Source organism: Panthera pardus, unplaced genomic scaffold (genome assembly GCF_024362965.1).
Source record: "Panthera pardus isolate Hobbes unplaced genomic scaffold, ASM2436296v1 HiC_scaffold_16, whole genome shotgun sequence".
Lineage (NCBI taxonomy): Eukaryota > Metazoa > Chordata > Mammalia > Carnivora > Felidae > Panthera > Panthera pardus.
In genome coordinates this window covers 45,662,927-45,735,015 of record NW_026526721.1, presented here as the reverse complement: position 1 = coordinate 45,735,015, position 72,089 = coordinate 45,662,927, and the positions used below count along the sequence as shown (strand labels likewise).

At 37.9% G+C, this 72,089-nt stretch overlaps 1 protein-coding gene across 4 annotated transcripts; it reads left to right on the top strand.

The window, feature by feature from the left end:
* The first annotated feature begins 17,243 nt into the window (after positions 1 to 17,243).
* GABRR3 (gamma-aminobutyric acid type A receptor subunit rho3) lies at positions 17,244 to 66,807 on the top strand. Of its 4 annotated transcripts, XM_019448128.2 has the most exons (11): positions 17,244 to 17,321; positions 18,666 to 18,910; positions 19,090 to 19,216; positions 29,266 to 29,384; positions 36,062 to 36,129; positions 38,581 to 38,804; positions 44,166 to 44,248; positions 45,255 to 45,395; positions 51,270 to 51,422; positions 60,209 to 60,405; positions 65,230 to 66,807. In XM_019448128.2, exons 3-11 carry the CDS (start codon positions 19,092 to 19,094, stop codon positions 65,530 to 65,532), a joined length of 1,413 nt encoding a protein of 470 aa, XP_019303673.2. In that variant the 5' UTR covers positions 17,244 to 17,321; positions 18,666 to 18,910; positions 19,090 to 19,091; the 3' UTR covers positions 65,533 to 66,807. The 4 variants fall into 4 exon arrangements, with proteins under 4 accessions (XP_019303673.2, XP_019303672.2, XP_019303675.2 ...); XM_019448127.2 differs by having other exon boundaries at positions 18,666 to 19,216; XM_019448130.2 differs by lacking the exon at positions 18,666 to 18,910 and having other exon boundaries at positions 17,248 to 17,321.
* The last annotated feature ends 5,282 nt before the right edge of the window (positions 66,808 to 72,089 follow it).

Genomic DNA, 72,089 nt, shown 5'->3' with positions numbered 1-72,089 from the left:
TGTTTTGTGTATTCAGATCCCTGCCTTGGTATCTAAAACAGGATCTACCCATTTACAAACAGCTGATCTAAATATTAACCATTCAAAGGAATATTTCCCATTTTTAGATTCACAGCTCCCAGGCTTTCATACCAAGACCACCCAAGTGGGTATCATTCTATCCCATATGTTTAGTTCTCTTTTTTTTAATTTTTTATGTTTATTTATTTCTGAGACAGAGAGAGACAGAGCATGAGTGGGAGAGGGGCAGAAAGAGAGGGAGACACAGAATCAGAAGCAGGCTCCAGGCTCTGAGCCATCAGCCCAGAGCCCGACGCAGGACTCGGGCTCACAGACCGCAAGATCATGACCTGAGCCGAAGTGGGTCGCTCAGCCGACTGAGCCACCCAGGCGCCCCATGTTTACTTCTATAACCCAGTCACCAGTTCTGTACAGAAGCTGAAGACTTCATTCCCCAAGTCTGTACTGGCCTGAAACATTTCCCTAAAGTGCCAGCTTGGTGATTCAAAGACAGAGAACAATACAGAAAATTGAGGGAAGACAGAGTTTGTGAAATATTCAGTTCTAATGAGAATAATGTTTGAACAATAAAAATACATATGAGACTTGAGGTATTTTCTATAAAAAGTCACCTGGAATTTTTTCCCCTGTGAAAAGGAAACCACTTGGAGAAAAACTTCTTCTCCATCTTCGTGGAAATAGAAAAAGAGAAAATGTGTTTGAGATTTACATTAGACATTAAGAAACAGAGACGCTGTTAGTATCAGCAATAATCATCAAATAAACACGCTGCTGTCAAATCGCTACAAACACCCGATTATCCTTATTTTCCGCTCTTCACAGAATATAACAAGTTGTGGCTCTTAATAGTTGTGGCGAACTCTTTTGTATGTGCGTACATGTTTCCAGCAAAGTATCATCTTAAAAAAGATCCAAGTAGAAGGGGAAATCATACACTCCTTTAAAAAACCCCATAACTCTATGATTCTTAACAGTCAGAAATCTTCTTCGTTCTGTTTGTGTTTCCATGTAAATGAAATGCCAGAATGAATTTTAATTTTCAAAGACACAAAAAATATTAAATGTGTTTTATAACTCATTATACTGCCCCCCCAAATTAACAATAATATAACAATATTTCAGAGGCTTTGAATCTCTATTCCACGTCTGAATTGGCAAGTAATTATGAGCTTTATGACCCTTGTTTTGAGGTTCTCATCTAAAGCACCAGATTTTCTAAGGTACATTTCCACCCACAGTCTGTGTGACTATGACCCCCCCCTCTGCTCTTTAGTAGGTAGCATAAGCATAGTAGTAAAGCACACAATGCCATAACTGAATTGCCTGAGTTCAATTCTTCATTCTACAAAGACATAGCTTGATGTCTAAAAGTTTTCAGAGGAAATACACAATGTTTATTTAGCTATTCAATTCAGGATGTTCCATTTGGAAACTAAATCATCTGAAAAATATTTTTCACAAATTTTGATAGCTCATGAGAAACTCTTGGTACTAAAATGGTATTTTCTAATAGTTTTCTTGGAAAGAATAATTTACAATAAAATAAAGTACTGTATTCTCACCTAATGCTTATAAGAAGATGCAGAGATGCCATAAAATATAAATTTTCATGAAGAGCTCTTAAGATACAAGAAAAAAAATGTCAAAGACAACTATTTGTTTCATGTTATTTTTCTTTGAAAAATACTGTTTGGAAGGGAAGATATTTATTTCTTCCCATCTTCAAACCTGTTTGTGAACATAGTATTGAAATTCCCTCAATGGCACCAAAAGATTCCCTGTAGAATGAAGTCAACCTACTGGGCATTATAGGCATAATCAACAAATCACTTCTAACATAGACTTTTGTGACTGTTCTTTTTATAGCTTCTTTCTTTCTTCTGCAAACAAAAACATTACAGGTTAATGGCAGAAAAAACATTGAAAATGTAAAACAGCAAAAAGAAAACAAACTGCTATAATTCGCTAATCACTGATAAGAACAGTTAACTTTTTAGTATATATTTCTGCCATCATTTATCTATACATGTAGCTATTTTTATGTATACTTTATTATATGTAATTAATACATATATTTATATTTACATAATAATATAAACATTTTATATATACATATAAAAATAAAATTATGGCACTGCTATACATAATTTTTCATAAACCAGTTTTTATTTAAGTGTGGTTGGCATATAATATTATATTAGTTTCAGGTGTACAACAAAGTGATTTGACTTTTTTTTAATGCTTATTTATTATTGAAGGAGAGAGACAGAGCGTGAGCGGGGAGGGGCAGAGAGAGAGAGGGAGTCACAGAATCTGAAGTGGGCTCCAGGCTCTGAGCTGTCAGCACAGAGCCTGACGCAAGGCTCGAACTCACGAGCAATGAAATCATGACCTGAGCTGAAGATGGACGCTTAATCGACTGAGCCAACCCAGGTGCCCCAATTTGACATTTATGTAAGTTATGAAATGATCACCATGTAGGTCTAGCTAACATCTGTAATCATGTATAGTTACTACAATATTATTGACTATATTCCCTATGCTGTACATTACATCTCCATAACTCACTTATTTTATAGCTGGAAGTTTATATCTCTTAATCTCCACCTATTTCACCTATCCCCCTAACCCTTTTCCTCCGGCAAACAACAGTTTGCTCTCTGCACTTATGAGTGTGTTATTGTTTTATTTCTTTTGTTTTTTAGATTTCACATATAAAGTAAAATCATACAGCATTTGTCTTTCTCTTTTTTACTTATTTCACTTAGCATAATACCCTCTAGGTTCATGCATGTTGTAGCAAATAGCAAGATTTCATTCATTTTATGGTTGAATAATATTCCATTGATGTGTGTGTGTGTGTGTGTGTGTGTGTGTGTGTACACAATACACACACACACATATCACATCTTTATCCACTCATCTATTAATGGACACTTAAGTTGCTTTCATATCTTGGCAGTTGTAAATAATGCTAAACATAAGGGTGTATATATCTTTTTGAAATTATTTCATTTTCTTTGAGCAAATATTCAGAATTGGAATTACTGGATTGTATGGTACTCCTATTTTTAATTTTTTGAGGAAACTCTATACTGTTTTCCACAGTGCCTGCACCAGTATTCCCACCACCAGAGCACGAGGGTTCCCTTTTCTCCACATCTTCACCAACACTTGTTATTTCATGTCTTGTTGATATTAGCCAGGTGTGAGGTAATATCTCATTTTGGTTTTGATTTGCATTTCCTTAAGGCTTAGCATTGTTAAGTATTTTTTCATATATCTGTTGGTCATCTCTATATCTTCTTGGGAAAATGTCTGTTCAGGTCCTCTGTCCATTTTTTAAACAGATTGTTTGATTTCTTTTTTTTTTTTTGGTGCTGAGTTGTATGAGTTCTTTATATATTTTGGATATTTAACTCCTATCAGCTATATCATTTGAAAATACCTTCCCCCACTAAGAAGCTTGCCTTTTTGTTTTGTTGATGGTTTCCTTTGCTGTGCAAAAGATTTTTAGGTTGACACAGATCCAAATGTTTTGCTTTTGTTGCATTTGCCTGAGGAAACAGGTCCAAAAATTATTGCTAAGACCAATGTCCAACACTTTACTGCTTGTTTTCTTTTAGGAGATTTATGGTTTCAGGTCGTACGTTTAGGTCCTTAATCCATTTTGAGTTTATTTTTGTATATAGTATAAGAAAATGGTTCAGGTCCATTCTTTTGCTGGTAGCTGTCACGTTTTCCCAGTACCATTTATTGAAAAGATTGTCTTTTCCCCACTTTATATTCTTGGTCCTTTTTGTAGATTAGTTGACTGTATAAGTATGGGTTTATTTCTGGGCTCTCCCTTGTGTTCCATGGATCTATATGTGTAGCTTGTGCCAGTGCCATACTGTTTGAATGTAGATAATATATTTTGAAATCTGAGGATTTCAAATCTTGATGATTTGTTCTAGTTCTGTGGGAAATGCCATTCATATTTTGATAGGGATTGCATTGAATCTATAGATTGCTTTGACTAGTAAGGACATTTTAGCAACATGAATTCTTTCAATCCACAAGCACGGTTTATCTTTTTATTTATTTTTGTCATCTTCAATTTCTTTCATCAATGTCTTCTAGTTTTCAGAGTACAGGTTTTTCAACTCCTCGGTTAATTTATTCCTAGGTACTTATTCTCTTTGACATAAATGTAAATGGAAGTATTCTCTTGATTTCTTTTTCTGATAGTTTTTTATTAGTACATAGAAATACAACAGATTTCTGTATATTAATTTTCTATCCTGAAACCTTAATTAATTCATTTATTAGTTCTAAATATTTTTCGTAAAATCTTTAGCATTTTCTATATATAGTATCATTTCATTTGCAAATAGTGATAGTTTTACTTCTTTTTCCCAGTTGGATGCTTTTTATTTCTTTTTCTTGTTTGATTTATAAGGTAGGCTTTCCTATTAAGAAAAAAGAAAAATTCAAAATCTAAAGTGATGGTCATGAATGTTTGATCAATTTTAGTGCTTTGTCTCTCAAAATGTGACCCAAACCACATCTGCATCAGAATCAGCTGGGATGGCTCTGAATAATGCAGAACCTCAAGCCCACTGATGATCTACTGAATCTAATACCTGTGGTCTTGTGCACAACAAAGTTTAAGAATGAAAATGTTGACTCAGAGGGGAAGATGGCAGTGTAGGAGGACGCTGGGCTCACCTCGTCCTGCTGATTGCTTAGGTTCCACCCACATCTGCCTAAATAACCCAGAAAACCACCAGAAGACTAGCAGAACGGATTCTCCAGAGCCAAGATAGACAAGAGGCCCACAGAAGAGGGTAGGAAGGGCGGAGAGGCAGTGCGCACTACATGGACTGGCGGGAGGGAGTTGGGGTGGTGGAGAGGCAGCCCACTGGGCAAGGCAGAGCCCCTGAGTCTGGCTTGTAAAAGCAGAGGGGCTGGACTTCGTGAATTCTGATAGCCATCAGGATTTAACATCTGGAATGTTAAAAGTCAACAGCTCTGCTCTCGGAGAGCAGGGAGGGCGAGAGGATGCCGGGAGGGAGAGTCGTTGAGCCCCGAAAGACAGAGCTCAGCTCAGCGTAGAAACAAAGGCCCTGGCAAGCGCCATTCCCCTCTCCCACCCCCAGATGAAATTCCAAAGGGAACCAGTTCCCATCACTGAACTTGCTTGCATGGCACAAAGGCCCAGTGCTGTGCTTCTGTGGATCCATCCCTCCATGGGCCTGCCTCCCTCCTGGTGCTGCAGGGCCCCTCCCCCAGGGGACCACCAACTGCAAAGCAAGCTAAGCCTTCCCCTCCTGCCCCTGTGCAACTTGCAGATCCACCCCAGCTAATACGCCCTTGACCAGATCCCATCAAAGCAGCACCACAAGCCTGGCAGTGTGCAAGTAGCCCAGACAGGGGCCACACCACTCCACAGTGAGTCCTGCCCCTGGAAGAGGGGAAGGTAAGGTACACGCCAGTCTGACTATGGCCCCAGCAGTGGGCTGGAGGCAGACATCAAGTCTGACTACAGCCCCGCCCACCAACGCAAGTTACTCCCGACACCACAAGGGAAGAGCCCTGCAGTTCCGCACCACTCCAGGGACTATCCAAAATGATGAAATGGAAGAATTCTCCTCAAAAGAAACTCCAGGAAGTAGTGACAGCTAACGAACTGATCAAAAACGATTTAAGCAATATAACAGAACAAGAATTTAGAATAATAGTCATAAAATTAATCGCTGGGCTTGAAAAAAGCATAGAGGACAGCAGAGAATGTATTGCTACAGAGATCAAGGGACTAGGAAATAGTCATGAGGAGCTAAAAATGCTATAAATGAGGTGCAAAATAAAATGGAGGTGGCCATAGCACAGATTGAAGAGGCAGAAGAGAGAAGAGGTGAAGTAGAAGATAAAATTATGGAAAAAGAAGAAGCTGAGAAAAAGATAAAAAAATCCAGGAGTATGAGGGGAAAATTAGAGAACTAAGTGATGCAATCAAACGGAACAATATCCATATCATAGGAATTCCAGAAGAAGAAGAGAGAAAGGGGCTGAAGGTGTACTTAAATCATAGCTGAGAACTTCCCTGATCTGGGGAAGGAAAAAGGCATTGAAATGCAAGAGGCACAGAAAACTCCCTTCAGACATAACTTGAATCGATCTTCTGCACAACATATCATAGTGAAATGAGCAAAATACAAGGATAAAGAGAAAATTCTGAAAGCAGCTAGGGATAAACAGGCTCTAACTTACAAAGGGAGACCCATAAGACAGGTGGCAGACCTATCTACTGAAATTTGGCAGGCCAGAAAGGAATGGTAGGAAATCTTCAATGTGCTAAACAGAAAAAATATGCAGCGAAGAATCCTTTATCCAGCAAGTCTGTCATTCAGAATAGAAGGAGAAAGAAAGGTTTTCCCAAACAAACAAAACTGAAGGAATTTATCACCACTAAACCAGCCCTACAAGAGATCCTAAGGGGGATTCTGTGAGTGAAATGTTGCAAGGACCACAAAGTACCAGAGACATCACTACAAGCATGAAACCTACAGATATCACAATGACTCTAAACCCTTATCTTTCTATAATAACACTGAATATAAATGGACTAAATGCTCCAACCAAAAGACATACGGTATCAGAATGGATAAAAAAACAAGATCCATCTATTTGCTGTCTACAAGAGACTCATTTTAGACCTGAGGACACGTTCAGACTGAAAGTCAGGGGATGGAGAACTATCCATCATGCTACTGGAAGTCAAAAGAAAGCTGGAGTAGCCATACTTATATCAGACAAGCTAAACTTTAAATTAAATGCAGAAGATGAAGAAGGGCATTATATAATAATTATAGGGTCTATCCATCAGGAAGAGCTAACAATTATAAATGTCTATGCACCGAATATGGAAGCCCCCAAATACATAAAGCAATTAATCACAAACATAAGCAACCTTATTGAGAAGAATGTGGTCATTGCAGGGGACTTTAATACCCCACTTACAACAATGGATAGATCATCTAGACACAGAATCAATAACAAAACAAGGGCCCTGAATGATACATTGGATCATATGGACTTGACAGATATATTTAGAACTCCACATCCCAAAGCAACGGAATATACTTTCTTCTCAAGTGCACATGGGACATTCTCCAAGATAGAACACATACTGGGTCACAAAACAGCCCTTCATAAGTATACAAGAATTGAGATCATACCATGCACACTTTCAGACCACAATGCTATGAAACTTGAAATCAACCACAGAGAAGTCTGGAAAACCTCCAAAAGCATGGAGGTTAAAGAACACCCTACTGGGGCGACTGGGTGGCTCAGCCGGTTAAGCGGCCGACTTCGGCTCAGGTCATGATTTCGTGGTCCATGAGTTCGAGCCCCGAGGGTCTCTGACCCTCCCCCATTCATGCTCTGTCTCTCTCTGTCTCAAAAATAAATAAACGTTAAAAAAAAATTAAAAAAAAGAACACCCTACTAAAGAATGAATGGGTCAACCAGGCAATTAGAGAAGAAATTAAAAAATATATGGAAACAAGTGAAAATGAAAATATAACCATCCAAATGCTTTGGGATGCAGTAAAGGCAGTCCTGAGAGGAAAATTCATTGCAATCCAGGCCTATCTCAAGAAACAAGAAAAATCCCAAATACAAAATCTAACAGCACACCTAAAGGAACTAGAAGCAGAGCAGCAAAGACACCCCAAACCCACCAGAAGAAGAGAAATAATAAAGATCAGAGCAGAAATAAACAATATAGAATCTAAAACAACTGTAGAGCATATCAATGAAACCAAGAGTTGGTTTTTTGAAAAAATAAACAAAATTGATAAACCTCTAGCTAGGCTTCTCAAAAAGAAAAGGGAGAGGACCCAAATAGATAACATCATGAGTGAAAATGGAATTATTACAACCAATCCCTCAGAGATACAATTATCAGGAAATACTATAAAAAATTGTATACCAACAAACTGGACAACCTGGAAGAAATGGACAAATTCCTAAGCACCCACACACTTCCAAAACTGAAACATAAAGAAATAGAAAACTTGCACAGACCCATAACCAGCGAAGAAATTGAATCAGTTATCAAAAATCTCCCAACAAATAAGAGTCCAGGACCAGAAGGCTTCCCTGGGGAATACTACCAGATATTTAAAGCAGAGATAATACCTAGCCTTCTCAAGCTTTTCCAAAAAATAGAAAGGGAAGGAAAACTTCCAGACTTATTCTATGAAGCCAGAATTACTTTGATTCCCAAACCAGACAGAGACCCAGCAAAAAAGAGAACTACAGGCCAATATCCCTGATGAATATGGATGCAAAAATTCTCAATAAGATACTAGCAAATCTAATTCAACAGCATATAAAAAGAATTATTCACCATGATCAAGTGGGATTCATTCCTGGGCTGCAGGGCTGGTTCAACATTTGCAAATCAATCAATGTGATACATGACATTAATAAAAGAAAAGAACTATATGATCCTGTCAATCGATGCAGAAAAAGCATTTGACAAAATTCAGCATCCTGTCTTAATAAAAACCCTCAAGAAAGTAGGGATAGAAGGAACATACTTAAACATCATAAAGCCATTATGAAAAGCCCACAGCTAATATCATCCTCAATGGGGAAAAACCGAGAGCTTTCCCCCTGAGATCAGGAGCACGACAGGGATGCCCACTCTCACTGCTGTTGTTTAACATAGTGTTGGAAGATCTAGCATCAGCAATCAGACAACAAAGGGAAATCAAAGGCATCAAAATTGGCAAAGATGAAGTCAAGCTTTCACTTTTTGCAGATGACATGATACTATACATGGAAAACCCAACAGACTCCCCCAAAAGTCTGCTAGAACTGATACATGAATTCAGTAAAATCCAGGATACAAAATTAATGTACAGAAATCAGTTGCATTCTATACATTAATAATGAAGTAACAAAAAGACAAGAAACTGATCCCATTCACAATTGCACCAAGAATCATAAAATACCTAGGAATAAAACTGGTGCAGCTGCTCTGGAAAACAGTGTGGAGTTTCCTCAAAAAATTAAAAATAGATCTACCCTATGACCCAGCAGTAGCACTGCTAGGAATTTACCCAAGGGATACAGGAGTGCTGATGCATAGGGGCACTTGTACCCCAATGTTTATAGCAGCACTTTCAACAATAGCCAAATTATGGAAAGAGACTAAATGTCCATCAACTGATGAATGGATAAAGAAATTGTGGTTTATATACACAATGGAATACTACTTGGCAATGTTTTCACTCTTATGTGGAATCTGAGAAACGTAACAGAAGACCATGGGGGAGGGGAAGGGGGAAAAAAAAGTTAGGGAGGGAGGGAGCCAAACCATAAGAGACTCTTAAAAACTGAGAACAAACCAAGGGTTGATGGGGAGTGGGAGGGTGGGGAGGGTGGGCGATGGGCATTGAGGAGGGCACCCTTTGGGATGAGCACTGGGTGTTGTATGGAAACCAATTTGACAATAAATTTCATATTAAAAAAAAAGAATGAAAATGTCAAATGAAAGTCTTTGTATAATTGGTTTCTCTTCTTTTAACTGGCCAGTTGTAAATATTAAATAGAGGCTATCCACTCCAACTGTATAAATTAAGCACAAAGCCTACTTGGGATTCTCTCCCTCTCTCTCTACCCCTCACCCCTCAAAATAAATAAATAAACTGAAAAAATCAATTACTGTAATCCATAACATCAATAGGTAAAAAAAAAAAAAAACCACATGATCATATCAATAAATGCAGAGAACACATTTGACAAATCCAACACCTATTCATGATATAAATTTGGTAAACTAGGGATAAAGGGGAACTCCCCCAACTTGATAAAGAAGAGCAACAAAATACCTACAGATAACATCATATTTAATGGTGAGAAACTTGAAGCTTTCCCACTAAGACCAGGTACAAATCAAATATGTTCCCTTTTACCACTATTTGTTTTTTTTAATTTTAGAGAGACAGTGTGAGCAGGGGAGGGTTGGGTGGGGAGGGGGGGTGGGAGAGAATCTTAAGTAGGCTTCACATTCAGTACAGAGCTTGACATAGGGCTTGATCCCACAACTCCGGGATCATGACCTGAGCCGAAATCAAGAGTCAGATGCTCAACCTAATGAGCCACTGATATTTTTTAACATCATAGTGGAAGTCCTAGGTAATGCAATAATATAAGAAAATGAAATTTAAAAAAAATATACTGATTGGGGAAAAAAGAAATAAAACTTCTTCGTTCACAGAAGACATCTATGTAAAAAAATTTAAAGAAGTGGCCAAAAAACTCTCAGAATTACTAAGGGATTATAGTGAGGTTTTAGGATATGAGGTTAATATAAAAGAGTTAGTCCTTCCCTATATATCAGGAATGAACAAGTAGAATTTAAAAATAAAAACAAAGTACCACTTAACATTATCACACAAAAATGAAATACTCAGCTATAAATCTAACAGAATACGTACAAGGTATATATGAGAAAATCTACAAAACTCTGATGAATGAAATCAAAAAAGCACCAAATAAATGGAAAGATATTCCATGTTAACGAAAGAAAAATTTTAAATTATTAAGATGTCAGTTTTTCCCAATATGATCTTTAGGTTTAATGCAATGCCAATCAATATATCAGAAAGTTATTTTGCGGATATCTACAAACTGATTCTAAAGTTTATATGGAGAGACAAGGGCCCACTATAGTCAATACAATATTAAAGGAGAGTAAAGTTGGAGAACTGATGTACCTAATAAGCCACTTATTGTACTTATTGCTTAATATTTAAATGACAGTAACCAAGATAGTATAGTATTGGTGAAAGAATAGAAAAACAGGTCAGTGAGCAGGACAAAGAACTAGAAATAGACCCACATAAATAAAGTCAACTAATCTTTGATAAAGGAGCAAAGGCAATACAATGGAGCGCAGATAGTCTCTTCACCAAATGGTGTTGGAACAATTGTACATCCACTCGCAAAAAAATGAATCTAGATACACACCTTACCCTTCACAAAATTAACTCAAAATGGACTACGGATGCAAACATTAAAGGCAAAACTATAAATCTCCTAGAAGATAACATAAGAGAAAATCTAGGTGACCTTAGGTATGGTGATGCCTTTTTAGATACAACACCAAAGACATGATCCATGAAAAAAAAAAGGATGAGCTGGACTTTATTAAAATTAAAAACTTCTGCTCTGCAAAAGGTAATGTCAAGAGAACAAGAAGACAAGCCACAGACTGGGAAAAATTATTTACAAAAGACACATCTGATAAATGATAGTTATCTAAGATGAACAAAGAGTTCTTAAACCTCAGCAATAAGAAAAATAAACAAGCCAATTAAAAATGGGCCAAACACCTTAACAGACATGGCACTAAAGAAGATATACAAATGGCAAATAATATAAAAAGATGCTACACATCATATGTTACCAGGGAAATATAAATTTAAAAAACCATGAGCTACCACCACACATGTATTAGAATGGTCAAAACCTGGAACAGAGACAACACCATGTGCTGGCAAGGATGTGGACCAACAAGAAGTTTGGTTCATTGCTGGTGGGTGTACAAAATGGTCCAGCCATTCTTAAAGACTGTGGTGGTCTCTTACAAACTGAATGTACTCTTACCGTATAATCCAGCAGTTCCACTTGTTGGCATTTACCCAAACAAGTTGAAAACGTATGCCCGCACAAAAACCTGTACGCGGATGTTTACAGAAGCTTTATTCATAATTGCAAAGGCTAGAAAACAACCCATATTGTTGGTGAATGGATAAATCAACTGTGGTACATACAGACAATAAACTATTATTCAGTGCTAAACAGAAACGAACTATCAAGCCATGGAAAGACATGGAGGAAACTTAAATGCATATTATTAAGTGAAGGACGTCAACTGAAAATGCTACATACTGTATGGTTCTGATATATAATATTGAGGAAAAAGCAAAACTACTGAGACAGTAAAAATACCAGTGGTTGCCAGGGGTTGAAGGGAAAGAGATAAATAGGTGAGGCACAGAGGCTTTTTAGGTCAGTGAAAATACTGCATATGATACTATAATGATGGATACATGTCATTATTCATGTGTCCAAATCCATAGAAAGCACAACATTAAGAGTGAAGTATAATATAAGCTATGGACGTTGGGTGACTATCATGTATCTATGTAGGTCTATCAATTGTAACAAATGTACATCTTATGTTTGAAGATGTTGATAATAGGGGAGGATACACATGAGTAGAGAAAGTGGCTATGTAGAAAGTCTCCATACCCCCCTCTCAATTTTGCTGTGAACCTTAAGCTTCTGTAAAAAAAACTGTCATTTTAAAAAAAAAGATCTGGAAATGAACAGTGATGATGGTTGCACAATAATTTGAATATACTTAATAATTCTGTGCTGTACCCCAAAGCATGGTTAAAATGATAAATTTCATGCTATGTGTTTTTCACAATTTTAAAAATTGAATAAAAAATCAATCATATTTCTATATACTAACAATGTACAATTGGAAGCCAACACTTTTTAAATCAATGACATTTATAAGAATTCCAAAAACATAAACCACTTAGGTATAAATCTAACAAAATACATATTAGATCTGTATGCTGAAAACTATAAACACTGATAAAAGAAATCACAAAAGACCCAGGTAGAGGCATACCATGCTCATTGATTGGATAGCTCAACACAATAAGATGTTAATTATCACCACTTTGACCCACAGATTTAATGCAGTGTCAATCAAAATCGTAGCAGAATTGTTTTGTAGATGTAGAAAAGCTGACTTGAAAACTTGTACACAAGGACAAAAGAACTAGACTAATTAAAACAGCTTTGAAAAAGAAGAATAAAGTTGAAGGATTTTAAAATGTATTTACTATGAAGTTACAATGATCAAGGCAGTGTGGTATTAGCAAAGGAATAATAACATAAGACCATCATAACAGAATAGAATTTCTCCTATAGGCAATGGGAAAACACTTTTGCCAGAGAAAAGATATTAGAAAAAGAAGTATGATTAGTGTATATTAGCAAAACTACATATAGAAGAGAGTAAACTAGGAAGACTTGAGGCAAGGAGGCTGATTTAGATATATATTTATAGTAAGGCAAAAGGTGGCAATGGGAATACAAAGGAACTGCAAAAGAAGTTTTGAAGGAAAACACAATTTTTTTAAGTGGGCTCCATGCCCAATTTGAACTTACCACCTGAGATCAGGACCTGAGCTGAAATCAAGAGTCCAGCGCCTAATTGACTGAGCCACCTAGATGCCCCTCAACACATAAATTGGAAGAAAAAAAAAAGAGGAAAGAAAGAAAGAAAGAAGAAAGAAAGAAAGAAAGAAAGAAAGAAAGAAAGAAAGAAGAAAGAAAAGAAAAAACCAAATCTTGAAAATGGAAGGATCAAAGATGACTTCAAATTTTCGAGACTGGGAGACTGGAAGAATGGTGGGAATCATGATCAAAATCATGATGTTGGAAATACAAAGACTATATTAATAGAGAGGAGTAAGGTTGGCAGCTAACATTAATTGAGGTGATTGTTGTATTTTCATTGTGCAAAATGCACTATAGAAAGTTTCTCTTTCTATAGTGTTCACTTGTACCTCCTAGCATTCCCAGAGATAAAATTTTTACATGTAGGTAAGAGATGAAACCTTAAAAATATGCTCAGTATTCAGAGAAACCAACAAACATCATTAGTCAATCTACATTCGACATAAATAATTGCATTTTCCTCGATAGCAGGAACTTTTTCCCCCTGAGTCATTTGGCATTATATCATTAATCTTTTCCTTTAATAGTGCCTGTACTGTTAAGTGCAAATCATTGTGATTTTCCTTTGACAGGAAGAGGACACGTATTAGTGTGGTCCGGCTGGGTATGTGTAGTCTGTGCTGTCATCTAGTGGTCGTATTGTACTATTGCACCGTGATGAAGATTTCTCGGTTTTAGTGCCGCCCACTTTCTTCTATAGCAGAGCAAGATTCTCCAGTCCCCTCTCCTCCCACAACGCATTCTGTATCTCGGAACTGAACTGAGAGGGGAATAAAAAAAGTGGTGAAAAGGAAAGAAGCTTTACTAGAGCTCTGGTAATTCCGAGAAACGGAAGAGAAAACACCATCTCTGAATGAGAACAAAGATTTTGTGGAGGGGAGTGAATGTCCCCTACTGGCTGATCTTGGCATGGCCAGGTTATATTCTATTTCCAAGAGAGTAAAGCAAAATAAACAAGAAAGCAAACGCAAATGAATTGTATATAATCTCTCTAATCTTAGTTTCTTCATATATTAAAAAGACGAGGGGGTAGTCTAAGTGATCTCCAAAGTTTTTCATATCAAAGTTCCACAACTCCACAATTTTAATCTCAAAGTATTTTGTCTACGTGACATCATTGCAGATACTTTGAGAAATTTCTGGAGGCTTGGATTTTACCGTTTTTGTTAGATGTTCTTGATCCAGTCTAAATAAGACCTTCACTTTCCTTTTCTCTCTTTATAGGCAAAGTAATAGCTACATGGTCCATAATGAATACATTGAGGACACAGCCAGCCTAGCTGAATTTTCTTTTTGGCTCCCTATCAAAGGAATCAAAGCTGGCTGACATCATCAGGGTGGAAGAAGAATGTAGAAGAGGCAATTTATTCAAGGGGGACAAGTCATTACAAAATTCTCCAGTGACCCTGTGATTTATTTTGTTTCCTTGTAGTTACCACTTTCTAATTTTGACAGATGTGGTTTTCTGCTTTTCTCTTAAGAAGCTTACTGGGCTTCCACAGAAAGTACTAAAGGGATAAGGTTAAGGAGCCGATTCAGCATCACAGAGACAGATGCCTTATTGTAATTGAACTGAAACCCTAAGACCTTCCATGGGCCAGCTCTTTGTAGGCTAGGTCATTGCCTTATTTTCATTTTTACGCAAACCATTTCCACTTAAAATTCATAATTGACAACATATAGATGACTTTTATTCCTCCCTTAATCTTAATATTGATATGAGTAGTTAGTCTAGCTAAGATTATTCAGTAAAGTGAGAAGGACTTTCACCATTGAGTCATCCCTACAGTGTGGAGAGGGACACCCTGATGTGATTTAAGTGGTGAAGGAAGGCATATGATCTGTCAGGTACATTTGAAAAACACATGCTCCAAAGTAGCTCCACTGCTGGCCTAAAATGTGGACAACTTTTGCTTTTGTGCATCATTCCTTCGGCTCAGAATATTGCTTCGAAATCCCCTCTCAATGTCTTGTCTGGTTTTTATCAGCCATCACTATTACATTGTGAATTTAAAAGTTTAGCAGTCTGGGCACCTGGGTGGCTCAGTCGGTTAAGCGTCTGGCTCAGGTCATGATCTCCAGGTTTGTGGGTTTGAGCCCCACGTAGGGCTCTGTGCTGACAGCTCAGAGCCTGGAGCCTGCTTCAAATTCTGTGTCTCCATCTCTCTTTGCCCCTCCCCTGTCACACTCTGTTTCTCTCTATCAAAAATAAATAAACAGTAAAAAAAAAATTTTTTTAAAGATTAGCAGTCATCAAAAGTAGTCTCGAGATGATGAGACATAGCATTTGATAGGGAGGATGGGTAAAGCACAGATTTACCTATAAATCAGAATTTCCCAATGGATGTTCTGGAGGAGCACTTTTTTTTTGAGGAACATTAATGCAAATATTGCAGATTTTTTTTAAAAGGAGATCTGAGATTGAGGCACCTGAGTGGCTCAATTGGTTGAGCCTCCGACTCTTGATTTCTGCTCAGGTCATGATCACACAGTCACTGGGCTCTGCACTGAGCATGGAGTCTGCTTGGAATTCTCTCTTTCTCTTCCTCTGCCTTTCTCCCCTGCTTGCCGTCTCTCTCTCTCTCTCTTTCTAAAATCAATCAATCAATTAATCAATAAGAGATCTAAGGTCGATCAACTTTGGGAAACAGAATCCAGTGGAACTAAACAAGCTTTTTTTTATTGAGGTTTCTGATGTATTAATCATTCAACAAATATTTATTAAACACAAACTATATGCCAAAAATGGTTATATGTTTGGAATACTCCAAGGAATAAGACAAAGATTGCTCTCTTGTACAGCTTACATTCTAGCAAGATTGGACAGAAAATGAGTGATAAACATAATAAGTAAATTATATAAAACACGGTAAGTGCCATATAAGTGAGTTGAAAGGAAAGACCAGTGCTAAAGTACCAAGGTACCACAGGTAGGGCCACTCCAATATTATGCAATCTGAGAGAGAAGGGAGAATCAGATAACAGGACTAAGAAAGAATGACCAGAGAGGTAAGAGGAAAACAGGAGAGTATGGGATCCCAGAAAGCAGGTGAAGAAAATGTTTCAAATAGGAGGGAAATCAGGTGTGTCAATACTTCTAATAGACCAAGCATGATAAAGACTGAGACTAGACCATTGAGCAAGCATCCTTCAAGTTGCTGCAAGACAAGAGTAATTCCACTGTTCCATGTAATGTGAACCATAAATCCCTGACAGGGTTGTAAAATGCCATGTCCCAAACTCACTTAGCACAGAGCACTTTTTTACAAAATATCTCCAGTGTAGCCACAAACTACTTTGGGAAATGTTGGTGTAGATAATGGTACTAAGTGAAGAGAATAGGCCTTGGTAGCCTGGAATGGTAGGATCAAGGGGTCGGGCCCTGCATCTCATGAGGGCACTGAGGTGGAAAACAAACTGTATCACAAGGAAATCCTCCAGCAGCCAAAGTGACAGTAGTTTAAGACCAACAACTCTGCTTACATGTCTTCTATTGATTGGCTCTTTGCAGAAGAGGAAAGCTTACTGACCCAGAAATACATGAAAAAAAAAAAAAAAAAAAAAAAGCTCCAACATCTGTGAAAATTAATCAAAGGAAACCTTGTTCAGGATGAAATCCGGAGGTCAGCAGGGGGAGCCCTCACACCCTACCACTCCTTGTCAATTGTGGACCCAACAGGAAGAGACATACCATGCCAGACGATACTCCGTTTTTAAATATCCCAGCAGGAGGAAGAAAGACTTTCTTACAGCCCAGCCAATGAGAGACTGTCACAACTCAGCCAATGAGAAGCCACTACACTTCAAACTCTGTTTATTCCAATGGACTTTTTGTTTATAACAGCCCCTCCCAACCTTTCCTCTTCCTCCCTAAAGATTTCCTCTCCTTTGTTCTGTGGATTTGCCTCTGTCTTGCAGTAGCTTGCTTGGCGCAGATTGCAATTCTCTACTATTCTTTAATGAACCTGTTTCTGCTGGTAAGATAACTGACAGTTTTAAGGTTGACACTTCTCGAGCCAATAGGGAAATTAAAATTAAAACTACAACAGCCATTGGATTAGGTAATATTTAGAAACCTGTTAATACAAATTTTTTAAAAGATTTTTTAAAATGAGGGCTCTCGTTTTCTAGTAGTGGGGTTGTAAATTGGTATACTCACTTTTATGAGCAATATAGTATTATCCAGTAAATTTGAAGATGTAAAAATTGTTCAGCCTAGCAGTTTTACTTCTAGCCGTACAGTTGTGCACAAGGATATATTTACAAACATTCACTGCAGAATTGTTTATAATAGATTGTTTATGACAGAAAAATAAGACATAATGTCCGTCAACAAAAGAATGAATAAATTAAATGTTAGTCATCCACGCATTGAAATGCCATGTAGCAGTTAAAAATCAATTAAAACTAGAGCTACATCTATCAACGTAATAAATCTCTCAGCATAAAGCTAAGAGAAAAAGCTGATTGCAGAAGTAAAAGTATGACACAATTTTTATAGCTTTTGAAACATGCAAAAAGGTTGTATGTTATTTATGAATATATACATGTAATAGTGTAACTTTATATGATGATAAACACTAGAGGATAAGGGGAGAGGTAAGAATTTATCACATCATTCTGTATATTTGTAATATTTTATATTAAGCATATATTTTAAAGAGGAAAGGCATGCCTAAGAAGCATACAAGGAGGTTTTAATACATTGGCTAAGAGAAGATGTAACCTAAGTCAAAATAAATTAATGTGGTAAAGCAATAACCCAAGATACAAGGTGTCAAGGAGACAAATCAATTCCGGGAAAATTTAAGAATTTCCTTCACATTCTGTTTCTGAGAAGAAAATGGTATTTTTCTTAAGTCCTGGTAAACAGGTCAACTGTTGCTATGTTGATCACCTTGTGATATTCCAGCTGGAGAAATTTAATTTCACTGACATTCTCATTCTTTGGAACTTTACAGACTTAGAGGGAGTGTTTCCTGGGTATATTTCTACTCTATAGGTGCAAAGAACTTTTAGGAATGCTTGTGGCTATAATTTATCAGTGACAGTGTGTTTCTTTCCCACTGCCCAAGGCTAATTTTGTTTTTATTTATCAGGCTGTTTACCATATTAAATCTTAAATTGAACCACTTTCGCTTTCAATGGAATACACCATCATTTTAAAATATGATTATTTGTTCAACAAAAATAATAAGTTAATGTTTTTCTATGTACTATGGCAATCTGTATGCATATAGGGAGAGAAAGATTCATTTCTGGTTAAAAAGGTCCTCCAGTGCATAATTAAAATTAAATTAATCATCTTTGTTCTCTTTAAGCATATTATTTTGCTGAATCATTAAATATACTCAAATGATATTGTGTTGGATTAAGGGGATTTAATGCCTAACCTCACTTCTTTGTCGGCCGGGGACCAGACTGCAGCTGAGAGTTTATTGAGTAGGGGATCAAGCATCTCACTAAGCACCTTCCCAGGAAAGAGGGACTGAAGGATGGAAACTGAAAATGAAAAGATCTGCTTTGTTTTCCTTAAACTGCTGATGAGCCAGACAGATGTTTGCCTGTAAGTGATGTGAACCTATTTAATCTACTAAAACAAACCACACCATATTGAAGGCAATGCCTCTCTTTTTTCCTTGAAACCTTCTACGTGGCACTCTGTTTACTTTTAAAGAGCCACATGAGGAAACAATACTGATAATAATATTGGTTGCGTCCATCTACATTCCTTTCTTTTGGAAGAGATGATCCTGGCTTCCCAGTTGGTCTTCCTCACCTGTATCTGGATCACACTGACGCCAGATGTTTTTGCTGCTTCTGAAATCAAGAAGTCCTACCAGCGGTGCTCCGCTTCAGTGAAAAGAGCCCGGTAAGATAGTCAGAGTCCAGCCTCTGCAGTCATTGCCCACTTTCCCTCACCAGCTGCCTCACACCTGTGGGAAACCTGGAAACCAATCTCCATTGTATTTGTGGTGGTGATTGTCTCTGGAACTAGCGATCACCCATCAAAATTAATCACTTCTGGTTAGCATCAGAAAGATGCTAATAAACCTTGGGTTCTCCTGGCAATTGTATGCTTATTTTTGGAGAATACAATTACGGGCTCATGTAGGGATCTTCTTTCAGGGAATGTATTTCTTCAATGAATAATGTATCTATTACTATTAATGACACATGTTTAAAGTTTTGTCAAGTTTTTTTGAGTAGAAATTAGTCTAAGCAACAACTTCTAATGTCAAGCACTTAGAGAGTATATAGTTCCACAAATTGGTAATATAGTAATGAAAAGCATCAGACCATTTGTTACCTTTCAAGACGAGTTTCCATACCTTTGAAATATTATCCTGAATGTCAATACATCATTATTACTATCTTATCATCGATAATTGAGAGCATATTTGCAAATGCCAGTGGGGGAGCAATCTAGTAGAGTGACTAGTTCATCCTGCTTTGCCAGAAACTCCCTGGGTTTTAGCACTAAGTGTCCTATGAATCCCCTCTGTCCCAAGCAAACAGGAATGACGACTCACCCTAATACTCCAGTATCTTTAATAAGCAAAAAGTGGCCTCTTGTTCCCTTTCACCAAGCACAAGATTTTCAAAAATACCCAGTAGGGGAAATTGAGGAATGAAGGTGAGTAATATCACTCAGCCAATCTTGGCAATCAATGAGGTGACAGATGTTTCAGCCAGATTGCCCTCACATCTTGAATATTTATGAAGCACTCACAATAATATCAGGAAAAAGAACATAAAAATTTAATAAATCCTTGTGAAGCCTCAGATTTAATGATCGGAAACAAAAGAAGTGTGGAGAGGTTGGGAGGAAAAATTTACTAGACTCCTTCCTGATTTCTGCTCTGTTCTTAAAAATCACAGGCCACCTCCCACACTTTTTTTGCATGCTCAGATCTGAGATAATATGAAGTTTCATCCAGTTTAACCACCTTCTGAGTCTTATTCAAGGCAATTAAGAAAGCAATATTTGGGAAACATGGGGTTATAACACCAGACTGAGGAAAAGGGACATTGTGATAGGAGCTAACCCATCACACTGGCCCACTATCAGTGATAGAGTTGCTGCAGGATAATATTCTTTGTGTATTTTTCAGGTGTTCTTTAAGAGGCAGGAGGGGCATCAGTTCTTTGTGGTGAGGTGGGAATTTCTTATGTTAGAGGTCTCATTTTTAGACCCTATTTAAATGAAGAGGGCATCTCAGGGTTTCTGCTACATGGGGTCAAGCATGTCTGTTTTCACTTCTCTGTATCCTAGGTGAGGTACCCCTTTCAGCATTAAGCTGGAATATTATTCATTAAAATTTATATTGCTTTCTTTTGTTCTTCAAACAAAAATCCTCTAGGGCACTAGGGATTGAGTAAGCCATCAACCCTGGTTCAAAAGTAGCCACTTAGAATGAAAGCCAGTCATTTTCTCTGACTGAACAGAGTAATCCAGCCAGCCAATTTCTGAGCTGTCACTCGCCAGTCTCTCATGCAGATTTGAAGGCATTTTTGACAAAAACACGGAAATTACTGTATATGGTAGTTTCTAGAGTGGGGAGCCCAGGATTCTTCAGACCTCAGTATGTGAATAAATACTGTGAGGTTCTTTGCCCCACACCCAATCTCATTATCAGTAACTAAATAAGTGATGATTTAATTAGTTAATAATCCATTCTTTCATAACATAAGAGAACTAATAGAATGAACATGGAAGAAAGGCCTGATCTTTCTTTGAAAATTAGGAAGTGGAATTTACATTACTTTGCATTTATGTGCATTAATTTGAGCCAGTTTTCATTCAGTCGGGTCTTTAAATGCTTTGCTATTATTTTTTTTTTTCAGAATATAATCATACTCTTTACCCAAAGATTCCCTTTTTTATCCAAATATTGTTGAAATCTTCTACCTAAAGATATCCTTTGTTTCTTAAAAACAAAATAGGAGGAAAAGGGGAAAGGTGAATAAAGCAAGTTTTGGCAGGTGAAAAATGTCCCTGTTTTGCCTAGGAATGAGGTTTGGCTCCCTGGTGATACAAAGAAGATTAGGCATATAGGTTCACTGAATATTTATTCATTCTTCTAATGGTTGTCTTGGGTGCCCTTTATATGCCAAGTGCTGGGTCAGGGATTATGGATGCCAGGGGAACAATATGCTGTCTCAGGTCTTAAGAAGAGTGAGTAGAGTATGGACTCTGCCTAAACGGGCTTGCAGGAGATGATTGTCACATTTTCAGGAAATCTATTTGCTAGCTGTTAAAAATAAACATAATTAAAAATTAAATTATATAAACATACAATTAAATAATTTTTTAAATTTTTTAAATGTTTTTTTTACTTATTTTTGAAGGAGAGAGAGAGACAGAGAATGAGCAGGGGAGGAGTAGAGAGAGAGGGAGACACAGAATTTGAAGCAGGCTCCAGGCTCTATGCTGTCAGCACAGAGCCCGACGCGGGACTCAAACTCAGGAACCGTGAGATCATGACCTAAGCCAAAGTCAGACGCTCAACCGACTGAGCCACCCAGGCGCCCCAAAATAAATTTTTTTAAAGTAATTTTTTTTTAATTTTAAATAAATTTTTAAAATTTATTTAAAATTTTAAATTTATTTAAATACATTTTAAATTTATTTAAAATTTTTAAAATTTTTTTAAAGTTGAAGCTGCACTTCAAACTCACCACTTTCTAACTCCTTTACTACATTTTACCGTTACCATTGTTCTTTAGGTTATTTACATCTATTCTATCTATGTGGTAGAAATCCATGCTATACTGTGTTATCCTATCCTATTATAGTAAATGATGTTAAATCATACTACACCATATTATGTTATATTATATCATATTATATTATATTATACAGCCCTACACCATGGGCTATGCATGGCTACATGCATGGGCTACAGCTCCATCAGGTCAGTACCTTGAAATCAGCCATGTGGGAGTATTTACATCATGGAAATCAGCAAACACTACAAATAGGGCTGTTTCTCTCCTGGAGAACAACTTGTTAAACATTTACGCGCATTTGTGAACCTAACATGAAAGGCCAGAGGGCCCTAGCGATGGCAAATTCAAGTGCTACTGCAGGTAAGACAGAGGGCAGTGGCAGAGGTTGTACTACTAGAGAGGATACACTGCTCTGGATGCAATAGCTGGTCAGGTCCAGCCTTTTCTTGTAAGAAAACTTGAGCCCAGTGTTGCTAGATTCTTTGAGGTTGTAAAAGAAGCAGGAAACTAAGATTTTCACGTGAAATTTTCCAATATCATATACCACATGAGCTAGTCAAAAAAAATATCTGCAGACCAGCTCCTAATCTGGTCCAATTTCCTCATTTCCCAGGTAAGGAAACTGAGACCTCACCACTGAGCTCATGATCAGATAGAGGCCCAAGTAAGACAAAGGAACTGTCGTGTCTTAAGTAGGGGCCTTCTCTCTGGCTGACTCTTCCACAGAAATGTTCATCTGTATAGGTTTTTTTCTTTATAAGAGATGGGCTATTGACTAAAGTCAGGTATGTATGTCCAGAATTCAGGAGCTCAGGAGCAGTTCAGTCAAAGCCAGAAGATGTGCTCTGTATAGTGCACCATGTTGTCCCTAAGAAATAGCAAAAGCATCAGGGACCTAGATATAACCACTGGATCCAGAAGTATGAAGATTGTCTTAGTGATCAAAGCCTGGATCACCTAATTTTCCTACTACTTTATTGCATCCTTGGATTTGTATCTATGTAGCCTAATAGATCATTTTTGCTTCATTTTGTATTTTTCTAAAGAAAAATAGTTAAGTCTATGCAAAGTTTTTAAATGTTGCCTATACATTATTTGAGACTCCTGGGCCTCTATGTGTACTGGTTCATAATAGAGCTTCAGTGAGGAAAAAAAAGTCCATGTTAAGCAGCAGGACATGCTTCTAGAATGACAAGGAAAATGGAATGATAATGATGAAGTTGGAGTGGTGGGGGGGTCCAGAGCCAGTAAAAAGAATTCTTGAAACATCTGTAGTGCAAAAGATGACTTTATTAAAGCACGGGGACAGGACCTGTGGGCAGAAAGAGCTGCACTGGGGTTGTGAGAAGTGGCTGGTTATATACTATGGAGTTGGGGGAGGTAAAGGCAAAAGGGAGGCCTCCAGAAGGATTTTCATATGCTGAAGAGGACTCATAAGATGCCAGGGGCCTTGCTATTGTCAAGCTAAGGTTGTTTTTGATCTAGTAAGGCATGAAGCTTAAGACAGTAGGAGGTTCCTAGAGAAAGGTTAGCCTCTGCATTGCCTCAAGTATTTGTCAATGGGGTACAGGTTATAAAGAAATTTAATGTTATTTACAATTTCTTCTTCACAGTTATTCCTAACATCACTGTGGAGGGGAGGATGATGCTAGGGCTCCAAGAAACTTGAGTCTATGGGTTTCGGGAGGGTAGGCTATTGACAAGATTGCCTTTTTCTTGTAATTTACTAAGACATTTATAAACTGATGAAGACTTATGTCCTGCATGACTGTGATCTCTATCAGTTAAACACTGGTTTGTGGGTTTTTTTTCCTTGGTTTGTTTTTTTTTTCCTTTCCTTTGTTCTTGGGCAGCCAGGAGTGCCTGGGGAATGTAATCCCTCCTTGGAAGGGGGTAGGTTGTTAGCTTGTGCTTTGCCCCCAGCTTGCCTTATGCTCCCCCATCAACAAGGTGGAGAGCCATGCCTAGATCTTTATTTGGAAAAGATCCAAGATGGCAAGTCCTCCTTGTTCTAGATAATTTATGAAGCATTTATTACACAAATTCAATAATGGAATTTTACATGGAAATAATACAAAGAATCTCAATTATGCTTTCCCTTTTCCAAGTTCTAATCCTTATTCATATAGCTCCATGATTTTTCATGTTTGAAATTATAGTATAGAAACCATTTTGTATTTTATTAACTAATTATTTTCTACATTGTTTCACAGACATTATAATGGTTAGTATTTTTAATCACTCCATATTATTACTTTGAATTAAAGGACCAAAATTACCTACTTTATTATTGAACACTTATTTTCAAATTTGCACTGTTGTGAATCACAGCAGTAAATATTTTTATGCATGTAATTTTCCCTGTAGCAATAAAACTATAATATGGATGGAAATGAATTATGAATCAAAGCATAGGAATTATCTTCATAGCTCTTGAAATTGATTTCTAAAAAGGTTTTGCCAATATTTATGCCGCCATATACAAAGTATAAATGTTTCCATTTCATCATATCCTTTTAACATGGTTGGCTACTAAGATTTTGTGTTTGGGGCTCATTTAATAGGTATAAAATGGTAGTTATGGTCTTAATTGGTATCTCACTGTTAACTCTCTTAGATTAAATGTTTTTCAAAATGCTTGTTAATTATATCCTTCCTTGAGTAAGTAGTTTATTCATGTCAACCTACTTGTTTTCAACTAGTTTCATCCTAGTAAACTAATCAAGTATATATGCCCTTCAGAAAACAGTTTTGTAAAGTAACCTGCTGAGTGTTAGTGACTCAATTAAAATGAGTTTTTGTCATTCCATTAATTTAACTCTAATGCATCAGAATGACTTATTTTTTTTTTTTTGCTTTTCCTTATCTGGCTCTAGTACTTTTTCATTCTTTGCCTAATATGTCCTTCTCAAAGACTCTTAATCTCCCTGAAACCACTCAAAATCCAGCCTTTTCTTCCCCCACTTTCTTAGTCACAAAATTATAGTAGAATTTCTTTCTTTTTTTTTTTAATGTTTATTTACTTTTGAGAGAGAGAGAGAGAGAGAGCACGAGTTGAGGAGGGGTAGAGAGAGAGAGAGGGAGACACAGAATCCGAAGCAGGCTCCAGGCTCTGAGATGTCAGCACAGAGCCTGACGAGGGGCTCAAACTCATGAACTGTGAGATCATGACCTGGGCCGAAGTCGGATGTTCAACTGACTGAGCCACCCAGGCGCCCCAACTTTCTTTCTTTTTTTAATGTTTATTTATTTTTGAGAGAGGGACAGAGACAGAGAGGGAACAGGGGAAGGGCAGAGAGAAGGAGACACAAATCCAAAGCAGGGTCCAAGCTCTGAGCTGTCAGCGCAGAGCCCAACACAGGGCTCAAACTCACAGAAGGTGAGAATATGGCCTGAGCTGAAGCCAGACCCTCAACTGACTGAGCCACCCAGGTGCCCCTATAGTAGAGTTTCTGATACTGAGGAGAAGGGGAACATGGAAATAGTTTTCCTTTGTTTCATCCAGGAAGGAAAAGATTCTAACTCAAAGCAAAAATTGGTAACTATTACCAAGACATATACCTACTATTTCTTAAACAGTGTTTGTTATTCTTTGTGGGAAAGAAAAGACAAAGATTAAGAACACTCAGGTAAGCCTCTTTCACAAATTGAGATTTCTTTGCTTTATCCCATCAGGACTCAGCCTTTTAGAAGGCCCTCTCCTCAGACAGAAGTTATCCAAAAGCTTTCTTTCAGGAGCTACTAAAAATGAAGATTTTTTGTTTTTTTCTAGAAGAAGGGAGAGGGCAGAAGACACAAAGTGGTTTAAAATGGTATATATATATTGAATTAGACCAGAAAGCTCTGAGCTAAGTCTGATGTTCCATCATATATTGAATGTCCCCTTATTAAGCATACTTGCTTCTCTTGCCTTTGTTCTATTTCAGTCTTCACTTTATTAACCTTTACATATATCTTTTTTTGTTGTTGCATAAGCCAGGGTCTTCAAGCTAGGAAACCTATACTCCTGAAGTATAATGTACCCCTCAGGGTACATTCAAACTATCAGAGAGGCATGTGGCCACGGATAGTTTTAAAACAATCAATTTCTGGATCTTTGACTTCCTTTGACCTCTTTCTTAGAATTGATCTACCTGAAAGCATGTCTTCAGTCTCCTTTAGAGCATCCCTTTAATTAAATTATTGCTGTCTCATTTGGCAGAAAAAAGGCGTACATCTCCCTTTTCCTGAATATCACTTTATGTATTGCCCCAGTGTATAAAATCCTCCTAGGTACAAAGAGATCATTATAAATATTGTTGTTGAGTAGTGGATGACTCTAGAGTAAATAACACATTGTTTTCCAAACTAGGTTGTTGTTTCTTTGCTTTGAACAAAATTAAAAGAAGAACCTAATTAATTTGTCAGGTTACAAATCATTAGAAATAATTACTGATGATAGATCACGATGTGAATTTTGGAAACTAAGAAAGAATTTAAAAAATCAAGTTACGTTGCTAAAACAATGCTGACACAAAATTTCTTCAAATTTTATGTATGTGAAAGTTTTTTAATACTTTCATCTATAAAAGTAAAGAACAGGAATAGCATTTATGCTAGAATAGAATGATGCTAGAATTGTTTTCATCCTAGCAATGAGTAATATCCATGTACACGATGTAATTGGGGAAGATGTATAATCACTTCATTAAGAAATCCATTGCCAATAAAATTTTAATAAGTATCTATCAACATTTATATGAGTTATGTTTTGCTCCAATTGTAATAGTCATAGATGCTAATGTGTATACATAATACACAATAGTTAATGTGTATACATATATTCTTGCAAAGAAATATGGTGAGGTGATAAAATTCTATGAATGTAATAAAATGGAAATACAAGTTCAAAGAAAACAAGGAATGATATAAAGGGGAGTTTATTCTTCTTTTTAAAGGGGGAGTTTATTCACATATTTTAAATTGCATAGTGTGGGTATTTAGATTCATTGAATACATTAAGAGGAAGGATATGGGTTTTCTTCTAAATTTTTGATATTTAAGTAATTTTAAAGTTTATAATGAGAAAATTGTTGACATCTATTTAAATGTGTGAGTACGTAGATTTTCAAATTCTTTTAGAGGGTATGTAAGCCACATAATCCTTTGTGAAAAATAGATGAGGTATAAATAAAGTAAAAAATAAATAAGTATGGGACATCTCACTGTGCATCAGAAGAGCCCTCAAGTTAAAAATAGTGTGTGTGCTTTCGCTACCTGCCAAGAGTGCACTTCACATAGGCTCTGTGTTCAGTGTTCTTGGGAATCTTAATTAAGATTTATCCTTTTCAATCACATGATGCTTCTGAAAATGTATGCTTCCAAAAAAACAAGTGACGGCCATTTTGTTATATTATATTACCAAAGGAATTCACAAATTTTCATGAGTTTCCACCCAAAGCTACACTTGAGTTTTCCTAAAATGATAACAATTAGCTAGCTTTTATTAAATGTCAACTGTTTTCCAGACCAATGGTTCTCCTAAGAAACTGTTATAAATGCAAACTCTCACATCCCCAGCCTCTTGAATCAGAAGTTCTGGGAATAGGTCCCAGCAAGCCAGGTGATTCAGACGCATGCCAAAGAAGATAATATTTAATATTTATAAAACATCCTGGCATGAGACCTTGAACATAATAGGCATCTAATAAACACATTAGCTACTATTACTTTTTCAATAAATAGTTCACTGTAGCTCCTTAAAAGAAAGGTTCTAGTTAATTTGAGATCCTTGGAAGAAATAGTTCTATATGTTCACTTATTTGTAGAATACAATGACTTAACAAGTTTAAAATCAAACTCATTGTCTTCTACCCAAGGCAGATTTCTTCTTCCAACTTCCCCATTTCTCTCAATGGCAAAAATACATACATAAACCTCTGAGGGTCTCAACCAGAAACTTCCCTATTGAAAAACCATATGGATGGTGATAGGTGCCTTTAAGCCTGGACATATTTCTTGAATCAGCTGCTTCAGGATGTGAAATTCTCACCATCAATGTCACTTTATTAAGCTAAGAAATCGTATCCACAAGTCTTATGTTAAAGTTCACATCTCTTTTCTGGAGAAGACATTTATTAATGCAAAAGCATATCAGGAATTCAGAGTAACTAGAATTCACTTAGTAGCCCCTTCAATGCCTGGTGTTGTTATTGCTGCTGCTGCTGCTGATGATGACAGTGAAGATGGCAGGCATGTTTCTCTGGAAGGAGCTGAGCAAAGTCTCTAGCACCCAGAACAAGAGAGCTGCTCTAGTTCCAGAGGAGCTGGGCTTCCACAGACATTCTGCTTCCACACTTAGCAAATCACTCGAAGTGTGTATCACAGGACAGAAAATGAGTCAGGGAGATCCAGCAACTTTCCCGAGTTCACAGACCCAGGGAGTAACAGAGTAAACCCCCACATCAGACTCTGGGAACACCTGAGAGGCCACTCCCCACTTTGCCTACATGCTGGATAACTGTAGGTGAAAATTGACTTTGCTCACTTCACAACTGGACCAGACATCAAATCCAATCAATTGTTAAATCCATCCATTTTTCCTTTGGATCCTTCTCCATTCCCATTGCCATCCCTCAGGTCCTAGAACCTACTGCAGACATTCTACTCAAATCTCAACTTGTACCCATGCTTTCTGCTCCTTTTGTCTTTGTAAAACTATTTTCATCAGTTTACAATTCTACAGTGATTTTGTTTTTGTTTTGTTTTGTTTTGTTTTACTGTCTTGGTGCAGAAGTACTTTGACTTCAGTGACCCCAAGAATCACTTAGGTAACATGTTTAATGCAGATTCCTAGGCCTTGTTTCCTCAGGCTTTGGTTTAGGTGATCTGGGATAAGGTGGTAGCGATAAGGTTTTCCTGGTCTCAAAACCATATTTGGAGAAATACTGCCTGCATTATGTAATAGTGCCTTACATCCAAACTAAGTTTTTTATATAAGTTGCTCCAAATTTTGGCTTCCCTTACCTGCCCCACCTTTATATAATGAAGAGTAAATGTTGGCAGATCTTTAGCTAAGTGTAATACAAGCTGAGAAAATGAGCTTCTATGTATATATTTCAGAGGATACCATGTTGAATACAGAAGGCTAACCTAAATCAAAACACCCAGAAGTATATGTATCTTAAAACTATTTTTTCCCCTTTGGAGGGAGAGCAAACAAGAAACCAGAATGAGAAACAATGACAGCACCAAAGCATGGCTCCTGAAATACAAACAACTTCTCCATATAGAGGACCATGATTTTGCAATGAGACCTGGATTTGGAGGTGAGTATTATCTTTCTAAAACTCTTATGTCTAGGGTGCCTGGGTGGCTCAGTTGGTTAAGCAGCTGACTTCAGCTCAGGTCATGATTTCACGGTCTGTGGGTTTGGGCCCCGCGTAGGGCTCTGTGCTGACAGCCCAGGGCCTGGAGCCTGCTTTGGATTCTGTGTCTCCCTCTCCCTCTCTGCTCCTCCCCTGCTTGTGCTCTATCTCTCTCTGTCTCTCAAAAATAAATAAATGTTTAAATATTTTTTATTAAAAATAAAAAAAATGAAACTCTTATGTCACAATCCATTGCACTGTCAAAATGAAGCTGAAAATTTGAAGCAATTAAGACCAAAACACAAGCAAAGACCATCTATTAAAAAAAATGTTTACAATGATACTGTCTTGAATGAGAACAATTGATACATTTTAAATTAATCACAAAGAAGATAAATATCTTTAGTAAATATTCATACTGTTTACTAATTGTAAATAATATGTGTTCAATAAATAGTGAATGGATATATACTGCCTATACAGCAGCTTATTCTTTCAACTAAAACCTGTAAATTGTATTATGTAATGATATTCCTGAAATCTTGTGAATAACCTTATAAGCTGGAATGCCCGGCTTTGGTGGAAGGACTAACACACCAAATGCCATGGCTCCCTATGGAACAACTCTTTTCAGGTTTCTCCTTCAATCACTTCCAGCAACTGAAGTTGATCAGAATATTGGAGTGCCAAGCACTGGGCTGAGGCTGTTAATGCACTAGCTTATTCCACCCTCCTAAGAAAGAGGCACTATCATGATCCCTCCTATTCCAGTGTGGAGACTGGGGTGTAGAGAGGTTAGGAGATTTGCTCAAAGCCATGAAAAAAGCAGTATGTGGGAGAACCAAGATGCAAGGGCAAATAAGGAGGACAGAAGAAAGCCAGGTAAGGACATACTTGGAACAATGTCTTTCCTCAGATTGTTTAATGAGCATACAGTTGCATCACAGAGGGTACCAAGTTTTCCAGAGACACACAGAATGTGGTAAAATCAAGCGGTTAATGTGAACTCTCTGCCTTACTGCTAAATCCATCCTGATTCTTCTATCATTGACCTAAATTCCCCATTCATACCATTCCCGAGCTGACAACTTTTCAGAATACTAGAGGTGTGGATGTGACAGAAGTGAATGTGAGGCTGAGAAGGCAGGAGCCCTCAGCTGTAGAACAGGTGCAGCTTTTTCAAAAATAACGAATACTTTGATTTTTGGCATGGGGTGGGGGAAACGTGACACTTGCTATATCGTGGTTATGACCAAAGGAAGCTTGTTGGTACGTCAGAGAACTCACTTGTTAGCAGGTAAAATAAAACAGTACGTCAGGTAGTTTTTATGTTGAAGGATATTTGTTGTTGTTTAATTTCATGGAATCCATTGGATTGCAATTCTGAGTGTCTAGCTTTGATTTTATTACATTCTTGACTAAAACATTAGCAGGCATCAAAGCCACCTGGGGGCTTCTTCACAACAAATTACTGAGCCCCACCCCCACACCCAGGTTTTAATTCCCTAGGTCTGGGTGGGGCCAACTATTTGCATTTCTAATAAATTGCTAGGTGATGCTGATGAACCCGGTCTGAGAATCACACTTGATAATTGCTGAATTCGATTATCAGCATCAGAGTAGATCTTGGTGAGTTTCATTTTTGGTTTTTCCAGAGAATTTCTCACACTTACTGAACTGAATTTAAGGTTTTAGATGCCTCTAAATTAATCAAGTTAAAGTATGTCCGTGTTTCACTTCCAAGGCCGCTTCTTTATCTTGTTTTCTTCACATCACTGTTCCTTAAATGTGTTCCTTACTGCAATTCTCCTAAAGATGCCTGAGCCCTCAATTTCCAACAGACCGTTTCTTTCCCCCAACCAAAGTTTGCCCAACGTTTTGATAATATGCTCTACAACTATCATGCAATCATTCTGTACCTTGGTCTCCATGATTCTATACAAAACTTCTAAATTCTCCTCCATCACCATTTAGTTGGAGAAAATGTTACGAAGAGAAATTTGCCCTGCTGCGGGCCTTTTTAGACACTAGAGGGCGCCAGTCTCACAGGAATGGCTTGGAACTGGCGTCTCCTGAACAGCAATTCGAACCCCAAAATGATGTATGCTCTTCAACACCAATTCAAAACGCTGCCCTAATTCCTGTCAGTTTAGGTTCCTCAATTAAATGAATTCCTATCTTAGAGAAAAGGGTTTCTGTGAGTCTATTTTGAACCATTGAAACCCAGAAAGAGTAAGAGAAAAATGACTGTCCTTTATTTGGACCTTGAAACACGCACTCTAGAAAGCTTCATCGCTCAAAATGGTTCAAGGGCCAGCAGCAGAATCACCTGGAAGTTAGTTAGAAATGCAGAAGCTCAGGCTCCTTGCTCAGCCTTTCTGAATCAAAATCCACATTTTAATAAAATCCCCAGGTGATTTGAACACACTTTACAATTTGAGAAACACGACTGTAGATTGCCAAGTGAGGACCCTCTGTTCTTACCTTAAAACACTTAAATCTTCATTCTCCCTTGCGTGTATCATCCCCATCCCCAACAAAAACATAGAATTGACCTTACATTTCCACTTGTTTTGATCTGTTAGAGATAACCTGTTAAGATTTTGAGTGGGAATGATTTTTTTAAACAATTTTATTTTTCCTGAGGCTACTTTGTGGGGTTATTAAAAATGCAATTGAAACGCTACTTAGTGGCAGGTGGCAAATCATCCCACGATGAGGAAATTTTTCTGACAATCGTGGACTGGGGCTAAATGGTGTCCAAATGTCTTACATGTTCAGTCATTTCAGGCAGAAAAATCCATAAATTCAGTCCGAAGTGTCACACTGGTAGCTCTGTGAAATACAGTCCTTAACCTTCTCTTGTCTTCGTCAGAGCAGCTCTTCCTACCGGTGACCCATTTCTCTGTTCTCTCAAGGCTGCCTTCCTGAGGAAATCAGGCTGCAGGATATAAATGACAAGCTTTAATTTATCTTCTCTTTCTTTATACTTGTCCACAACATAAACACACGCACATACCTCTTTCCTCTTGAGCTAAATGTAACTTCAGCACTTCTCTTGCCTTAATGTGTTTTCCTAATTAGCTTTAACATTAAAACCAGCTGCTACCGCAGTGTTTTTTACTTTTATAAAGCATTAGAAGATTAATTGACTCATTATGTGGAAACAGGAGGATATAAATTTAGGGGAGCTTTTTGTTTAACTTGGGTTGTAAATTGCAGCTCATTTTCTTTATGTTTTCCCCACCCTTTACATCTCTCATCACTAAGGGCTTTTTTGTCTCAGTCCTAGAGATGATGATTTCTTTGGTTCTTTAAAGTGAAATCAATTTAGCGTCTAGATACTGGCTACTGAGTCCAGTCAAAAGCTAACGTTGTGAGAGCCGCTTGTATAATCCATGCTTGTCAAACAAAAGGACTAGACTGAGAGCCAGAGGGACCTGGCCGTATTCCTGCATTAACTAGCTTTAGGTTTCAGGCAAGCTCTCCAGTATCTCTGAATGAGTTAGGTCGTATGTCAATTGCATCTAACATTGGCTCAACCTACCTAACAAACGGCTATAATGACAATATGGGATAAAATATTGTATAATGTATTTTAAATGCACTATCCACATAAGATGTGTAACTGTTATTTAACTCTTATCCCAGCCTATGTAAAAAATAGACTGGCAATCTATGTATGTAAAAAAAAGACTATAAATGTGCGTACTACTACCTAGACAACGATCCTGGAAAATCAACACATGATAATGGTTAATATTTATTTATTTTTACTGTATTCCAGATGCTTTATATATAGCATTAGTGAAAGTATTTGTGAAATTGTTATCATTCATGTTGTTATATGTATGACTGATCCAGTAGACGCTGAACAAGTTGGTTGTTAAGCCATTTGAATGGGGTTAGGTCAAGGTCTTGACATGCATTGTTTTGCTTAGTCTCACAGTGATGCTATTAGGGAAGTACCACAGAATTATTCCCACTATTTTACAGATAAGCAAACTAAGCTCAGAGGAATTAAGGGATTTACGGAAGTTTGGCTTCAGTTCAGGTTTAGTGGCTAGAAATTCTATGATTTTTAATGTATCTGCTTTATTATTACCCTTTCTCTGAGACTCAGCTCCTTATCTGTAAAAAGAATTTTTGGCACTTATACGTATCTCCACAATTCTGTGATTTTGTATCTTGCCTTTATATGCCCCTCACTCTCCACACGGTCCTCAGGAATGTGTAGATTCCCAGACCCCAGACAAGGTACACTTGAGCATGGAGTTCAAAGGAGCTAAAAATGAGGTCAGATGGCATCTGAGGGCAAACACTTTTCTTCAAAATGGCAGAGCTCATCCCCACTAGAATAAATCGAAAGGAAAAAAAAGAAATGTAGAATGTTTCTAGGAGTCCACTCCTAGCCATGTTTCTGCCCCACTCTCAGACCAGCCTTCAAACAACCCTGAGGGTCTGTTGCTCACCCAGTGGTGGCATAACTACCTCCTTGGATGGTGGCTTTATAAGAGTGCCCCAGCCTTGCAGAAATAGTCATTAGCAACTGGGATCTGCTTACAGGTCACACGATCCCAAATGCAAATTGTTCTCAGGTTTTGTCATGAAATAAGAACTCTATGAGAAGCACTGTATCATTTTCTAGTCAGAGGTGGACGGATTATCTAAATGTTTGAGTGTCAGATTGGGAATAGTAGCTTGCATTCCTTGGAGCAGGTTCACATTTTTGCTGAATTGCAGTAGCAGTAACATTTATTTAGTGCCATTTATTGAGCACCAATTAAGTTCACTAACTGCGCATTGTTTCTAGTCCTCAAATAAGTCTCCAAGGTGAGATTTTAAAGGTGAGGAAACTAAGCTTAGAAATGTTACTTACCCTAGATCACATATGAGTGGTCGAGTTAGGTTCAAACTCTAGTCTGTGACTCTAACACTGGAATTTTAACCAGGACATTCCTGCTACTTCTCTCTAAGATCTTGGCAAGCCTTTCAGTCCCTTGGAGTATTGGAGTTAATGGAAAGATGTACTCATCCTGAAGCCATCCTGAAAGGCCATGAAGTTTTATTTTGATATCTATACTAATTAAGGAAAAAGAGTAAACAAAACAAAAGCATTAGAGCTGAACTCAATAAGTAATGGAGTAATACTGAATAGTCCCCAAGTTAATGCATAATCATAATTATCATTAAACAATTTTTAAATATAATTGTCATAATTAATGTTGTAGAAAATAATTAATCCAATATGGCAGGAAGTCATTAGTGGTTAAGATGCAAGTAAGGTGTTCCTGAAGCCTGGAGCAGAAATATATTTGAGTGACAGACCCGGGGCCTGTCCAGCTACAACCTCTGTAAATAAGGAATGATATAAGGGTATATTATGGAACATAAAAAGGAATCTGTATTTGTAAAAGGAAGGTGTCTTCAGCCTTAATGAAGGGAGTCAAAGATGGTGGACAGGGACTGGTGAGGCGTATCTTGTTTTGAAATAAGTTGCACATTTAAAACACAATAATTAGGTGCTTTGTTGAATGGTATGCACGTGTATGTCACATATAGCACATCCAGACATTAATTAGCCTTAGTAAGGAAGTTTTCTAGCCTGACCCTTCTCATTCTCAGAATCTTGACTAAAACAGCCACCTGGGATCCATCTAGGCAAGATTTCTATTTTTTCAAAAATAGTTGAAAGCATTTTTTAAAACTCAGAATTATACAGAGACAATAAGATTTAATTGAGAATTGGTCACAACCTGGTTCTCTGAGGCCCAACTGCAAACACATCTCAACACTAGTCTTTCTGAGGTTTCTCCAGTTCTGACTTTCAATACATTTTCATCAAACATATTTCTTTTTTTTTTCAAATGTATTTATTTATTTTGAGAGAGAGAGAGAGGAAAAGGGTGAGAGAGAATCCCAACCAGGCTCTGCACTGTCAGTGTAGAGCCCGATGCAAGGCTTGAACTCACAAACCGTGAGATCATGACCTGAGCCCAATCAAGAGTCGGATGCTTAACCGACTGAGCCATCCAGATGTCCCTCAAACACATTTGAAGGATGTTTGCTTCATCCGAACTTCAGGTTGTGGTTACTGATGTTCTGCAAAGGGACATCTGTGAATGTTTGACGTCCCTGCACAGCACTATACTATCATCTGTGTTCCTCTAGTCTGCCATGCACAGCCCAAGTGAAAGAGGCTGAGTTTTTGGCAAGAGAGAAAAGGCTTCCACACTTCCCAGAGTCATGAATTCCATGACTACACTCCCTGACTATAAAATATGACTCTTACCGTAGAGAACCCATAATTCTACATACTCTCAGACATATTTTTGAAACGTTCTTCCTTTTTAAATCACTACTAGCTAAAACAAAAAAAAATTGAAACACTATTTCTATACTCTAAGTATACTATAAGAAGGAAGATATTGAGTTGTTCATAAGCAAATATATAATAATTATTGAAATAACGTTTATTTATATATGTGCCCTTTTATTGTCATTAACTGTATGATAATATATTGATGGATACTGGAGAAATTTGTTGTTAATTTACAACATTGATCTCTCTCTGCTTTGAATGTTTCCAAAATAATTTTAGTGATTTCTGAGTATATCATTCATTCTTCTTTCTTAAGGGTCTCCAGTACCAGTGGGTATAGATGTCCAAATTGAAAGCCTTGACAGCATTTCGGAGGTTAACATGGTAAGTTTCTCCACAAGACATTGGTCTTTCCCTGGAAGGTTAGAGAATAGTGTCAAAATCACTGGTGCTTTAATAAACCATTTTAGTTATGTATGTTACTATTATATATTTTTCTTATTTTATGTCATAGAGTTGAAGTTGCTTGGCTCTCTCTATTCACTTCTTTCTGCTTGAAATTTAGATTTTATGTATTACTTTTATAGTATGCAAATACCACAATTAAAGATAAAATGTAAAAAAAAAATGAAGATGTATAAAAAAAAAAAAAAGGAGAGAGAGAGAGAACAAGGTTGGGAATCTCTTAAGGAAGCCAGATCTAGAAAACATTAATCAATGAAGTTGGAAGATCAAGCAATATATTTACATGTATACTTAATATTTTTATTTATAGTGATTCCTCCAGCTAGTTATTGCCATCGAAATGCTAGCTGAATGAAAAATTATAGGACATATAAAAATTCCAACAAATTCTAAACAAAATTTTTTATGACCTATTATATCTTGTTTCAATCTTCAATTAATGTTCTTCTAGTCCTTATCATTAGAAAATTCAATATTTATTTCAGTTCACTCTGAAACTTCCTTCATTTTAACCACACTACTCCAAAGGCAATAGCACAGATAGTACTCACTACTCAAAAATGCCTTGTTTAGAAGGTTTTGGGTCTTACCTGACCAAAATCTGCTTTTACTGACATTTTCTTGAGCCTGTTGTACTCTAGGAGCAAACATTCATTTCCCCTTTCCTAGCATAATCTCTAAATTATCCCTGAATGACTCATTGTCTCCACCCTCTGCCCCTAAAACCCAACCTCATCCTCCTCTCCTGATTAAGGTCTTCTCTGGTATTCAGTATCAGCTAAAACTGGACTGGGTTCTCCATGCCCAATGACAAAATGCTTTCTAATTATAAGTGACACCCAGTGTTGGCTTCTTTTGCTTCTCATTTATCATCTTCCCACCCTGTCATTCACTTGCCCTACCCTGAATTCACTTTCAATTCCTTGGAGTTTTACCCCACGCTCTTAACATGCTCTTCAGCCTGCTTTCTCATGATAGTGCCCACTAGTGGTGATGTTGATGTATCACTGACATGTACCAATGTCTGCTATTCCACTTCCTAGGCTCTGTGTTTGCCCAGTGACCTTCAAATCAGACTGAGCACCTAATTCTAAATATATGCTTACTAAAGCAGTCCATGCAGTAACCCACACAACTCCCTATAGAGTAGTGTTAGGGGAATGAATGAATCATTCTATTTATTTGCGCTCACCCTAATCCAAAATTAGGCATGGCTGATGCTCCCTGATTAACCAAGAGCAATAGTACAATGTACCTCTATTCCTAACCTAAAAAACAAAAAACAAACAAACAAAAAAAACCAAAACTAGTTCATCATTAATTGGTGACTTATTTGTAGTTTACTGAAGTTTGTCTTTTGCCTATGTAATAAATGTCAAAGTTCTATCACATGTAACTAGTTAGACAATAATTTGAGTATTGCTGGGAAATAAATGATAGTAAGAAATAAACAATTGTGAAAGGTGAAACACATCATCATTGTCCACACCCAATGACTTGAATGTAGCTAGGGGAGTTTCTGTTCAAACAAACAAAATAGTAAACATAGCATCTGAAAGCCAAACAAAGCTCAAAGTAGTGACTAACCAAATTTTTTTTTCTCTAAAACAACATTAATATAATCCCCCCTCATATTTATCTCTTTACAATTGGGTTATACACTAACAATTCAGTTCCCTGAGCCACACTGGTACTAGCTTCTGGGGAATATGCCATTTTAACAAATTCACAGGTAAGTCTTTTGCACACTAGAATTTGAGAACCACTATTTATTGGTATTCTTTCTGTCTCCCAAGCTGAAGAAAATCATTGTCTCCATCTCAGGATCTCTGACAGCACACTTACCACTAATAGCTCTAATAAATACTGTATCTGTTTTTGTGGGACTGTAGGTTATTCAAATGGGGGGGGGGGCTGTAGTTTTATGGGACTGTAGTTTTGTTCCTTAACAAAAACAATATAAATTTATGGATACATTATAAAAGTGAATATTTATTTGCAATAAAAAGAATAAGTCAAAATAAAATATTGGGCCATGTGGATTCAAGTCCTTTTCTTCTGAGATCTCTTTAGGTGATTGACCAGTACTTACACAGAAATGTTTCCCAGTTATAACCTGGCTTCCCTTACCCAAATTGAATTCTCTATGGTTCCCAGAAACTCAACATTCACCAGACTCCAGATGAAGGAGAGGTTCTGCAACTCAAGCTCACTGGATTTATCCTAAATCTACCAGAAAATACAATATATGCCATTCATTTTATATGTCATTAACACCCATGCCAATCAATCTGGGACTAATGGTATTGATTGGTCATCCTGAACTATATTCTTACTGACTTTGACTTGTCTCTGTTTCTCTCTGCCTAGGACTTTACAATGACTTTTTATCTCAGACATTACTGGAAAGATGAGAGGCTCTCCTTTCCTAGCACAACAAACAAAAGCATGACCTTTGATCATAGATTGATCAAAAAGATTTGGGTGCCTGACATATTTTTTGTCCATTCTAAAAGATCATTCATCCATGATACAACTGTGGAGAACATCATGCTACGTGTATACCCTGATGGAAATGTCCTTTTCAGTCTCAGGTAAGGAGGGCTATGGACCGTCTTTGGCTTCCCTATGTCAGGGTTGTCTACACCAAAGTTAGTGGATCTCACTTCAGGCTAAGCTCACACTATTACTGTCTATTTAGTCATCCTGAAGACTGAGACACAGCAGAAAATATGATTTTTCCTTCTACTAACTTCCAGATTTTAAAGAATAGTTTTCTAGTCTAACTCTACCTATACAGTGTATTGTTGGAGAATGATAGAAAAGAAGATGGGACAGAGTGGAGCTGAATTATGGAAATCCCTAAAAGCCTGGCCCACAGTTTTATAGGTACATAAAATTGCTTTTCTTCTTTACCAACTACATACTACCAAACAGTCTTAGAATCTTGGATTAACTAGTTTTCTTAATTATCTCATTCATTTTTCACAAGAAGGTATAGTCATCATTCAAATTACTGCTAATTTGTTCACTTCCTTTTCATTTTTTTAATTTAAAACATTTTTTCTGGGGCGCCTGGGTGGCTCAGTCAGTTGAGTGTCCAACTTCGGCTCAGGTCAGCCCACATCGGGCTCTGTGCTGACAACCCAGAGCCTGGAGCCTGCTTAGGATTCTGTGTCTTGCTCTTCTCTCTGCCCCTCCTCTGCTTGTGCTTGCTCTCTTTCTCTCTCTCTCTCCACTGAACGCTAACAAAAAATTTTAAAAGCCACCATTTTTTCTGACACTATGCTATAACAGCACTCCATCTTTAATGCACTATATATTCTTTTAGCCTAGTAAATCCTGTACATACTGATGGCTTATCATTGGTAATTCTTAAAATGTGTAGTAAATCCAAGTAATTCAATTTTTTTCATATCTTAAAAATCCTAGGAAAACTCTATAGTAAGACTGTGGGGGGAAAAAAATGGCTCCCTGAAAGGTATCCATGTCCTAGTCCTTGAAACATGCAGAAGTTACCTTATTTGGTGAAAGAAAGAAAAAAGAAAGAAAGAAAGAAAGAAAGAGAAAGAAAGAAAGAAAGAAAGAAAGAAAGAAAGAAAGAAAGGGAAAGAAAGAAAGGGAAAGAAAGAAAGAAAGAAAGAAAGAAAGAAAGAAAGAAAGAAAAGAAAGAAAGAAAAGAAAAGAAAGAAAAGAAAGGTAAGAAAGAAAGAAAGAAAGAAAAGAAAGAAGAAAAGGATCCTTGCAGATATGATTAAGTTAAGGATCTTGAGATAGGAAAATTATCTTCCATCAGTTGGTTGGTATCTAAGTGCTATCCATCATAAGCATCCTGGTTAGAGAAAGGTAGAGTACTATCTGACATGCAAAGAAGAGTAGAAGACAATGCGACCATTAAGATAGAGAGTGGAGTGTGATGCAGCCACTACTACAGGAATGCCAGCAGCTGCCAGAAGCTGGAAGAGGCAAGGAATGAATTTTTCCCAAAAGCCTTTGGAGGGAACAGGACCTTTCTGACACCTTGATTTCAGTGCAGTGATACTAATTTCAGACTTGTCCTCCAAAACTGTGAAAGAAGAAACTTCTGTTGTTTTAAGCCACCAAGTGGTAATAGAAAATTAATAGATTCTTTTTGCTCTACACCTTGTTCACTTTAGTGCAAAGGTGCTATTGCCATATTGATGTCAATGTTTTTAAAAATGCAATGAAAGGGGGCTGCCTGGGTGACTCAGTCAGTTAAGCCCCCAACTCTTAATTTTGGCTCAAGTCATGATCTCATGGTCCTGAGATCAAGCTCCGCATTGGGCTCCATGCTGGGTGTGGGGCCTGCTTGGGATTCTCTCTCTTCCTCTCTCTCTGCCTCTCCCCCACTCATGCTCGCACATGATCTCTCTCAAAATAAATAACTATTTTAAAAAATGAAAATAAAAATGCAATGAAAAGGAAAGTACCACTTTCAATAGAACTTTAAAAAAATGTTTATTTTGAGAGAGAGCATACAAGAGCAGGAAGGGGTGCAGAGAGAGAGGTAGAGAGGACCCCAAGCAGGCTCAGTGCTCTCAGCGTGGAGCCTGAGACAGGGCTTGATCTCATGAACCGAATTGTGAGGTCATGACCTGAGCAGAAATCAAGAGTCTGATGCTTAATCCACTGAGCCCCCCAGGAGAACCACTTTCAACAGAAATTTTAAGTCAGGTGTAACATGGGACTCTAATAAGAACTAGAGTCGGGCCTTACCAGGAATCAGTAGCACAATGGCAGCATCTGGCCAAGGTACCAACTTTGTAAAACTTTTAACTTTTCAAAATAATTAATTTTGATGAAAGAATTAGTTGAGTAGATTGTCTGTACCCTACATATTCCAAAGAATGATTTCTGGCTCCTGGAAGATAACCTCTAAGCCCTTGAAATATCTTGCCTGTTAAGAAGATCTTTGTTTCCCCTGAAGCCTTGGGCCACACCAGGAAGTCTATGCTAACAATGTGATCTATGGAGGAGGCTTTGAGCTACCCAGTAGCAGCTTGACCCCTGGAGGGGCTGGAGACCGAGGTCAGCCAGACCTGTGTGACCAACTCTCAGTTAATACTTTGGACCCCAAGACTCAGGTAGCTCCCCTGGTTGGAAGTCCTCCATGTGTGTTGTCACACTCACTGTTAGGACAGTAGCACTGCCCACATAACTCCACTCGAACAGGACAGATGGAAACTTGCTCTTGGTCTCTCCTGGACCCTGCCCTCTGTGCCTTTCCATTGCTGGTTTTAATCTGTGTCCTTTCATTACAATAAACCATAACTGTCAGTGGAACAACTTTGATGAGTCCTGTGAGTCCTTCTAGTGAATCATGGAACCTGAGGATGGTCTTGGGGAATCACCAAACAAAGGAGGACTCAAAATTGTTGTCCACACAGCTATTCCAGTTGACAGCAGAGCCAGTCAAAGCCCAGAGACAGGTTACCTGGTTCCAGGCTTGGTTCTGACACTATCTACTGACAGAGATTCTCTCTTTGACCAAACTCTGCTAAGGCTCCTCTGAACTTACTTCTCACCTAGACTCTGACTTTTGAGCTTCCATGTTTATCTCTGCTACGTCCATTTAGCCAGAATCCTCCATCCATAATATCTGCCTCCCTTCAAATCTGATAAGATTCCTCATCTTGCACCACCCACAAGTGATGTCTGATCACCCTGGTCTGCCTTCAGCAAGGATCCTGTTAGGTCCTTTTAGCCAGAATCACCCACCCCTCACCCCTGATGTTTCCTCTGAGTAATTTCCCATCCACTGCCCCCCACCCTACTCCTTGGCTATAAATTCCCACTTTGCCTTGTTATATTTGGACCTGAGCCCACTCTCTCCCTATATAAACCAAAGTATAGTAGTCCCCCTAAATAAAATCTTCCTTACTGTTCTTTAACAAGTGTCATGAGGGCGCCTGGGTGGCTCAGTCAGTTGTTGAGTGTCCAACTTCATCTCAGGTCATGATCTTGCAGTCCATGGGTTCGAGCCCCACATCAGGCTCTGTGCTGACTGCTCAGAACCTGGAGCCTGCTTCGGATTCTGTGTCTCCCTCTCTCTATGTCCCTCCCCCACTTGCACTCCATCTCTCTTTCTCTCTCAAAAATAAATAAACACTAATTTTTTTTTAAAAAACACCAAGTGTCATGAATAATATTTTCTTTACCACGACTCGCCTAAGCACTTTGGTTGCTAATTTATCCATGTATATACTGTGAAGGAGGTAGACTCAAAGACTTCAGTGGTCCCTTCCAGCTTTAAAGTGCACTTGAACAACACAGATTTGAACTGCACACATCTACTTATATGTGGATTTTTTTCAATAAATATAGTACAGTACTGTGAATGTATTTTCTCTTATGATTTTCTTAGTAACATTTTCTTTTTTCTAGCTAACTTTACTGTAAGAATACGGTATAAAATACATATACAAAATATGCATTAACTATGTTGTTGGTAAGGCTTCCTGTCAACAGTAGGCTTTTAGCAGTTAAGTTTTTGGGGAGTCAAAAGTTACACAGGATTTTCAACTACACAGAGGTTGGCCTCCCTAACCCTGTATTGTTCAAAAGTCAACTGAGCCAGGAATATGGTAAAATGAGTGTTTTGTGACACAAAGTCATCCAGAAACCTCCCTGGCTTGGCATTTTGCTGCATGACTGTTGACAACAGAATTCAACCCATGGAAGATAAAATCGTTCCTGATTAACTTGGGGCACCATGGGTAGAAGCAGCTGTTGACTTTGTGTTTTTTTGCAGACTTGCTCAGGGGCCTTTTATAAACCTCTGATCTGCTGTTGTGGGTACCAGAGTTTCTACTTTGAGGCAGGATCATAGTATAGCAGCATCTGCCTAAAGCCAGAAAACCTAGGAGGATATAAAATTTGAAAAAACAATATTCATCAGTATGCAAGGTTTAATGGCACCTGAATTATGCATTGTGCCCATAAATCTATAACTAAAAATGCTCCAGGCTTTCTCCTCGCTCCTGGAAAGAGAATTTTCTCAGGCAAACTTGCTTTGTGAAACTTTTACCCATAGGCTTTTATTACCACTATCCCAGCCCTTTATGACTAGAAACTAAGTTTAGATCTTCCAAAAACCAGAAGATATTTAAATCCATTTAAACATCTTCTCCCTCTGGGGGTGCCTGGGTGGCTCAGTCAGTTAAGCACCTGACTTTGGCTCAGGTCATGACCTCATGGTTCATGAGTTCTAGCCCCGCATCAGGTTCTGTGCTGACAGCTCAGAGCCTGGAGCCTACTTAGGATTCTGTCTTCTCTCTCTCTGCCCCTATCCCATTCATGCTCTCTCTCTCTCTCTCTCTCTCTCTCTCTCTCTGGCTCACTCATTCTCTCTCTCTCTCAAAAATAAATAAACATTAAAAAACAAACAAACAAAAAAGTCTCCTCCCTCCGAAGTATGTTTTTCTGAAAGACATCACAGCCAAAAAATATAGAGGGAGCTGACTAGGAAATTGTGAGATTAGAAACAATTGTTAGAGCAGGAATTCACTCATTAACTCTGTGTCTTTAGCAAATCACCCACCTTCCTGAGTTTGCTTCCTTCTACATTATTTTGCTAAAGGATAGTAATGCCTGTTTTGCATTCTTCTTTTTTTTTTTAATGTTTATTTAATTTTGAGAGAGAACATGAGCGGGGGAGACAGAGAGAGAGAGAGAGAGAGGGCAGGACAGAGGATCCAAAGCAGGCTCTGTGCTGACAGTGGAGCGCCCAATGTGGGGCTCCAACTCATGAACCATGAGATCATGACCTGAACTGAAGTCAGATGCTCAACCGACTGAGCCACCCAAGACACCCCTGTGTTGCATTATTCTTGAAAGGCACACAAGACAAGCAAACAGGAAGCTTCAATATTGCATGTTCATTCAGCCATATGGTTAAATGACCTGCAGTTTTTGTTTTCTCTTTCCTCTTCCAGGATAACTGTTTCAGCCATGTGCTTTATGGATTTCAGCAGGTTTCCTCTTGACACTCAAAACTGTTCCCTTGAACTGGAAAGCTGTAAGTCCTACTTACTGATGGAGCAGGCACTCATGATCTGAACACACGATCACCTACTTACATGTAAATAAGCGTGTTCTTAACAAGCATTAAAAATCTCGATATAAGTTAAATACATTTGTTCAAAATAGTTACATTTTTTTAAAAAACTAAGGATGATGGCAGATTGCCTGCCAAAAGAGAACATCCAGGGAAAGAATGTTTTCATAATTACATATTCTGCAGTTTCCACAAGGGTTGTAAAGGAACAATCTCCCTAAAAAGGAATATTCTATATGCTATTAACTATATAGACTGACACACTTCCCAAATTAGGAAAGCTCTGGAATTCATGTTCCCATGTAAATCACAATTTTCCATTAAATATACTTGGTTGGGTTCCCTAGAAAAATGCAGCTCTAGACATACACTCGCTGATCAAAGCCCTGTCAGAGAGCATCCGAGCCAACTCCTTGTCAATCACTTTGATCCCTCAGCTGTTTTTGATACATCTTAAAACTGACGGCAGTTTTTCACAATGTGGCAAAAATGCTGGGAATTTCAGTGGTTGTTCCTCCCCAAATCCATTAGAAACTCTCTGTAATGCTAGTTGATTTCAGGAGAAAATTCTTTACTGAGCGCAGCTCATTTTGTAATTTCATGCAAGAGAGCCGCAAAACTAATGGGGCCAGAAGACCTAGGGTGGGACCTGTGATGGGGGACAGGCAGTGCTATGACATCACTCAGTGCACGCAGGTATGGGAGCAGCTATCTGGAGAGTTTTCAGTCCTCACATGGGCACCAGAAAAGCCTCCACACTATGCCAGTAATTAGGGTCTAAGTTTTGGAGATTATTTTTCCTTTGGTAGGTATGGGTATTATCAGTCTATCGGCAAACACATTTTTCAGTACCCAATATATACATGTCATTGGACTAGGCACTGGAGATACAGAACTGTGTAAAACATGGTGGAATACCTGTGGAACTCACAAGAGCCAGTGATGGGAAACTATTCTCTTGTTTCAGATGCCTACACCGAAGAGGATTTAATGCTGTACTGGAAACATGGGAACAAGTCCTTAAATACTGATGAACATATTTCCCTGTCTCAGTTCTTCGTTGAGGAGTTCAGTGCATCCAGCGGATTTGCTTTCTACAGCAGCACAGGTGCGCTGTTTTATGGGGACAGTTCATCAGCACTTACTGACACCTCCCGTTGCGAAACATGTGAAGAGACCTGAATTCACACAACTGTCCCGTGTGGTCTCAGCATCCTCCCTCCTTCACAAGCAGTCTCCTCCACCTCCAGTCCATGACCACTCTTGTCCTCATGCAGCCACCTCTAGACAAATGCCTTGCTTCTACCCCTGGCCTCTGCAGTCTACTCTTAATATAGCAGAGAGAGTGCTCTTCGCAAAGGCAAAGACCACAATTCCTTCCTGCTTAAAACCCTCCAGGGTTTTTCTGTCACACTTATGACAAAATTCAAGCTTCTCAAATGACCTCCAAGGCCTACACGAGCTACCTCTGACCTCACCCACTACACCCGCCACCCTCCACCACATCCCACACCACCCACGCTGGCCTTCCTGCCTGTCCTCAAACACACCTGTCTCATTCTATCTGCAGGGCTTCTGTTTTGGCCTTTTCCTCCCTCTGCCTACAATGCTTTCCCCCCAGCTTTCTCATGACCGGCTCCTTCCTGTCATTCAGGTGTTGTTCAAATATCACCTCCTCAGAGAGTGCTTCCTCAAGCATCCCGTCTAAACGAGGCCTCCTTCCTCACCATTCCCTATCTGTTATTTGTCTTCATAGCACTTAACACTTCCTGAAATATATCTCTATGTGACTGCTTTATCGCCGGAGTGCCTGACTAGAAAGAGTGCAAGAAATCTGTCTGCCTTGTTCACCATTTCTTCCCCAGCATCTGGAATGGGCATGGTACATGATAGATACTCAATAAATATCACTGTGCTCACTTCGGCAGCACATATACGCAATAAGTATCGCTGAAGGAATCAGTCAGTAAAGGGCATCATTGCTCAGAAGAGAAAACCTATTCAATATTGGACCTATATTGTATACTCTTTACTATGACAGATATATTTTTCATTTGGTAACACGTCTCCAAGGCACTTTTTAAATTATATGTGGCCCCATTTAAAAAAATAAACAAAAAATAAATAAATTATACTTGCTTCCTGTTGATTAAAGTTAAAAGTAGCTCCCTCTTCCCTGGTTATTAGCATTCTAGGTCATTTCAGGAAGAATCCATATAAAATGCCATTTTAGATTTTTTAAGCCATGCATAGGTTGGAAAATGTATGCTGCCCTGAGTGCCTAGAATCCTTTTACCTACTGACTTTTCTCCCTGGAGGGTGCTCTACTCTTGCCCTTAGACTCCAGAGAGGAGTTATCAAGTTGTTATCTAAAAGCCAGAATCATCGGGCCTGGGTGGCTCAGTTGGTTAAGCCTCAGACTTTGGCTCAGATATGATCTCACAGTTCATGAGTTCAAGCCCCATGTGGGGCTCTGTGCTCACAGCATGGAGCCTGTTCAGATTCTTTGTCTACCTCTCTCTCTGCCTCTTCCCCACTCATGTGCTAGCTTGCTCTGTTTCTCAACAATAAATAAGCATTAAAAAAAATAAAAGCCTGAATCATAAGAGAGAAATCAAAATTTACATCACAGAGAAGCTGAGGGACTTTCTAGAACCAACAGCTATTTCGCTATTTAGATCCAGGAGAAATGCTCTATTTCACTTCATTATTTGTCTACATTGTTCAGGATTCAGCAGATAATGCTATTAACTGTAATAACGCTTATGGACTTTTCTGATTATATAAATAATACATATTATTTGTTTCGACCATTGGTATATCCCTGGCACATACTAAATGCTCCATAGGTAATTGTTGAACAAATGAATAAATGGCAGATAACTTGAAAAAAAATTCAGAGAAATTTAAAGAAAAAGCCTTTGTAATCCAACCTCATAAAGATAAACCATATTATTATTTTTATATAGTTTCTTCTCCTTCTTTTTCTTTTCTCTGTCTTCCTGTCTTACTCTGCATAAGTAAATACTAACCCTTGAACAACACGATTTTGAACCGCACAGTCCACTTACATGTGAATTTTTCAATACATACACTAAGGTAATACACATGCATTTTCTCTCCCTTATGATTTTTTAACATTTTCTTTTCCCTACCTTAATTTATTGTAAGAATACAGTGTATAATACAGATAACATGCAAAATATGTCTTAATCCACTGTTCCATTATAGTGAGGCTTCCAGACAGCTTTAGGCTGTTAGTAGGTTTGGGGGACTAGAAAGTTATATGCAGATTTTCCACTGCACCAGGGCCCGTACCCCAAACCCCTACACTGTTCAATGGTCAACTGTATAAGTATGTTTTTATCAGGATTTTAATGTTCATAGTCCTAAATTTAATTAATATTTAAACAAAGGAATGCATGCAGTGAACAATGATACATGTCAAAGTGTAATTTATAACTGTTTTCATTTTGCTGTTGTTATGATGAAATAACTTTGGCATATGATAAATTGTGAACAGGTCTTTGCAATGTATGAAGCTATTAAAATGTCAGAGGGGTGCCTGGGTGGCTCAGTAGGTTGAGCATCAACCTTGGCTCAGGTCATGATCTCATCGTTCATGGATTCCAGCCCTGTGTCGGGCCCTGTGTTGACAGCTCAGAGCCTGGAGCCTGCTTCAGATTCTGTGTGTGTTTCTCTCTCTCTGCCTCTCCCCCACTCATGCTGTGTCTCTCAAAAATTAATAAGCATTTTAAAAATGTCATATATACAAAGCATAGAAATCTAAGAGTATTGTTCCCTCCACAGAATGTATGCTACATATATAATCATAGCAATGACATTTCTTCAGATTTTGAAGCCCGAGTATCCATTAATATATACCCAACTATCCTCTTAAAAATAAAAGGTTAAATTTGATTTCCAAATTCTTACTTCATCAATACACCATTCCATTGGCTATGAATCCAGTTATTAATCATATCTGGGTTTATTCAACCATGCTTAGGTTTCAGAAAGATCAGCATTTAGACATTTATTTTAATTTACAAGCATGTGATAGTTCTGTCTCACATTATCCATGAAATATTAAATGTGGTCTCCTGAGAGCTAAACTCAAGTGTTTTTTCTCCAATTAGTATCCCGTTTAAACATATTAGCTTAATCAAAAATAATTTTTTTTATGTTTATTTTGTCTTCGTTCCTGTCATTATAACAACCACTGTAACCTGCACTGCCAAATCAGCTATACAGTAAAATCTGTACTTGCGACTCTGGTTTGGAGAGCCAGAAGTAGAGTTAGAATTATGTAACTTTAGTTTCTATTTGATAGCTGCACCATCATGTCCCCAAGTTTTTCCCTTGGCTCTGTCTTCACCACTCCCTGGCAATAGTAACAAGCAGTTGAGGGCTTATTCCCCCTCATGCCTTTCAGTGCCCCTCACAATCATGCACTGTAGATTTATGAAGGAAAAAAAAAATGACTCCTGCCCCTAAAGAATGCATTGACAATTATTCTTTATTGCAGCATCATGTGGTGGCTACAAGTATAAGTTTTGGAGACAGGCTGCATGAGTTCAAATCCTGGCTCAACTGCTTATTAGAAATGTGGACAGGTTGCCTTATCTCTCTAAGCCTCAATGTCTTCATCTTTCGTAACACTCTCTACCTCAGAAGGTTGTGAGGATACATGATTTAATACATTTAAATAATTTAGAATAAAGTCTGCCATCAATAACTTAGAATACTGTCTATCATATGGTGAGTAACCAGTAAATATTAGCTAGTAGCTCTCATCATCACTATTTTCATAAACATCATCTTGATCCTTTTGACACAGATTGAAGCCTTTAGCATCAACCACCCGTTGAAGGTGACAGTCTCAGGTGTAAAACTCTTCTTGAACCTGACTCCTTGAACCTGACTGACTCCTCAATCACTTCCCCTCTCTTGCATTTTCCTGCTGCCAACTCTCCAGCCCTCTCCTTCTTTCATAAACTCCCCTTCTTTCTACTGTGCGGCAACCTGATGGAGGCTGACAGACCTTCCACCCAGAATGTGGTTCAGATGTCAAAACTGATGATGCCGCACACAAAGCAAAAGGTTATAAAGAGATTTATTATGCATGTAATGAAGTTTTCCAGAGAGAGTGGAGTAAGCTCCCAAAGTAGGTCTGAAAATGGCCTGAGAAATCAGAGAAGGGCAACTGGCTTAAAGTTTTATGGTGGTTAAAGGGTGGGACTGGGGGGGAAGCATTCCCTTGCATGACTTGAATTTCCCATGGGTGCCAAAATAGGGAGCACCCAGCTTTCCTATTAGCTTGCCCAGGTGTGAGACAGAAGGAGAAGGACCAGTGGGGTTTGGGAGCTATGAGGAGTCAAGTATCGGAAGTGGAGTCAGACTCTTTATTACACTACCCAGGATGAGGGTTCCACCATCTTTCCAAGGCAGCACCACATTTCTTGGTGGTGGAGGGAGCTCTTTCTGGCCTGCAGCTTCAACCACAATAGTATCCCTAGTCTCCCCTGCCCTGAAAAGCCACACAACATAGTAGCATTTCTCCTGATTGGTTGCCAAAAACAAATTTATTCTTCAGAAAATTACAAATAAAGAAAGGACATGTTACCAAAATTTAAGTCCTAGCTAAAACCACATACCCTAAGTGTTTCTTTATGAAGTTCTTTCACAGCTTTTACTCATCTCTTTTAATCTCAAAATAATTGTATGAAGCTGTAACATCAGAGAGACTGCTATTCCACTATACAGCTATAATAAAAACTCTCAACCGCACACAAAAATCAAGCAGGGCTGTGGCATGGGTAATACAAGACAAAATGAGTAGCTTAAAAAATAATGTATATTCTGACTTTAGAATGCACTATGTAATGTATCTGTTGTTAACCTTGGTAATGAAATTGTTTGATATTCCTGAAACATATATCAACTGATGATGAGAACCTCAGAACAGGTGGGGACAAGAAGGGTCATCAGCACATAATTGAGAAGAGAATACTGAGAGAATAGTATGCCAATTCAAGGTGGGTTTGCTAGGTATATGTTTTAGGCTGAATGCCTAAATATTGACCTGTTCTGTGTAATAGGTTTGCCATCTTGAGTTTCCTAAGAAATTAATACTGAGACTAGAAGAAGGGTTCTCTAACTTTGCAATACTTATGACTTTGTTTTATAATTTTTAACCTAATAGTCCCTTGTTTTTTGGCTTTAAACTTCCTTGCAGCCAATGTGAAAAGGGAAACCTGAACAAAATTGTATGGATGTGACCACAATTCTTACTTCTGATCAGCATGAATTAATCAATATTAGCAACATGAATCTATTTAATTCCAGTCAGAAGGAAAGAAACATCATCATTTGGTTACTTTTTTGTAGATTTACCATACATAAATAAATGGTACCCGCCAGACTTTGAAATAATACAAACAGTTTACAGATATTCCTTTCACCCACTCCCTTTACGAAAGCCTCACTGTCTGGGTTCCAACTTGGAATCCAATGACTCAGTAGCTACTGTGAACCTTTTCCTTCACATAAGATGTTCTCTTTCATTTGTTATAGCTAATAAATGGTTTATTGGCTATTGCATGCAGTTATTAGTCATGTATTGAAGACTGGCTTACTTGTAGAAATGATGTGAACACAATATATTTTGGAAAAAAGGTCTTTAAGGTCCATTTCACACAATATGATTACCATTCATTCCTGAACAGCAGCTATGAAATTTGAGGGGAATCTTTGAATCACATAATTAAACAGACTTCAGATCACCTAACAGACTTCAGTTCAACAGACATTGATGGAATGCCAGGCCCAGACCCTGTCCTTGTGCTGGGTAAACAAGGGTGAGTGTGTTCTGTTCCATGTTCCCTAAGAGCTTAGAGTTTAAAGAAGCAGGTCATTTCATGAAGTGTGATGTTTTCATGCGGAAGCCTGTTCTAAGGAAAACTCTGGCTTTTTCTCATAGGTTGGTACAATAGACTTTTCATCAGTTTTGTGCTAAGGAGGCATATCTTCTTCTTCGTGCTACAAACGTATTTCCCAGCAATGTTGATGGTGATGCTTTCATGGGTTTCATTTTGGATTGACCGAAGAGCTGTTCCTGCAAGAGTTTCCCTGGGTAAGGTTTTTCTGAATCTTTGTGAAATGCTAATATCAGAGGAAGTTCAATGAAGGTAAATAAAAAGGGATGATAAGTAGAGAGAAAGGAGTGATGGTTTAGTAGGGATAGTTAGAGACTTACACTCAGCTTATATCATTGATCTCAACAGCCTCAGCAGCAAACTGTAATTGGACTCTTTCCTTGGAAACTGAGACATTAGGTATGAAGCCTGCACCAGCTGACCAAATGCTGACTAATAAGGATAAATTATGAAATTATGAAGCATAAACAGCCTCACTTTACAAACCTATCTCCTCACTTTCAGGAAACCTCCCCATCCCTTGCCCAAACCCATTTTGCTATGCATGACAAACCTTTGCATCATAGAAAAAAGAACCTTCAATCCACTATACTACTGGTATCCTAATAAATTACTTCTTGAGATAGGGGGCAATGCCAATTAGAAATCAGGCCTTAACCTAAACACCAAAATCAGAATCAACTGCACTGAAATTTCAGTTATTGTGGTACTTTAGTTGGCAAGCGATTTCAAGTGGAGAGACATTGCCAGCTTCATGAAGTCACCACACAGGTGTGATTATCTACTCCACCTAGCATGTTGTATGCCACTGTCACACATACTGATTTATGGGAACCATTTCAGACCCACTCAGCCGTTACTATGTTCTTACTAAGTGCAGGATGCCTGGCTAAGCACTTAGATAACACGTTACTTAATGAGAACTCAAGAGTCAATTCCACTTGCCTTCTTGGCTGGTTCAGGGCAGAGCTCCCTTCATTTCAGCTGATTTTGTTTTCACCTGTAATGCTCTATCTAGAGAGAAGATTGTTATAAGTGCTTCACAATCATTGTAATTATCACACAATTCATTCCAGAAAGGGTGATTTCTAAGTTAATGTTCGCAAATTATATGCATACTTCAAAAGACCGTTTGAAAGACATAAATTGTTATTAATATTAATAATTTGTTCACCTCTTTCCCCTATTAAAAGCTTCAATCTACAAGCATTTGAGGCTTGAATATCTTCATGGGAAAAAATACCATCTGAATAAGTAATTAAAGCATTGTGGCTGTTCCTTCACATCAGAACAGTTATGCCCTGACCTCAGTGCAGCAGTGGGACAGGGTAGAATTGAACAGGAGGCTAAAGGCACATTACCAGCCCTCAAGACAGAATGAGAAAGACATTCAGTCTCTAAAGGTTTATAAACATGATTTTCAATCAGATTCCTGAAGCCAACTACTCAGCTCTTACACTTTGAAAATGACAAGTAATCAAAGCTGGTTCCAGGGTGGGTTGGGGTGAATGGAAAACACTGAAATGCATTTAAGTAACCCCTGAAATTCTATGCTTCTTGCATCTACATTGGGTCCCTGCAGGGTTGGAAAATTGCTATGCAGATTTGTATAAAATAATATACAAATCAGAAGTGTCCCTTTCCCCTCTTCTCTTAATAAAGGGAACTGTAGTATTCCTATACCACAGCTATCTTCTCAGGTTTTTGCTTCCTAACACCCTCAAGTTTTTTCAAAGGTATTTTGGGCTCTGCTTTACTGGCTGTTCACAAATACTACTGGGCTACCTGATTCTCCAGAAGGTCCTTCTATCTTTCTATCATACTCTTGCCTTTTCTCGGTTGTTCCCCCTCCATCATCTGAAGCTCTGAAGTATTTGACACTATTAAGCATCCTCTCCAAATTCAGAATCAGGTGTAGTGGTCAAGAGCCCAGCCTCATCTTCCTCATCTGCAAAATGAGATGATTAATACAGCCTTCCAAGGTCACTGTATGAAATAAATGGGAGCATTTATGTCAATTGCCTAGGCTGTGCCTGGCCCATAGTGTTTGATGAGACTAAACAAACAATAAGTTTGTTTTCGGTACTCTGTACTAGTCTAGGTTTTCTCCCTTTTTAGACTTTTCTTTCATTTGTACTCCTACTTTGTCTTCCTTCTACTCCCTGAGTAGGTAATCTGGGTAATTACCTTCCAAGGTTTTGCTCGCTTTTGATTCTGTCATCAAATGGAACAAGCCTTTGCTTCTGACTACTGTCTCTATGAAAGCAAATCCCAACCCTGTCTTTATCACAAATCTTTCTCTCAAGTTCTAGATACTACTCCCAGCTTCCCACCTGGACTTCATTTCCAGGTACTACAGGCACTCCACATGTTCAAAACCCAACAAACTACTCTTCCCAGCTCTGCCACCCCTGCCCAAATCCCACTTATTCTCTTGACTTTTCTTGTTCTTCTAAGGGCCCCGAATGTGTTGAATCTTTCACTATTGGACCCTTAATTTCCTTAGTCTTGGGCAGTCATTCTTAGGTTCTTAGGACCCATTTACATCTTAAAAATTATTAGGAACCCTAGAGAGCTTTTGTTTTGTGGGTTGTATCTATCATTATTTATCCATGTTGGCTATTGAAACAGAATTTTTAAAAATCTGCATTAGTCCATTTAAAATTAGCAATAATAAACTCATTAAAATTTAGCATATTCTATGAAAAATAACTTCTCTAAAGGAATTTTTTAAAGTTTTCTTTCTTTCTTTATTTTAAGAGAGACAGAGACATTATGAGTCAGGGAGAGACAGAGAGAGAGGGAGAGAGAGCATCCCAAGCCGACTCTGCACTGTCAGCACAGAGCCCAATGAGGGGCTCAAACTCACGAAACCGTGAACTCATGACCTCAGCTGAAACCAAGAGTTGGATGCTTAACCGACTGAGCCACCCAGGTGCCCCATAAAATAACTTTTTTCTAAAACAAAAAATATTTGTGAGAAGAGTGGTATTGTTGTACATTTTTGCAAACCTTTAATATCTGGCCTTCTGGAGGGCAGCTGGATTCCCATCTCTGCTTCCTCATTCAATCTGTTGTAATAGGTTTTAGTTGAAATATAGGAAGAAATCTGCCTCGTTCAGATATGTGGTTAGAGCAAAGAGCCATATTTCAATAGTGTTGTGCATAGTCTTTCTTGACATTGCACCAAAACTCAGAAAGTGACAGTTTCTTAAAGGTTAATTACAATGTGGAATCTGATATTCTATCAGTGAATTTTTTTGTACTCTATTAGATTAAAATTCATTGATCTAGCTTGCATTTTGCCTAGATCTTTTCACCCGTGCGTCAACCATTTGAAAAATACTGGTGCACTGAGTTATACAGATCTTCTCAATGTTCATGTAATTAATTATATAAATTCAAAAACTCACATTTATTAATCTCATCAAAAAGTTTTTGAGTAATGGAAAAACTCTCAAGCTCATAGTGATACATACAAGTTTAACATCATTCTAGTTTTGGCTTGAAATCTCAAATTTTATCATTTAGCAACAAACATCATTAGTTGCTTTACTTCAAGCGATAGGCTTACTTTACTCAGTTTTGACAAAATGCCTGAAGATACCCAAATCTGAACAACCAGAGTTTCTCTGTGAGTTGTTCTTTTAAGTGACAGTGATGTCCCATTTTTAAAAGTGTCTCCTGTTCAGCTCATAACTCAACTGTCTGAGCATTTTCCCTCAAGACAGCCATTGCTGTTTGGTATGGAGAAGTGCCTTATATATACTGCTCATTTCATCAACCAGAATATTAAAAAGGTATATACACAAAGGCTGTAATTTAATAAAATTAAAACATTTTACTGATTTCTTTTTACTGTGATACTGACAGTTAAAGAATACAGTGATTGTCAGTTGCTGGACCAGGTGGGTGTTGCTGCCTGAATTCATGATAAGGCAACAGTAACTTTTCCCAGCAGTGCTTCCCACCATTGCAAATATCAACATAGGGAAAAGGTAAACAATGTCTTAGTATTGTGAAATTCATCTTCACTATACAGACCCTCTGAAAATGTCTTGGAGAGCCCAAAGGAGCCACTGACCACACTTTGAGAACTGTGGCTATAAGGTACCTAAATCTTAAGAGTTAGCCTTCTCTATAAAAAGTCCTCAGATATGCTTATCCTTTCTCTTCCATTCCTCCTGCCTTGACCAGTGCTGGGACCCTTGTTAATTTTTCCTGGATTGCCCTAACAGATCCCTACCTGCCCAGGGCCATTTTGCAAGGCTGTGACATCTGATCCAGATGGGAGTAAGGAGCAGAAATCCAGCCCAAGCTCTCTGGGACATGGTATGGGATGATATCCTCCAGAAAAAAAGGCACCATTTGCTGATTTGCACAAAGCTGTAGTATGGGCTTGTATAGGCCTTGTACTTGCTTATTTCACTTCCTATTCTTCTTGCCACAATCCAACCGTACTACCAGAGTAATATTTCTAAACTCAACTGTGATCACAACACTCTCATCTCAAATGCCACTGAAGTAAATATCCTCAGCTTGGAATTCAAGGTGCCTCTTGAGGGTTGTCAGATGAAATACAAGACACTTGGTCGAATTTGAGTTTTAGATAAGCACCAAATACTGTGTTAGTATAAGTATATCCTGAACATTGTATGGGATGTACTTATACTAACACATTATTTGTTGCTTATTTGAAATTCAGATATTACTGAGTGTCGTGTATTTTTATTTGCTGCATCTTTAACCATACTCCTGCCCCAAGTGGTTGTCTAAGCTTCAACCAGCTTGAATATTCAGTGTTCTCAACAGTCGCTCATGACTAACTGCTTATCTTATCTATAGTACTTCTATACCTTTATTCTTGTTCTTACTCTACCTATCCCTCCTCTGTCAAAGTCTTGCCATTTCTCAATGGCCACAAACTTCTACTGATGGCACCAGGAAGACATGGTCTCTCCAATATTTGAGCCACATGGCACTTTGTATCTCCCCTAAGGTATCTCTTCTACCTTACTTCCTCTATCTTGTAATAGCTACGGGGTGCCTTGGTAGCTTATCCTGTCTCCTGTATTAGAATGTGAGTTCCTTAAGGACAAGGATCGTTACTACCATCTTTTCTGTTCCTGTAGTGACTAGTACAGTATCCTGCACATATTTTGTTCTCAATACATAGTTGTTAAATTGCCAATGTTTAGCCCACCATGTTTTTAATAACTGTATTTTAGTTACTAACTGAAAACAATAAGGATTCATTGTTGGCTAAGACCTTTCCACATTTGGATTCATTTGCTAAGTAAGGATGAATCATTTGCTTGTTAAGATCCTTTCACATTTGTCATGTTTCAAATGAAAAACAGTAGAGGCTGAACGGCATAGAAGTATCAATTGTGATTAGGCGATTTTCATAAGAGATAATAGCTACCATAATTTGGAATGTGGGATGGGTTAAAAATACTAATCTATCTTTCCATATAATTTGGTGTGGAGAGGGAATGAGACTATTATAAAGTTGTTCAAGGATGTTTTAACCCTCATGGAAGGATGAGTAGTATTGTACTTTCATCTCTTCCTTCTATCTGCCTCCTCTTCCCTTGCCTCCATCTTTCTCATTTGGCTCCTCTAGGTATGCCATTCATACTGCATATTAAGTAATAGAGTCATTTACCAGGAACAGACATGGCAGAGAAAGACAACTGAAGTTTTCAGGCATGTAGACACTTATAAAGAAAAATGTCTCCTAACAGAGGATATGACATATGCCTGAAAAAAGTAAATAATTAGGAGTAATTCATTTAACCATCATAGAGGTTACCAGAACTTCTAGGCACTGGACTCTGACACCACCTTTGTGCGGCAATGGTTGTTAGTTTCTGGCCGTAGACTCGTGGTGTTAGGCTATCCAACCTACCTTCTTTTCTCTCGGATCACTTGATATTTTCTTTCTGCTTAGGCCTACAGGGAAAATGTTTTTATTCACTTAAACATAAATGTAGATACCTATGCCTTCAAAAGACCTGTCCACAGCACAACTACTGAATACACAACTGACTCAATAGTTCTATAAGTGATGCCTATTGCCATCACACTAGTCAATGAACCTCTCCATCACATGTGAAGAAAAATGGCCAATGAAACACAAAGATCAGTATCTCTCACTAGACCAAAGGGTTCTTAGGACCCTATATGTGTCCTTAAGAGTTAATATGGCATAACTGCATAACTGGCATAATGCATAATATGGCATAACTGGCTCAGGGGAATTCAGTCCCATGGGCCAGACCAAATATTGTCTCCTAACACTTTCCTGACCATGCAGAGCAATATTGGTAGGTGAGAAGATAATTTTCTAATCCTAATCTAAACAGAACCTTTCTTTGACTAAATGGTCACTTCATATATTTAAAGTGCCTTTATTGGGATGTTAACTTTAAAGGGTTTGGAAGGAATACAATTTGTCAAGATTAATGCATTTCTAAGGAGTGGCTCAAGACATAAGTGTTTTAATCAGTAGATGTTAACACTCCTGACTCAAGTTCTATTGCTTTAGGAATTTGTATATCAGTTTTCTCATCCTTTACTTGCATACTCAAACAATCTCTCCTCCCTACTCACTATTTTTTATTGCTCATTTTAAACAAGGAAAATCTAAAATGCTAGTTTAAAAATAAATAAAGCTATAGTAAATTAGCTGTACTAAGTATCCTTTTAAGGAAAATGATAGTTTATTGCTCTCTGGCAAAAAATAGATAATGCAGTTTCCTTTTACTGGCCATCGATTTAGTGGCCTTTCACTAGTCATCTATTTAAAATGCCCAATAAGATCTATCTGGCATGTAGGAAACTCATATATGGGTTCTAAACCTTTATTTTGTCCATTAAGCCCCATGTTACTGTTCATTGAAAAAAACTCAAGTTCTATCTTCTATATTGTAGAAAACCAGTAAAAAAAGACATTAAATTTTTTTAACTAATAAGGTAAACTACTAAATATGAATATTAGTGCAGGATTCATTCAGTTTTACCAGTGAAGTCCTGAAAGGAATAGGACTTTTAGCTTTTTGAAAAGCACAAAGTATACCTCCTGACATAATTCTACTCTTAGCTTTATAGTGTCTTCCTCTCAGAGTTGCTTCATGTATAGAGATTGGTTTATAATGTTAGAAACAAAAAGAGATCCCTCTGGAATGAGAAGCAGCAGGTTTGCATATAAAAAGCATGGGTTCCACACTCAGAAAATTTCTAGCCCTGCTCCTGACTCAGGAGCTTTTCAAACTCAGGCTGGTTACTTAGCCCCTCTCAGCTCATATTTCTTTTCTGCAATGTGTGGCTAATAATATTTACTTACCTAGGTTTTTGGTGGGTAAACATTCAATAAAGGCAAGCAAGCTTTATTTAATAATCTTGCCCCTCCCCCGCTGCCCCTCCCCTGCTTGTGCTCTCTCTCATTTAAAAATAAATAAAAACATTTTTTAAAAAAATCTTGCCTTCAGCTACGCATACATTTGTAATGGGAATAAAAAAAAAATCACATATCCACATTTATGTAGCAAGGAATGCAAACAGCATCCACTGATATGCAGATGGTCCATACTACCGTTGTTGGGGAGATCTGGGACTCAGTGAGACAGTGGCCTGTATTTAATGGTAAGAGCTAGAATAGCATTTAGGTTTCTTATCCTGGAGTTTGAATCAGTGTCAAGGTAAGACTCCAGGGCCCTCCCATGGTGACTGCCAAAATGCCAAGTCCTTGGTCTTGATCATACAAATGGAAAACTTAATTTGAAATTGAATAGCTCTGTAGATCTGTCATTGTCTTTGATATGGGCTCCCTCAGATGAGAACCTTGAAGAATTATTGTAGAAGGGTGGAAGTGTGTGATGAAAGCTGTCCACATGCTGTGTCTGTACATTTAGGAGTAAATCATGGTGCTCTTCCTGCTGTTCGGGACTCTGTCTGTTGACATTAAAATGTCCTCACAACTTATAAAAATCATTAAGGACTCCATTTGTGCCTCCCTGGTGGGAAGTTAGGAAATAAAACTGTGCCAGCTAGTGTACATTTCAAATATTTACAATACTGTACTTTTTCTCCAGGCAGCACTCTCGCTGCGTCCCTCTGAGAAATTAGTGCAGACACAGACTAGCCCACCCCGAGGCCAGCATTTTGTTAAGGAAATCTCGAGTCACTTCTTTCTCCATTGTGCCCCAGAATCTTGATCTCATTACCTCTGATGCTTATGCCAGAGGATAAAGAAGGGAAAGGAAGAAAAGAAGAGGGAAGGGGAGAGACTGGCCAACAAGGAAGGGAAGGAAAGGGAGGGGGAGGGGTGGGGAATGTAAATGGCATTTCACAGTCAAATAGCAAGTATTTACGCTGAACTGAGCCTCCAGGATCACACTTCCATCCTAAATCTCAATTGAACTGTAGTTTCAGTAACAAGGGACAGAGTGATAGCAATACTAATGGCTCATAAGTATTCTATATGAAAGAAAAATATGGAAAATGACAAGATCACTCTCTGGTGAATGAAAGATTAAAGATTGACTCAAAGGCAATTTCTTAACAGTAAATTGCAAAATGACAGGAAAGGGTAGTGGGAATGGTTTTAGAATTTCTTTTCCAGAAGGAATTTTAAAATTGAACACATTTGAACCTTTCTGGGATGGTTTAAAGAGGCCCAACTGAAGGCAAATGAGTGAATGAGTCCTTAAAAATATGTTTGAGTCTGTGAAGTCTTTAGATGGGGGGAAGGAAACATTATGGACAGTTGGGGTGAGGGCAGGGCAAAGAGACAAATCCAAGGAGAGCTTCTTGCTTGGGCTCAAGATGTGTACTAGGTTAACATGCAGGGATTCCTCCCCCACTCCCAGCTTTGATCATCTGAAAGTGTTCCAGAAAAACTTACCCTGGTGTAATCCAGCACCAGATCCTAGAACAGAGTGGTTATGTCACTGAGCTTGTCACTGTTCTCCAATGGCAGGAATCACCACAGTGCTGACCATGTCCACCATCATCTCTGGCATGAGTGCCTCCATGCCCCAGGTGTCCTACATCAAGGCCGTGGACGTGTACCTGTGGGTCAGCTCCCTCTTTGTGTTCCTGTCAGTCATTGAGTATGCAGCTGTGAACTACCTCACCACAGTGGAAGAGTGGAAACAATTCAAGAAGACAGGGAAGGTATTGCCTGGCTTTAACTATCTGATCCCTTTTGGAATGTGAAAAAGACTGTCCTTACCTATAACCCTCTCCTGACAGTGTTGTAAGCCCTTGTATTAAGTCTATATGCCTTGGCAAGATGCAAGTTCACAGGATTTAATATTGAACTTTATTCTGCCTGTGCTGACTGGTTTCCTCAGCATCTCATTCACCTTTGCCAGGAGGGTTTTCTTGTGTGAGGAATTTCTCTCAGTGTGCTCCTCTCCACCTGCTCTATCCTTTGAAAAGAAAGGGTTGAGGTGTAAACTACATCCTTTCAAGAAGACGATGATGATGATAGCTAACATTTAATGTGTGTTTATTCTATATTGGTATTGCACTAACCACCTAATGACACAGCATGTCATTTAATTCTCAGAGTAGCCCCGAGAGGTAGGTACTGTATAACCCTCATTTTACAGAGGTGAAATAGGAGCAGCTAGGGAGTAACTTGGCCAAGGTCGCACAGCCAAAGAGGAATTAGGATTTGTTTCTGGGTCTCCCTGACTCCAATGGCTGTGCTCTCAATCCATAAATGATGTGCTTCTCTCCACCAGAGCTAGGATTTATGTTTCTCTTCTTGTTACTTGGGAGAGTGGCAGAGCATAAAGAGAGGTTCTTCTCTCCTTGGGATACTGGGGATAAAAGGTGGTTTCTGGGTTCTAAATGTCATCACATGTTTCTTGTGCCAGGGTTTAGTAAACATGGACAGATTGATCTCTACCTGCTTCGTTTCACAAAGGATCAGGGCACCAGTTCCCTGTTATTATGACAACTGACATAAGATATTGTACTTAAGAAACGTAATTAATCTGTTTGGTAGCCTGTACTTAAGGCTGTATATATATATATACATATGTGTGTGTGTGTGTGTGTGTGTGTGTGTGTGTGTGTCGCATCTATGAACATGATTTTAATGAAATATATTCACATTGGTTTGAGAAATTCTTATATGCATACTTATGTACACCCAAAACATTATTTAATATTTCTTATACCTCTAGTGAGAGTGTTTCTTACTTTTCAGAGTGTTTTATATCCTCTTCTCAAATTGAGCCTTCATCTCAGCTCCATGATGTAGGCCTTGCAGAGATTATTATCTCTATTTTTGAGATGAAGCGGCAGAGTTTTAGTGAAGTGATTTGTCAAGAGATTCACAGCCAACAGAGATGCATTTGAAATTCAGATCTCCTGTAATACCACTTCCTTCTTCTATTATATCCCCTTTGAATCAAAGCTGTAATAGGAGCTGATTTTGCTTTATTGCTGATGCCTCCATTTCTTTTGTTGACACTGTGTATGTGTCCCCACCACACGCATACCCATATGACTTCTAGGCAGATGTGAGAGAACTGGGAGCTTCTGGACAAGTATGCAGTGATGGGTGTGTACACATCACCTGGGATTTGTTCAGATATTCATTCAGCAGATGTGGGGTGGGATTGGAGTCTGCATTTCTAACAAGTCCCAGATGCCATTGATCCATTGATCCATTGCCTGCACTGAGAATAGCAACGATTTAGATAATCTGTGAATTAAAGGTGACAGAGAAAAAAGACGTGTGATAAGAAAAAGAATGTTGTTGTTGTTCTGTTCTATTTTTATGTGGAAGTGGTTAACCCAAGCAAGAGGCACTGTAGGAATTTGGGCCCATCTCTATCCAGTCTTTTGGTTCCAAACTGTCTACATCTATCCAGTCCCACCTGCCACACAACACATATGTTCACACTACCTGAATTTTAGTTTTCACTACTTGGGGCTATACGCACTCTTCTTGTATACCACTAAGAAGAAAATCTTTTAATTAGTAAGTACCATCCATTTAAAAAAAATTTTAAGTTGTGGTAAAATCCACATAACATAGAGCTTACCATCTTAACCTGTTTTTAAGTGTGTAGTTCAGTAGTGTTAAGAATACTCACATTGTTGTACAAGCAATCTCCAGAACTTTTTCATCCTACAAAACTGAAACTCTGTGCCCGTTCAACAACTCCCCATTCTCCCCTTTCCCCAGCCTCTAGGAACCGCCATTCTAAGCATCCTCCTTCAAAGGTGCAATTATCTCAAAGAAATGTCCTACCATTCATATATTTGTGGGGAAAAATGAAAGAACACAGATTTGGAGTCAGAAGTAATGATGCCAAACCTAACTCTGCCACTTTCTAGCTTTTTGTTCCTGGATCTCATTCTTCATTTTCAAAATGGTGGAATTTCTTCCCTATTTACCTCATAGGGCTGTTGCGAATAATGTAATAAATGGGTCTGAAACTTTTGCAAACTGTAACATGCTACACAAATATTGAGTTATTATTGTGATTAATGCCCAGCTCATGTGCTCTGAGCAAATAGTGGTTTTAACAAGGAAAGTGGGAACAGGCTGTCTGAGATGAGATATTGTTAAAGGGGTAGGATGCCCTGGTGAGGGGCAGGGTAGAAGGATATGTCTGTAGGTTTGGGGGGATAATTGGTGATACTTCTTTTCTTTACGCCTGAAGTGGGAAACCAGTTTTAGAGAAAGATGTGGAAACCAGGCAGATGGGAGAATGTCACCTTTGTTGTTGATAAAGCAGTTTGGAGTAAGTGCTTAGATATGGGAGCAGGAGGTCTCACTAATACTTCATCACTGTACTGAATGTGCTTACCCCTTCTGGTCACTGGTGAAGCTAGACAATTCAGGACTCTCCCTGTAAGGATAATCTCCTTTTACCTCACTTCAGAGAACAAACTTAGGTACCAATGCAGATCCTAAAGTGAGGACTCAAAAGGAGCTGCTGAGCCACACATGCTAATTCCTTCTGCGAAACCTCTGAGAAAGACCGGGAATCTTAGGCTATGGAGTTCCTTCCGATGAAATCATGAAGTGAAGCAAAGCTCATTTCCTGCCACCACCGCCATCACACACCCTGTCCCAACCTCCCCCAGGTGCCAAGAGCTGGGAGAACAGCAAGGATCATGGGAAAATTGTCCCTACTGTTGACCTTTGCCCAGAAAGGAGAAAGGAAATTCTTTTCTTTCTTATTCCTTCATCTGAATGTTTTCCTACTTCCACGACTTAGAACTCCACATAAAACAGTCAAATCTATACTTTAGATATAATATGCCTTAGGTATGTGCTTATTTGTAGGCTGGAGTGAAAAATTAAAGACCCATTCTAAAACTGTTTCTATTAGAACAACCAACTTATGAAATTGTGGAAATTAGCACCCTACTGGTAAATTGTATACTGCCAAGATTTAATCAATTATATGAATGGTTCTAAATTATCATAGTGTCCAGTGGGATAACTCAGCAGTGTTCTGGGTGGGTATAGTAAAACCGCGAAAGAGATTATACTAGTTATTCTGTTCTCAGATCCAGAGTTGAATATATTATTAGTGTTATTTTTTACTATCTGAGGTTAGTTTTTGAGTCCTGATCTTATTTTATGTTCATATCATCCATTTTCATTTTGTTATGAAAAGTTCCTATGGCTAAAACAAAAAAGGACAACATAACTTGAGTATGGGTCCTTGGTTAGTTTACTGACTACACAAAATATTCTCTATGTCTCTTGAATTCAGTAAAATATTAGTTTTTTTTAATTGCTGTGAACCAAATACATGTTTTGGCAGACTTTATTCTGTAGCTTCCAATTTGAATTCTGAATAATTTCAGCCAGTGGTAGCCTGTTCATATTTGCTCATTTTTTTAACTTCCCTATAGATCAAGAAGTGATTTCGTTTTCTCATAAAGCAATTAGTAACACCTACTTCCTAGACACAGTTCTGTATCAGTGAGAACCACCATCTCCCTCAAAGTAAAACCTTAAAGAAAAGTGGTAGCTTAGATTTAATCAGGCACTGGAGCCAGAAAGCATTGATAATTCATTCTCTCCTTCCAAAACATAAGCCAATTTCAAGTTGTTTAATTGGGCTGTGTTGGTATCATTTATAGGTACTTCTCAGCAAAAAATGAGAAAGGTTGACCAATTTGCATTTAAAGAGAGTAGCTAAAATCATTTCCTATCCCTACTCCAAATTTAAGCATAAGTCGATCACCTGATAATATTGTTTTGGTTTTGGACAAAAAATTACACTGACCAGGCATATTACTGTGTTTTCTCTAAAGACAAAAATATGTTGAAAAGCAAATCCAATTGGTTTTGCTGATAAATCATATTCAATTTCAACTCAAACTTATGTCAAACAATTCATACTATGCAGAAACAAAGGGGGAAACCTGAAACAGTGTTCCCTTCTGGGGAAACATGCATTGAGTGTAAAAGTCTATCAGGCCAAAACTAAATTAGAAAACACTGACATTATAATTGTGAAACATTTATTTGTATAATGTTCAACTATCTCTATGGAGATAATAATAAACCTTGCTAAGTCCCTATTAAAAACAGATCTCTTTGATAATGTTTTCCATTTATTATTAAAATGACTTTTAGTCAGATACCAAAAGCAAAACCAGAATTCTATTCTTTAAAATAAGCAAAACAGGGGCATCTGGGTATTTCAGTTGGTTAAATGTCCAACTTTGGCTCAGGTCATGATCTCACAGGTAATGAGTTCAAGCCCCACATTGGGCTCTCTGCTGTTGGCTCAGAGCCTGCTTCCAATCCTATGTCCCCCCTTCTCTCTGCCCCTCCCCTGCTCACTCTCTCTTTCTCTCTCAAAAAATAAACTAAAATAAAATAAAATAAGCAGAACATTCTTAGCATTTATTGAAACTCTTTTAAAAATCTGATTGTTTAGACTTTTACTGTAGTTCCTACATATAGAACCATATTCATGGCTTACTAACAAAAAGTCTTTTTGTCAGATTTCTGGAATGTATAATATTGATACATTTCAAGCCATGGCCTTTGACGGTTGTTACCATGACAGCAAGACTGAAATGGACCAGACTTCCTTTTCTCTACACTCAGAAGAGGACGCCATGCGAGGAAGATCCACAGGTAGTCCCAGCACAGATACATCTCAGATAAAAAGAAGACAATCCTTAGGAGGGCATATTGGTACAATCATTCTGGAAAATAATCATGTCATTGACACCTACTCAAGGATTTTATTTCCCACTGTGTATATTGCATTTAATTTATTTTACTGGGGTGTATATGTGTGAGGAAGAATTCCCAATGTATAATACTCATTTTGGAATCAGAGTAGGTTAACAACAACAACAACAACAAACAACTCTTGACTATGAGTTGGACTGTACTTGATTCAACTGAGAGTCAGCCAGTCAGTCACCTCTCTTGGCCTATAGAAGATTTTAAAGTTGACTGATTTACATCTAGGAAAGAGTTTAAGGTCCCTGGAGAATTTGATTCCATACATAAGAGTCACAGGCATGCATATTACAGAAAAATTTCCACAGGGATGGGCTTTGTAACTACTTCGCCTAGACCCTCCTTGCTTTCTAAATGTAAACGTTTTGTATTTAACTAAGCAATAAAGTTGGACTATGACAATGATTCAAGAAACATTGATTCTTAGTGCTAGCCATGTGCCATGCTACCTAACAGAGTTGAATCCTTGTGAGGAAGAACATCAACATCAAGGTGGGACCATGGACACTTATACAGCTGAGATGTACATGAAGAGCTTCCCCGTCCATCTCCAGTCAAGTCTTTTATCTTATTTCACTATTAAATTTCATATATTATTGAGTCCAAGAGCAAAACTCTAAACTTTGCTCCCATCCTAATGTTGAATTAATATGTCAATCTTCAGTAATAGAATCTTGTATTTTACAGTTGAGTCATAGCTTTCATAGATTTCGGGGGGCATTTAGTGAATTAGTTACTGTATTTACCAAATATTATTGACCTCCTGTATAAGCCAGTTACTTTATTAGGTGTTACGTAGTCAAAAATGAATATAAAACGGCATTCCTGCTATCAGTGAGTGCACAGCCTATCAGGAACAGTGAACTGGTAGCTTTCATAAATAACAAATATAATAATTACAATAGATGTAAAATAGAGGCTTGTACACTATGCTGTCTGAGTTCTGAAAAGGGGATACCAAAACAAGGAAAAGAACATCCATGAAGGGATGTGGAGTCTCAGTTCATAAATGACTAAAGATGCTTCCAGACATGGTATTGAGTGAACAGTTGAATGAAATTTGTATATCCCATAGTAATCCCATAGTAACGTTGGTTGAACCAAGTAAATCAGGTCAAGTGGGTATTAAATAAATGTTTGTTAAGTAGAAAAACCTCTAACGATTAGCATTCATTTTGTAGACTGGTAGTGTGCATGCTTTTGTGTTAAGTATTTTGTGAAAAAGATTCCATTTAGAGATCAGCCCTCGGTAAGAAGTATGAAATATTTTCCCTTCCTGTTTTGACTTTTGGCATTGAATTAAGGGAAATAAATTAAATGGTGTGTTACATTAAGTGTATTGCCATTTATTTCACCATAAAGTGAACCAAATGATTTGAACTATTTTGTGCTAGGTTAAAAGACAAGTAACTTCCTGCTTATTTACCAGTAACATTGATTTTGGTTCTCTGCTGTGAGTGACATAGGGTTCTAGAAACTTATTTTCCTCTTGGGCACAAAAGTTTTAAAGGCAAATCCCATCTCTATCATAACTTCCCTCACAGGCTAATTCTGGGATACTTCATTCTATTTTCTTAATACAACTTCTCTAATTCCTTCAGAATTTTCCAAGGATTATATTTTTCTAGGAAACTGTCCAAAATTGAACTAATATAACTTATTAAAACCCTTGTCCATTTAGTTATGGATAGACAATAAGTAAATTAGAAAACTAATAGTTTTTAAGCTTGACTTAAAAGGAATAGTAATTTTATAGGATTACATTTTCAGAATACAGAACAGATTAATATGCTAGGTGTTTCTTTGAGAATTTGTAGCTATTATTTGAGGAGAGTTCTACAGTTGGCTTAACATTTCTGATGCTGACATACTCTCTATACAACTGATGTTAAAAAAAAAAAAGAAAAAAAAAAAAGGGAGAGGGTTCCTGGATGGCCCAATCAGTTAAGTGTCTGACTCCTGATTTCCGCTCAGGTCGAGGTTTCTCAGATCAAGCCCTGAGTTGGGCTCTGTACTGACAGTGCAGGAGTCTGCTTGGGATTCTCTCTCTCCCTCTCTCTCTCAAAATAATTTTTTTTTTTAAAAAGGAAAAATCTACAAATGAACAGAATAAATCTATACTGTTCCCTTCTTCTCTTGGGTTCCTCAGATGTTACTGTTTTTCTTCTACTTTGAACTATACCATTCAGAATGTCTAAGGCTTTCCCTGGGCATATTTATTTCACAATTTCAAATCAAATGCATCACTGAATACATCTGGCACTCTAGACTAATACATCTAATACTCTAGACTAATACTAATACATCTGCACTCTAGGTCTCCACCACACTACTCATACACTCAGCATTCCTCTTGAGGAGTACTAATGCACAACTGTTGGCTGATCGAACATAACTTTTGCTAAAGACTAGAAACAGTCTTTGCATTTTTCAGTAATGTCTAAAATACGCTTGCTGCTCAAGAGAATTATTAGAACATTCAGAGTGAGCACTTGGGATTTTGGCCGGTCTTCATCTCCTCAAATCAGTGGCTTGTAGAAGACTGTGAGGGTACAACTGTTCCTGTGAACCTCATTTCCACTAAGGAACACCAGTGTTCCTGGCTCTGTTATTTCAAAAAGAATGAAATCACAGTTACCTTGGAAATGTATGAGCGACAGACAGCATATAATAGGTACCTCATTTTGATTTTGACTTCATTTACTGATCACAATCCAGAACAGACTGCATGTGATTGTTCACTGAGGGATAAGCTTGGATAAAATGTGAGGATTTCAGAAAATAAGCTGCTTTCCAAGATTTAAGAAAAAGCCAGCCAGCTCTGTAAACTGCCTAAATATAGAAACAGGATATTTTATAGGGACTGCTCTGGAAAATCTATGAAAGATATATTTTTAACTTAATTTTATTGTTTTCTGATTACAAAAGAAATACAATTTCACTATAAAAATTAAAAATACCAAGTGGCAAAAAAATTCCACTCAGAATTAAGCCGTTAACATTTAAAATTTTTTTAATGTTTATTTATTTTTGAGAGAGAGAGACAAAGAGTGTGTGTGTGTGTGAATGCAGGAGGAGCAGAGATAGAGGGAGACACAGAATCCAAAGCAGGCTCCAGACTCTGAGCTGTCAGCACAGAGCCCGATGCGGGCCTTGAACCCACAAATCCTGAGAACGTGACTGGAGCCGAAGTCAGACAGACACTCAACTGACTGAGCCACCCAGGTGCCCAAGTAGTTAACATTTTAATATATATTCTTAGAGTTTTTCTATGCATAACATATATTTTTCCAATGGAATCATTTGTATATACTTGCATTTATTAATTTAATCACTTATATCACACCAAACACCTTGCTAGGGATACAGTAAAGATGGACACTCCCTAACTAACTGAACTTACATTCTAGCTGGGAATGTGTTTAACTTAGGCAATTTGTAGCCAGATTTTCTTCTCTGGATCATAAGCAACATTTTTTTTTAAAATGCAGCTTTGTTTAATTATTCTTTTCATAAACAACTTTCTATGCCATTTTTTCCTGCAAAATAATTTTTATATGCTGCAGAGCAATCCACTAAATGAGTGTACCGTAATTTATGTAACCCATCTTCTCCTGTGGGACTTTGGTTTTATTTCCTATTGTGTGTGATTATAATGGGCTGCAATTAGCAACATAAAGAATATTTAGAAGTGAAATTATTTTAGAAACAAAATTTTTAGCCATATCTGAAGTTCAGCATTTATTTCCTTTATAAGAATTCCTATTTGCCACTAGAATCTGTCATGTCAGACTCAGTTACCAGTCTGTTTATATGGATCTATATCCACTGGCATTCCCTTTATAGAAGAAGTTTAGACATTGTATAAAATACCTATTTAAAGCAGTTCTATTTATTTAAATTCTGCTTTCTTCCATGATTGTTACTGCCATCACAAGCCCTTTTTGTAAGTAGGAGGGCAACGAAGATTGCAAATATTTGCATATGAGTTGTTGCACAATCATAATTTATGGTTACACTGTCTTAATTCTTGCAGGTGGATTAGTTTTCATGAATAAGGTCTATCATTTTGTATCGTGCTGCTCTTAAGCCTGTTCAAATCACTCACACACACACACACACACACACACACACACACAATTTTTTTAACATGGAGATTAATGAGGAAAGGAATTATACCTAATTCTGTAGTCATTATTAAGGTCAGAATTCCAATAAGATTAACAACACCCTCAAAGAAGCAAGGTTAAAAAGGGGTAAGGAAATTGCTATTTCAACTGCAATTCTACACCTGGTGCTGTTTCCTGGTAGGGCCGGAGGCAGCCCAGTCAGTGTTACATTCCAGCTATTTCATTTGCGTGATGCCTAGTCTTTCCCTATACACATTGCTTTAAAACAATCAAACTGTAAAGTCTTGCTTAATTTTAAAGTTCTGTCACCTTCCAACTGCAATTTGACTTCCCTGAATTTAACAAAGAACTTGAACATTGTGTTTTCTCTTATAAAGAAACTGAAAGAAAAAATGCACCAGATAATTGAGATGATTTTGTCAGGCTATTACACTAGGAAGGATATTCATTAATGAGGAACATCTCAAAATTAAGGAAGGGAGCCCAGAAATCCAAAAAGACATAAAAACAAGGGAGTCTTACTCACTGAGGAAGGGTAGAGGTGGGTCTTAGAATATACAACAGCAAGTGGTCATTTCTCAGAAGACAAAATGGTGGTAGGGGGGCAGATTTTTTGACTCTTGCGATTTTCCAGGAACACACGGGCTTCTTCAGATGAGGTTCCACCTTGTCAGTTGTTTTTCCATTTCAATCTACTGCTGAATCATAATGTTTTTTGATCAATAAAAGGGCTGTGTGTGGAAAAGGGATTTCACAGTCACTGAGAAAAATTACCATAGTTTTCTTTTCAATATATTGATAATTTGATGTAGGAAACATTGAACTATATTTTATTATCAATTAGGCCATTTGATGAATGTGCTATTACTTTTGATCCCAGGATCAATATAATTCATTATAGAAACTTATTTTCTACAAGAGTGCTTCAAAGGCTTTCTACAAAATTATGCTGTTAGTGGCTCACTCCTTGCCTTAGGCCATCCAAAGGAGATGATGTTATAATGTCATTAACTAATATTTTTAAACCTATTATGAAGTAGTAATGCTTTCTGAAGTTCGATACACAAGCCTAAATTCTTTAAAAAATTTTTTTAATGTTTGTTTATTTTTGAGAGAGAGAGACAGAGCATGAGTGGGGGAGGGACAGAGAGAGAGGGAGACACAGAATCCAAAGCAGGCTCCAGGCTCTGAGCTGTCAGCACAGAGCCTGATGCGGGGCTCAAACCCCCAAGCCATGAGATCATGACCAAGCTGAAATCAGATGCTTAACTGACTGAGCCACCGAGGCGCCCCATGCCTGAATTGTTTAAAAGTAACACAATATTTTCAAGAAGACTAGCTAACTGAACAAGGCACCCTAAGGAAGGAAGTGCTTACATACATTAATTTCTTCTGTTCTTCAGAGAACATTAATGCAGGTGTTTCAAGTGTTTTACGCTCTAAAGAAGTGTTATGAACATAAACCCACACATCAAACAAATTTTTAGAGCATTCACACCACCCCAGAATAACTTAAAATGTTTTGTTAATTAGGTTGTATGTTGGGTGAGGTCATATTTAAATTAAATGGTGACTCAAAGTGAAAGAAACCTGAATACCTGCTAAAGAGCTTTTAAACGAGTATGCAGTTCAGGTACACAGTGAAGAAAGAGGTTTTCTGAAAAGAGCTCTAATAATTTAATGTGACTTGTAGAGATAATGTGAATTTGAAGTAGGAGAGAAAAATAAGGCAAAAGAAAGGAGAACGGTAGAAGCTAAAAATGTGGTTCATTTCACAAAACAAAGTTCTGTGGTATGTGTCTTAAGGGAAGATTTTGATTTGAGGGCAAAATTAATTATATTTAATTATTTTGGGTGATATCCTGGTCTAGATTAATACAATCAGATGATTATTGCTCATTTGTACAAAAGATTGTGTGTCTTTGGGCAATCAAAGTAATTAATTGCATGTTGGTCACCAAGTACTCAATATAATATGCCATCTTGACCAAAGTAATCAAATTATTTATTAGGATCATTTGATTCTCTCATGACATTAACTCTTACTCCTTTTATGCAGTAAATTCAGTGGTGGAATTTCTGTTGAGTTCTACTTGACTAATGTAGATTAACCATTTATTATATTGCTGAACTATATTTTACATGAAATAATCTGAATTTGTTGGGGGTACTGATAGAATATGGCTTTATTTTTAATCAATGACTGTTTAATATGCTTTATTAGCTACAACTTCTCTGCCCCTTGCTGGCATCTCAGGTAGATCCCACAGCTTTTTAGATACTGTGAATTATCAATCAATCAATTAACAAGCACATATAGACATATACATACAAACAAAACAGTTTGATGATGGAGATTTGTTTTCGGGTATAAAGCCTAGACTGATTTCAGTGTGTTTTCACTTTTCCCACCTCAGACTTAAACCCTGCTGGGGAAATTGTCCTAGGAAGAAGGTAACATCTGCTCTAGTGCAGGCCTC

Excerpts from the sequence above, each read along its gene's own strand:
- GABRR3 (XM_019448128.2), top strand. The coding sequence starts at position 19,092 with ATGATCCTGGCTTCCCAGTTGGTCTTCCTCACCTGTATCTGGATCACA. Across the intron at positions 19,217-29,265 it reads GCTTCAGTGAAAAGAGCCCG|GGAGAGCAAACAAGAAACCA; the intron begins GTAAGATAGTCA and ends TCCCCTTTGGAG. Across the intron at positions 44,249-45,254 it reads TTCCCTTGAACTGGAAAGCT|ATGCCTACACCGAAGAGGAT; the intron begins GTAAGTCCTACT and ends CTCTTGTTTCAG.